Here is a 58072-nt window from a genome sequence, read left to right on the forward strand (position 1 = left end):
TATCATGAGGGCAATGGTTACATAACCACAAGGCCCACGTCCGCAGCAGGGGGAGGAGGGGAGGCCGCGCTAGAGCTCCTCAAACACGCCCACTTTCCCAAAAACAATAGTTATGAATGACGTCACGCGGGAGGCTGGCTTCTATTCTACACCTGATCTACGCCAGCGCAGCCTTATGTAACGCCAGTGATTACGCTACGTAAATCGCGTAGCTCCATTTCGTGTTTAACCGTCGAAGGAAACGAAGACAACGGCGGCCATTTTGTGCTAGGTCCATCCGAGGAGAAAACCAGCTGTTCTGCGGTCCACGTCTTCGTTCGCCGCATTATAGCTCTAAAGAAACGGATAGCATCCCGTATCTGGCTTAATATTCTGTAACCTATTTCTGACAGACTCGTTCTGACTCTGCCGTCACCCTGGCGTTCGGCACGATGAGGGGAAGCTTTATGGATCGTGATCGAGGCGGGTAAGAAGATCGAGAATTGTGTGATTTATCCTCTCATTTGCCGTGTGGTAGCTGTAAGTAAGAGGATAGAGAGGGTTATAGTTCACACAGTGCGTTATCCCTGGCTCCATATGCTCTGCGGTTCTGAGAGATCCGACTGTGGAGGCCGCGCACTTACATAACAAGGGCCGGACAGTACAGCGGAGGTCACACCAGGCGGCTTTCTGCCTTCAGATTTCTATGGCCACGCTAAAGAGAATGCATTGGTGTAAGGAAAGTCTTCAGTTCTGAGGTGATTGTGTGTAATATCTGCATGGATGGTGCACTGTACCAGGCGGATTTCTCATAATAAATCTTACTTATACGGTTTGTGGCCTACAAATAGTAACTACACCCGTCACCATCTCCCCAGATGGCGACCACAGCTTCTTCTCAGTCTGGTTGCCATTTATTTGCTGTTTGGAATAGCCCCAGACGCTCCATACAGACGCCTGTGATAGAACAGGAAATATAATTCATTTTACTTATAACATGGAGGGCAATGTCTGACGACCCTGAGGTGATTTATCGAAATTGCCACTTGCTTTGCCAATGTCAATGAACCCTCGATCAGGCCGTGTTCACACATTGTCCTTGAATTATATTGTGAGACACAATGAGGGGGAGTTGTGTTTTGCCTGACATGGGACAAGAAGCGCAGGTGTTAATTCTCCACAATGCACTTGCGTTTTAAAACACAATTCAAGCACAACAAATGACCGGCGCCTTGGGGAGAAGCGGCTTATTCATCTATAGGTGTTTGTAGACGACTGACTCCATGAGTCATATGTAACTATGATACCATGGGGGACATATCTATTGTGTATCCTCTAGCACAGGGGTCAGGAACCTTTTTGGCTCAGAGAGCCATGAACGGCACATATTTTAAAATGTAATTCTGTGAGAGCCATACAATATGCACATGCACCCCCGAGTGGATGGGTGGCCCCAGCACATGCACCCCCGAGTGGATGGGTGGCCCCAGCACATGCACCCCCGAGTGGATGGGTGGCCCCAGCACATGCACCCCCGAGTGGATGGGTGGCCCCAGCACATGCACCCCCGAGTGGATGGGTGGCCCCAGCACATGCACCCCCGAGTGGATGGGTGGCCCCAGCACATGCACCCCCGAGTGGATGGGTGGCCCCAGCACATGCACCCCCGAGTGGATGGGTGGCCCCAGCACATGCACCCCCGAGTGGATGGGTGGCCCCAGCACATGCACCCCCGAGTGGATGGGTGGCCCCAGCACATGCACCCCCGAGTGGATGGGTGGCCCCAGCACATGCACCCCCGAGTGGATGGGTGGCCCCAGCACATGCACCCCCGAGTGGATGGGTGGCCCCAGCACATGCACCCCCGAGTGGATGGGTGGCCCCAGCACATGCACCCCCGAGTGGATAAGTAGTCACAGCAAAAAAAAAAAAAGAATATTCACCTACCTGCGCTCTCTGCAGCCAGCTCCTCATCAATCCCACACTCTTCTGTTTGACCCAGGCTTAGACGATGGCGCCTGGGTCGCACAAAAGAGCCATATCTGTCTACTGAGCCATAGGTTCCCTACCCCTGTGCTAGCATATGCGGAGGCCCCTAATTATACCACAACATACTGGGTAAACTTATTGACTTGAGTATAAGCCTCCCCCCGTAATAAAATGGACCTGTGGCGCCCCTCTTCCCCTGCTACAGAAATGCCCCTCCCCCAGACTAAAGCACCCCCTTGTTGTGTGACAAAAAAGGGCTGATTCCCCCCCCCCCCCAAAAAAAAGTGTGAAAATTACACGTGACCACACTCTCAAAGTTTACCATAGGTGAGTTTTCTGCACCTTTCCCTCAGTTATTACTTTATTCCAGATGTGCAAATTGCTAATTTTTGCCCAACTGTATCCTTTCAGGCTTAGGATATTTTCTGTTAACAGAGACGTATGTGAGCTTGTTTAATTTCCAAGCAATGTACTAGAAGGCTGGAAAAAATGTGCAAAAAAACACATTTGCCTTGTTTTCTGTGCTCCGAATGCCACTTCCCCTTTATTCTTTGGGATAGTACAATCCCAGGGATACCAAATTTATATAGGTTTTTAGTAGATTTTAAAAATTAAAATCTTTTGTACAAAAAACAAACGTGCCATATTCTTAGGCCAATTACACTTTCACACTTAAGGTGTCATTTTGGGAGCTTTATGCCAACTAGATCTTTTAATTTTTTATTTTTTCAAATATTTATAGATGGAGAAAAGCAGTGGTTCAGACATTTTAGATGCTATTTTCCATTAGTGTTCACAGCCGGGTAGCAAGTGTTTTTAATAAATATATATATATAGCTATAGCGCATTTTGGGGTGTGGCGATGCCTAACATGTTTATGATTAGTTTATTTTTATGTGTTCAAGGGAGAGGGGGTGATTTAAACTTTTATTTTATTTAAAAAAAAAAAAAAATTTTCATAATTTTGCATATAGTAATTTTACTGCTGATCTCTAATGGCCTGCTACTAACCATGTTGGACCTCCAGCAACGCTGTTAGGTCCAACTGTCAGGTCCAACTGCTGCAGTTAAGCTGCCAGCACCGACCGCAGCAGTTACAGGTGGGTGTCACTTGTGCTATGTATGAAGAGGGCACGGCCTCTGAGCTTTCTCCATAAAAGGTTAAAAAGTTGCAAATTCACCAAAGACCTTAACTCCTCACACGCCTTGTGTATTATTAATGGAGAACCACTAACCTAGATCTGACCAGCAGAAAGGCCAAACCAATAATCAAAGCCAAACTTAATGGGGGTGTTCAGCCATAGCATATAGAGCCTAACTAGCTAATTGGTGTGGGTCTTGTGATGGGACACCCACAAATGACGAGGGGGCTGTTGTACCGGAGATGACCAGAGCAGCCAATCGCACATGTCCAGCTTCTCTGTTCACCTCTATAGCGCTGATGGAGATAGACGAGTGCAGCAACAGACACCCATTTAAACACAATAAAATGGGGTTAAAAGGAGGGGAGATTTGTGATTGGTTTACAGGGAATCAGAAGAGGCCAGTGCTCCTGCTCACTAAAAGAGCTGGAATTCCCATCACTAAACAGGCAGCACACAAATGTTATTGGTCTGTGCGGTGGTCAGATGACACGGGCCAAGCACAGTGTATTGCATGGGAGTCCTTGCATCATAGATGAATATGATGTAAGGACTCCCTGCTTGTCTCATATTCAGAACCCTGAATCCTTCATTGAGTTTGGGGGGAATTTATAAGGACTGTTTCCAACACCTATTGCGGCTCCGGCCTCTTAGACCTGGCTGAGACTACAACCGCACTTACTAACCTGTTTAGACCTGGTCTGACCTGGCCCTGCTGTAGTCTCTGCTGGTTTTCCGGTAGAGACAATAGTAAATCTGGTGTTCACACCAGTTTTCTGATGGAGAAGCATAATGCATCGCTCCCTATTCAGAGATCTGTGCAGAAGGGGGGAATAGAGAGGTGGTGACCAGGACCTACTGTGAATGCTCAGTCCTATTGCACTTTATCTTGTAACTGAAAGGATCATTGTCCAGTGTACAGAGCAGGCAGTGTTATACTTGTCCCCCTCCTCCCTACTGCCAATCTGTACACAGGAGCTGCAGGGAGTGATGTCCCATTGGCAGCATGCAGCACCTAAGCCTGGCCTCCATAGGCGGCAGCTTTCATGTATCATCATCGGACCCTCTTTGTGGTCATAAATAACACAAACTGTGTAGGGATTCTGTGTGCTACATATCAGCCTCACGCCCACCATATTTTAGACAACCAATCGGATAAATCATATCATTTCTCTATTATAGTGGGACTCAGTAGTTTTATTGTGCATTGTTTCATCTCCTGTAGGGCCGGTGGCTCTCGCTTTCCAAAATTTGGTAACCCAGGAGAACGTCTGCGCAAGAAGCGCTGGGATTTAAATGAGCTTCCGAAATTTGAGAAGAACTTTTACACAGAGCATCCAGAAGTAGCCCACATGTCTATGGTAAGTACAAATTGTTTCTGGAGTTTGTAACCTTTGCTTTAATTTTTTATATATATAATTTTTTTTTTTCCAAGAATCTGTGCACTTTCTCTTAGTGAAACGTTAGCCAGGTCATTATCTGTTAGCAGAATATAAAAAGTTTACAGAGCTGTCCGCTCACTCACATGGGCCGCTGTTAAAGGGAGGGTAGGATCCTCTGCGTAGTCCCGGTGCACGAGTCCTATATGGCTTGTCGTAAAACCAGTCCAAATATCCAAGAAAGGTAGAGTGTGACCGGCACTCGAAATCGCTTAGAAGTACTGTCTTTATTTCATATCCATTAAAATCATCATACTCTACCTTTCTTGGATATTATCTATTAGCAACAATAGAACAGCGCTGTACATTGCTGCAGCCAATCAATAATTGATGTATTCCAGTGGATAGTTATCTGTCCTTGGACATGCAGGAGCCATTATTAGCACACGTCTTGGATTGCCCTCTTGTGCACCTGTGTGACATCACATGACCGTGGACAGTTTTCTATCTACGGATAGTAAGCATAGAAGCTTTCTATAGCAGGACAGCAAGCAGAGATCTAGAAAACCGTGAGGTATTGATGTATAAAGTACAGGCAGTCCCCGGGTTACAGGATAGGTTCTGTAGGTTTCTTCTTGTATTTGTATACAAGTATGAACTTTATTTTTTATAATTGTAACTCCAGACAAATTTTTTTTTTGGGTCCCTGTAACAATTGAAATTTAAAAATGTTGGATTGTCATTAGAACCAAGATTAACAATAAAGCTTAATTGCAGACACCTGTGATAACTGTTAACTGTTTATTATTTGGCAAGCTCTGTGCACCGCTGCGTAAACTGTGTGCGCTATATAAATGTATTATTACTATTTATTGTAGCCTAGGGCTAAAGTACAGTAAGTTGCCAATTATTAGGGGTCGTCTGTAAGTCGGGTGTTCTTAAGTAGGGGACCGCCTGTATATGGGAAAATTGTATAACTTTTCCTTGCACAAACCATATAGATTAATTATAAATATCTTAAATATTAAACATGTTAACCCCTTAACGCTCTGCGCCGTAGCTCTACGGCGCAGAGGTATAAGGGATGTATGAAGAGGGCTCACGGGCTGAGTCCTCTTCATACAGAGGTGGGGGTTTTTGCATTTTGCACAAAACCCCCACCGCTAATAACCTCCATCTTTTTTCCGATCGCCACGCCCCCGAACGTCATCGGGGGGCGGCGATCGGTTACCATGGTAGCCTCGGGTCTTCTTTTGACACGAGGCTACATGGTTTATGCAGGTTCATTACAATGAGCCAGTGGCTCATTGTAATGTATAACCTGCAAAAATGCCATATATTGCAATACAGAAGTATTGCAGTATATGGTAGGAGCGATCTGACCATCTAGGGTTAATGTACCCTAGATGGTCTAAAAAATAGTGGAAAAAAAAAGAAAAAAAAAGTTTAAATAAAAAAAAATTAATAAAATATTAAAAGTTCAAATCACCCCCCTTTCCCTAGAACGGATATAAAACATAACAAACAGTAAAAATCACAAACATATTAGGTATCGCCGCGTCCCAAAATGCCCGATTTATCAAAATATATAAACGGTTACGGCCGGCGGTGACCTCCGAGACGGGAAATGGCGCCCAAATGTCCGAAATGCGACTTTTACACCTTTTTACATAACATAAAAAATGATCAAAATGTCGCACAGACCTCAAAATGGTAGCAATGAAAACGTCGCCTCATTTTGCAAAAAATGACCCCTCACACATCTCTGTGTGCCAAAGTATGAAAAAGTTATTCGCGTCAGAACATGGCAAAAATTTTTTTTTCTTTTTTGTACACATTCGTTTAATTTTTGAAAATGTATTAAAACACAATAAAACCTATATAAATTTGGTATCACCGCGATCGCACCGAAACAAAGAATAAAGTAGGCGTGTTATTTGGAGCGAAGAGTGAAAGTCGTAAAAACTGAGCCCACAAGAACGTGACGTTTTTTTTTTCAATTTTTCCACATTTGGAATTTTTTTTCAGCTTCACAGTACACGGCATGTTAAAATAAATAACATCACGGGAAAGTAAAATTTGTTACGCCCTCACACAGCCCTCACACAGCTCTGTACATGTAAAAATGAAAAAGTTATGGATTTTTGAAGTTGGAGAGCGAGAAATCAGCCGAAAAACCCTGCGTCCTTAAGGGGTTAAAAACACTGCTCATTAAGATCATATTTATAAAACTAGTTGGGCTTGTAACCTCCATGTAATTGTATTCTCTTCTGATCCAGCATGATGTGGAAGAACTCCGCAGGAAGAAAGAGATCACTATCCGAGGGGTAAACTGCCCTAAACCTGTCTATTCTTTTATGCAGGCGAATTTTCCTCGTAAGTTGCTTTATTTGGTTTCTTCTTTTCTTGATATTTTTAGTTAAGTATTGGTAATATTGATGGCATATTCCTAGTATACACTTCCTGTATGTAACTGTTCAGCCTGAATGCTGAAATCCCTGACAATCAAGGGGTCTGACAGACATCCATTGCCAACTTTACTCATATGGTTAGTTGAGTTTTTTTTCCAGTTGATTATTGCAGCACTTCAGCTGTGTGCCCTCTATATATCATATCTTTACAGACAAAATAGGAAATAACTACATTGAATTTTAATTTTGGTAAATCACACAAGTATTCTATGAGTATGCTATAAGTGTTACTGGTCATAACTCGTTAGTCCTCATTAGACTCTCTGCCCCCCTCTCCACGTGTTGTACATGTGTTTTATGTTCTCATTCTACAGAGTATGTAATGGATGTTCTTATGGATCAGCGATTTAAGGAACCTACTCCTATCCAATGTCAGGGATTTCCACTTGCATTGAGCGGTCGCGATATGGTGGGAATTGCCCAGACTGGATCTGGCAAAACTCTAGCGGTATTTATTTTATTTTCATATCACAACCAAAACCTGTTATGCCAGGTATTCACTTAACTAGTTCTCAGCCTTAACAAGTGTTATTTGTTTCTGCAGTATCTGCTGCCTGCAATGGTGCACATCAACCACCAGCCTTACCTGGAGCGAGGGGATGGACCAATTGTATGTAATGTTCCTATCAAATATTTCTACTCAACTTAATGCATCCTGTCAGAAAAACCAGATTTCCTTTTAAAAATATAATTTTTTTTTTTGTGTTGCAGTGTTTGGTCCTTGCTCCAACTAGAGAACTGGCTCAACAAGTGCAGCAAGTAGCTGACGACTATGGAAAGTCATCACGGCTGAAGAGTACGTGCATTTATGGTGGTGCTCCTAAGGGTCCACAGATACGCGATCTTGAAAGAGGTAAGACTACATGGGTTTAAGGAAACCTACATATGTCTGATTTTAAAATGAATAGTTATTGACTGTCATTATGATGTCTCTTTCAAAATGTTTGTCATATTAATGATATGATTTCCATCTAGGAGTGGAGATTTGCATTGCCACTCCCGGCAGGCTTATCGACTTTCTGGAGGCTGGGAAAACTAATTTGCGTCGTTGTACCTACCTGGTGTTGGATGAAGCTGACAGAATGCTTGACATGGGCTTTGAGCCACAGATCCGCAAGATTGTGGACCAAATCCGGGTACCTTTTTATTTATTGTTTTACTGATTTTACTCGCCCATCTCTTCTTTCCCATTTGTTAAATTCTCACACAGCAAAATGATACCTTGTATCCGTTAAGTCCACTTCTGTTTTTCATCACTCCATACTGAAGTGCACATTACTAATCTGCTCCATTATTTTAAATGTCTAAAATTGGCACAAAATTTGAAGCTATTATCATGAGATGGATATAATTTAATGTGTCTTAATACATGAAATTCTGTGTTTTTGTGTAGCCTGACAGACAAACGCTTATGTGGAGTGCCACATGGCCAAAAGAGGTGCGCCAACTAGCTGAGGACTTCCTAAGGGATTATGTGCAGATCAATGTAGGAAATTTGGAGCTCTCTGCCAATCATAATATCCTCCAGATTGTTGATGTTTGCCAGGAGAGCGAGAAGGACCACAAGTAAGTTAAATAATATTTGTTTAGACTTTCTTATTCTGATGCTTAACATTATATGATTTTTATATGTAACTTTTTTTTCCCTTTCTTTTAGACTTATCCAACTAATGGAAGAAATAATGGCAGAAAAAGAAAACAAAACAATTATTTTTGTAGAAACAAAGCGTCGCTGTGATGATCTTACTCGTAGAATGAGGCGCGATGGGTAGGTCACAAACTCTGCTTATCGTGTGTGTTTTTCCTCTTTATTTCATGTTACTAAATTTTGTTTATTTTCATATAGGTGGCCCGCAATGTGTATCCATGGTGACAAGAGTCAACAGGAGCGAGACTGGGTCTTGAATGGTAGGTTAATAACATAGAACAAATATGTAAACGGTGAAGCTAATATTAATCTGTGATGTGGTCTAGGACTAGGAGCTCTCCTTCACTCCCCAAACGCATCAAATGAATAGTGTCCAAAAGCAAAACTGACCACACAAGTTTTCTGGATAAAATCTTCTTTTTACTTCATAATTTCTCGTAAAACATTCACATTTTTTTTTATAAATTGACCATATATTCACTATGAGCTTGCATTCTCAGACCACGAGGTAACGTGAGTATGTTAACATATTTGTAAACGTATTTGTAAACTTGCATAAGCATAATCACAGTCCATCCTTTGAATGTCCTTTTAAACAACTCGCGTATCCTGGTGCTGACCATATATTCACTATGATAAAATTCAAAGAGCTTGCATTTTCAGACCACAAGGTAGCGTGAGTATGTTAACATACTCACAGCACAGTGCTCACAGCACTTTCGGGAGGCGTCTGCTTGAGTTAGGGTCTCCGTCCATGCACCAGGTTACGTGAGTTGTTTTAAAGGACATTCAAAGGATGGACTGTGATTATGCTTATGCAAGTTTACAAATATGTTAACATACTCGCGTTACCTCGTGGTCTGAGAATGCAAGCTCTTTGAACTTTATTATAGTGAATATATGGTCAATTTATCAAAAAATGTGAATGTTTTTACAAGAAATTATGAAGTAAAAGGAAGATTTTATCCAGAAAACCTGTGTGGTCAGTCTTGCTTTTGGACACTATTCATTTGATGCGTTTGAGGTTAATAACATAGCCCTGAAAACATATAGTGGACAAGGAAGGTATTAAAATTTTTCACTTTGTTTCATTGCAGCCAATTGGTAAGATCAATGACGTTACTTTTTTTTTCTACTCAATGTACACTTTGCACCCCATCTTGACAGAAAACACCTTAGAAATCGATAATTTTGCTAATTTATTAAACAAGAAAAACTGAAGTATCATTAGTATTCAGACCCTTTGCCCAGCATTGAGTAGAAGCAGCTTTGCAGCTAGTACAGCCATAAGTCTTCTTGGGAATGATGCAACATGTTTCTCACACCTGAATTTGGGGATCCTCTTCCTTCATCCTTGTAGATCCTCTCCAGTTCCCTCAGGTTGGATGGTGAAACGTTGGTGGACGCCATTTTCAAGTTTCTCCAGTAATTCTTAATTGGGTTTCGGTGCGGGCTCTGGCTGGTCCAGTCAGGAATGGTCACAGAGATGTTCTGAAGCTGCTGCTTTGTTATTTTAGCTGTGTGATTAGGGTCATTGTCTGGTTGGAAGATGAACCTAAGGTCCAGAGCACTCTGGAAATGGTTTTTATCCAGGATATCTCTGTACTTACTGCATTTATCTTTCTTTAAATTGCAACCTGTCCCTGCAACTGACAACCCCCCCCCCCCCCCCATAGCCTGATGCTGCCCCCACCATGTGTCACTGTTGGGATTGTATTTGGCAGGTGATGAGCAGTGTCTCAACACATACTGCAAAATATGAACACCAAAAAGTTCAAGCTTCATCTCATCAGACCAGAGAATCTTATCTCATAGTCCTACATGTGTTTTTTGTAAACTGTATGCAGGGTTTCATATGTCTTGCACTGATGAGAGGATCCACCGGCACACTCTGCCATAAAGCCACAACTGGTGGAGGCTGCAGTGATGGGAGAAAGTTTCACAAAATCCAATATCTAATACTTATGACCATGTGTTTGTTCTGTCAGGATGGGGTGTAGAGTGTACATTAATGAGTAAAAACATCTATTTATTTTTTTGAGCTTGCCAATTGTCTACAGTGAAACAGAGTGAAAGAATAGAGATTTAAGATATTCTCTGGATAAATTAAAAAGCGTTTAAGGCAGCATCAAGTTAAATAATCACAATATTGCTGTTGTGCACCTCACTGAGGACATAGTGGTTACTAGTAGGCAGGTTTATTATTTAGAGCCTGTTTAGGGCTGTTTCATAAATGTACTTTTGCATTAATTATTATTGTGAGCCAGTACCAGGAATGATTGAGCATACAGAACATGAGCAAGTCACTCCTCAGCTTTTATCTGTGAGCTCCATATGTGACTGTAAGCAATGCATAAAACAGTATAAATCAGTGGAGCTTCCCCTGTTAGGACACAGAGAGTTGTAGTTTGTGATGGAAGATCCTCTGAGTGTATTGATTGTCATTAGGTCTACAAATTCTCAGTATCAAGAAACTAATTTTTTGTTTACTTTACAGAATTTCGCACTGGAAAAGCACCAATCCTAATCGCTACAGATGTTGCATCACGAGGTTTAGGTTTGTAACTTTACAGGTTAAACCAGGCTGAACAAGCCTCTACAGATTAAAGCACATAGTCAAGGCTTCATTTAAAGACTGATCTCAGTCTTTATTTCCAGTATTAGTGGGATTTGCTCATGGGGCAGTCTTCTAAGTCGGTAATACTTGTATTACTTTGAACTGTTAGACAGTTAGCATGTTGCTAGCTTCCTATACTTTACATTGTGACTCAGTTCTTTGTGTAATCCCTATTTTTTAGGGCAGGCCTAAATAGCTTTTATTATGTAAAAAGGAAATCCGTCTGTTTCTTGTTACTTACAGACTTTATACTACTTAGTATTGCTCTATAGAATTTTATTTTCTGTCTTATGGAAGGATGAGCCGGATTTATTTTGTTTTATCATGTTCCATGTATTACTGAGGATTGGAGAGCTTGCTCCTGGTGGAAGTTCACCGTTGGCTACCTGACAAAACAATAACTACTTATCATTATCTTCCTGGTCTCCTTCTCCCCAATGGAAAGGTGGTTCACTAGTGTGGGACAATGTGTTTCTACAGGGATTTAGCACAAGTACTGTGTGGACAGCTCCTTCCGTATAGTACGAATTGTGTAGGCCTTCAATATTAGTTATGTGGTTTTTAGTAATATGATTGCACTTAAATGCATGGCTATTTGCTGTGCATGCAATTTCCCGCATTAGGCGACAGGTAAGTTATAATTTGTTAATGAAATAACTTTGCTCACTGTAGGGATTTTATATATATAAAGTATATATTTAACTTTTTAAAGTAGATTGTAATATTAAATCTTATCTTTTTTTTGTTTGTTTTTGACAGAAGCTGCAGATCACTCTCAGTACAGGGCCAGCTGCCTGTCGAAAATAGAGGGGGATGAACACTGGAAGCTGCCCCGCTAAAAGGGCACTGGCTTCTAACACTCTTCCCTCGCAAAGGTCTTGTACTGAAGAGGCAGTTTTTGGGTCTGCATCTCCGCCCCCTAACTTTCCCACTCTACAGCGGGGTGCAAAATGTGTGCTTTCCACCCTGACAGCTGAGATGGGTCTACACCCCTTTCCCTTTATGGCTGCTGGTGTGATGCCATATTCAATAGAAGGACCACCTTTCTAGAAGGGAGATCACCTGGTGCTTCCCACTATGCTATCTGCTGAGAAGCTGTGGGAAAGTTCCAAGCCAAGGAGGACTTGGGAAGTCTCTTGGCATTCGAAGCAGAAGAATAGACTCTTCTGCCCTTTTTCTACAGACTCCTGTGACTTCCTCCATTACCAATTGTATTAGCCCTTCTCTCTATCTTAAAATGAGCTAGAATGCTGCAAGGTATGTTTCATTGTCTGCATTTATCTTGGTGGCCTTGTGAAAAATAAGTGCCATTTAAAGTGACGTTTACCCTATTTTGCATCTCCCCATTCTGAAGAAGCCCAAATTATTTTCTTGTCGGTAACCACATTTTCACTTCTAAATTCCCCTTCCCCAGAACACTGGGCAGATTGTGCTGATTTTAGCATTTCTCCCCTAAAATGAATCCTCCAAAGCTTGGAATAACCTGCAGCACTTGTAAATATTCTTCCTGTAATAAGAAACAGACCTATATGAAGCCACCATGTTATTTCTCGCAATAGTGGGGTGGGCATGTGAAACTGTGGGGATCCCACTGACGTTTTATTAATTGTTTACAACGAAGTGGTGGAGGACGGGGTCTCTCTTCGAATATTAACAGGCTCGCTGGAGTTGGAGCTGGAGCTAGTGGTTCTCCCACAGAAGCATCTAGCCAAGCCAGTGCACGTGTTGGGACCTCTTGCTGCGCCTGGACCTTTCGATGCATGCTCCCTGCTCCGGTGGCCGTGGATGAAGGCGGTCGGACCGCTAAATGCCAAAAGGATGGGATTAGCGACAGCTGGTTCCCCACCTCACTGAGGGAGTGTGCATCGGTCCGGACAAAAGCTCACCCGAGGATGAATCCCATGGAGTAGCTCGACTTCATAATAAGGAACCAAATGATTGTGAAATTGTGTGCTTTTAGATGAAATTTTTTTTTCCCTTTTTTTTTTTTTTTTTTTTTTTTTTTTTAATGGTTTAGTTCAGGCATTGTCAGCAAATACATTATACAAAGGATATAGTAATAAATAGTAGTGTATTTTTTTCCCCTGCATTTTTGGGAGATAGTTCACACATTAAATGCTTAGATTCATGCAGTTTTTACATAAAAAAGGTACATTTTCACCAGAATAACCAGGGAAATGCCCCTAGCTATTGCAGTATACGTATCTGCACAATATGTAAATTCCAAAGTATAAGATTTACTTGGAAATGTATATTGGGTTGGATGGTAGGGGAGAGGGCTACTAGTTAAATTTTATAGAATCCCATTTAGATTACATCTAGAATAAGTTCTGGCTACATTTAGCCTCCCTGTCTGTTATTTTTGTTTCAATTGTGCTTGTGTCCAGTTTTAATTATTTTATTAGTTTTATTTTTATCTTGTAAGTTTCCTAACTTTCAGTTTTTGTTTTTCTTTGTCCCTCTCCTCAATGTATTCTCTTTCCCAACACATCCATTATCCTCATCACTGAACAGACGTGGAAGATGTCAAGTTCGTCATTAACTATGATTACCCAAATAGCTCCGAGGATTACGTGCATCGTATTGGACGCACAGCCCGCAGCACAAATAAAGGCACGGCGTACACTTTCTTCACTCCTGGAAACCTTAAACAAGCTCGCGAACTAGTCAAGGTGCTTCAAGAGGCGAACCAAACTATCAACCCTAAACTCATGCAGCTGGTAGATCATCGCGGTGGCGGTGGAGGAGGTGAGTGTTTCTAGTTCTGTTAATAACAGGAATAGTTGTAGCACTGCTGCTGCTGGCTTCTTCCTAGCACTGACCTGATATATCTATCAGCACAAGCAGCCCAACACAGAATCTCAGACTGAAGCCTCTCCTCAGTGTTACTGCTGTACAACTCAGCCTGACTGATGGATGGAGGCGACACAGCACACACTGAGAAGTAAATGGTTTTCATGCATTTAAGAAGATGCCATCATTTTCCTGGAGGAGGGGGAGAGGGGGAATTTAAAGTGGTTTTCCCACAAAGCAATCCACAAGATAGGGCATAACTTGCTAATCAGCGGGGGTCTTGGTGATGGGACCCGCACAGATCACGAGAATGGGGTCCGATGTAGCTAATAATGCATACACAGGCTGCCCTGTTCATCCCTATGGAATTGACGCATTTTGCCAAGGGCTGTACTCTGTCAATCTCCGTCATCTCCAAAGAGATGAATAAAGCAGACCGGCCATACACGACCAGCTGCTTCTGCCATCTCAGTGGTATGACGGGTTTATTGGACCCCTGTTTTTGTGATAGGGTCTATCGCAGTGAAGGGACCCACACCTAACTTGTGTCATGTGAAAACCCCTTTTAAAGAGAACTATAAGAAAACATCAGCAGACTTCTAGGAGGAGGATGGGGGAGACGCAGCACACTGAGAAGTAAATAGTTATCATGCTGTGCTGACCCTTCTCACTCTCCTGACATGTCAAAGCCTAGAGAGGAGGATGTGGTTTGCAGAGCAGACTCGTGGATGATATTATGTGCATCCCAGATTCTTTATTAACCTGAGCAGCTGCAGGGGAGGAGTTGGAAACATAATGGAGAGAACCGAGCGCGGCTTCCTGTTATTACACAGCAGAGGCTCTGGGGTGGGCACATTACATACCCCCACTGCTAGTCCTGGAGACCTTCCCGTTATCTCCTGTATGGTTTCATCATGACAACCAGAGTCCAGGGCTAAGACAGAGCACCAGCAGGCAAATTGCTGCAATAAGGTAACGATTGTATATTACAGCATATATAGTACAATAGAAAAAAATAAGTTACACTTTTAATGTCTTATTTGGGGAGAACAATAGGCTACAGAAGAGGTTGTGTTCTCTGGTCACTATCTGTTCTTGTAAGGGGGTCAACTTTCATTTATCCTGAATTCTTAGATATTAAAACCCCATGTAAAACTCTGGGGATTTTTCATTTCACAAACATATTGCAACATTTTTCAGTAGGAAACTCAACTTCCAGACTGAATTTATGGTTGTGGTAACTTATATGAATTCATGCTCTTCTCAGGATTTCTACAAGATTGATGCATTCCATTACTTGTGCCCGGGAGAGGGTCATTATTTCTAGCCTGATTCCTTCTCTTCTGCTCTCTGGGTCTATCACGGTACAAGTCTACACTACTAGTGATCAGAAGTGGCTTGCACTGCTTACTCCTCCTCTGGATTCTGTACATGTAATTCCCATGTGCTGCTCTCTGGTAGATGGTTCAGTGTCACTAGTAGGTGACATGTTGTTGTAGAGAGGAGAGAAAATAAGATGTTGCTAGTGGTTGGACACATCCAAAAAGGTGCAGCCATCTCTGCTGAGAGAAGGGGTCCTGTGTGTGTCACGTTGGCATAATGCAGGCAATGTGGATATATTCCTGGTCCTTCACAGATTCCAACATGTGCTCATAAATGTTTTTCCCTGGTGCTTTACCTTCGATGGCTGAAAATAAAACACTGCAGGAAACAAAAAAGCTGCATGATATCTACAAGGTTTCAAACAATTGAAGTATATTATATATTCCGTTTTCTACTTCGTTATGTGTGTTCCTTTATATCGATAAGTTTCTGCACCTGTCGTATATATTTGGGGATTTATGCCATGAGACATCTCATCCCCTACAGATTTGATTTCAGTTCAGATCCTTTGAGAAAACTAACATGTAAAATTTTCTATATCTTGTTTTCCATAGGTGGTCGATCTAGGTACCGCACTATTCCCACCAGTAATAACCCAAACATGATGTACCAGGAAGAATGTGACAGGAGAATGCGTGGCAAAGATGTTGGCAGACGTGATGGTCGGAATACTCGGGATGGAATTGCCAGCAATGGAACCGGAAGAGACCAGGCTCGTCCTGGATATGGTTATGCAGGGCAAACTTCTAACTTCCAGCCGACCCAGTATGGCTACGGGCAGGGCGCGTTTACAGCAGGGGCAGCTGGCAGCTATGGTGCAGCAACATACGGCCAAACACCACAGCCGCTGATGTCCCAGCAGTTCGCCCCGCCCGGTACGCCTTTGTTGAACTACATGAATCAAGCAGCTAGTTATCAGTACCCACCCCCTCCCCCTCCTCCACCTCCACCAGCACGAAAGTGAGCCATTAGCTGGTTCACAAGTTCCATTGTTTGTTTTCTGTTCTGTTTTTTAAGCGGGTTCATTTTGTAAAATACTTTTATTTTTAAAATCATTTTTCCTTAAGGTTTTTGTCAAATGATAGGAATTGAATTTGAGGAAAAACCTTGTGTTCACTATACCTCAACTTCAATTTCTGTACAATTAACATGTTTTCAGGACCATCATTTTCTAGGTTTTTGATAGGGAGATCATCTAGGATGAGGTAGCAACTTTCTCACGTGACGCCTTTTTCTCCCCCCTTTTACCTCCATGTATATTTCCATCTATCTGACATTGGTTGCTGTATTGATTGTTTTATAGAAGAATCTCCCCCTGCCCTGTGTTACTAAGCTTTTTCTTTCCAGGTAGGTAATGCATCCAGGATGCGAGCACGTGTTCCCCTCTCCCTTTACTATCTTTTTTTTTTTTTTAAATCCTGTTAGTGTCCATTTTCATCCCTACATTTTTCTGTTCAGACCATCTCATAACTATACTGCCATAGAAATCCTGCCTTCCCCAAAATCTCAGGTGACGAAGGGGGTGTGGGTGTTTGAAAGTCAAAATTTTGACGGTAGGTTCTCTCCCGCTAGAATGGCTTTAAAGCCGCATCAGTAAAAGTTGACCCAGCTCGAGATTTGAGTTTTCTATGTGTGTTTTTTTTTTTTTTTTCCCCCTCCACAAATTCTAAAGAGGCATTTTTAGCAGTCATATTGCCAGTGCAGTCTCCTAAATGTTGCTTTGAGAGAGATTTTCCCACCATTCTCCATAATTGGTACCATTTTTGTTTTTGTAAATAAAGATGTCTGACATAACCACTGGTTTTCTTTTATGAAAATGTGTGAGATGGCTGTTGTGCAATGCACGAGCTCTACCCCCTACCCCACTGTGTGATATTACAGGAGTCAGGGGGAGGGGGGTAGACGGTGCAGCAGATTCAGAAGCTACGGCACAGAGGGGGATTGGTTATGCCATTGATTATTCCATACTGTTAATAAAATTTGTTAAAATACATTTAAAATCTATATAACCTATAATGTGGAAAAAGTGAAAATCAGTACAATTCAAGAATTTGGTCCATCACAACCCAAACAATAACAAATAAATCATTACTAGTGAACACAGTAAAGTAAAAAAAAAAGTCAAATTATTATAGAAAAGAAAAGCGATCAAATCTAAAATGTCATCTTCAAGTTAAACCCGCACAGCTCCATGGACAAGAAAAATTTTATTTTTTTTCCATGTTATACAGTGAATGGGAAACTCCTCAAATTGTAACATGCTTGAAGAGAAAACAACCCGGGGCAGGAAAAGGAATGTTCACTCCCAGCACTAGCAAGTTAGGCCCCTCTCCTATGGATAAGACCTAACTTACTGATCAGTGATGAAACCCCTACAGATCATGAAAACAAGGGGTCTCATGAACCTCCGTCAGGCCCCTCGTCGCTCTGTCAGTGCGTGACCGTTTATGGTTTTTATTAATGGGACTTTAAAACAAAGCCAAGTTTGGTAAAGGTTAATAACTAATTTGGGTACCAGAACATTTAGAATTTTGATACTAGTGAGTTTTTCCAAAATTTCACCAAATGTCCTTTCTCATGAAAAAACTCAATCCCCTCGGTAAGTGAAAGGTCCTAAAGTTCTTCCTTGATAAAGAGATGGTGATCACTTTTGAAAAATAGAGCTTTGGTCATTGCGGCAATAACGTAAAATGACTCCATTTACCAAATCAGACAATTTATTTATAAATTACATAAACAAGTAGCAAGCCTCAGGCAGTAAAGAAACTGAAGGACACAATCGGGGGGATTACAGTAATACATTCATTTGTACTGGAGGAATAGAGTTAGGAGAAATGTGTGAACCAGGATTTATAACCTAGTTGCCGGTTTATTGATGAATGTCCCACCGGTCAGACACGTATCACCCATCATCTCCTTTGTTTTGTTTTTATACAATTTAGAATTTATTGTGTGCTGGCATATGAGAGCCACGCTCCTACATCAAGAGGCCTAGATCCAACCTGGCATGTTTGCAGGTACGAGGCCTGAACACTCGCTCTGCCAGCGCCCCCTCTATGCCCACATGTAATAACATGCTTCTACATCAGAAAAATGGCATAGAATCAGTGAGAAATTCCCCCCATTGTTTCAATTTGAAATTGAGAAGGATATTTTTTATTGATCAGGGTCAATAAGGCTAAATGTATGAATGAGTTAATGTCACAGAATAGAAAACATACACATTATATGAGCAAAGCTGATAGCTTCTTATACTAAAGTGGGTGAGTATGATATTTGGGCTCTTTCACATTTCCGTTGTTTTTCACGTCTTTGGTTCAGTGATTTCCATGGATGCCTCACAAAGCCATCGATTTCTATGGGTGTTTTTACATTGGCTTGTATTTTTACTGACCCATCTGAAAAAAAATTCTGAAAATGTGTCCTATTTTTTTTTCTTCTTCACTGATGTGGATCATGGAAGGCAATAGAAGTCTATGGGTCCACAAAAAAAAAACCTAATGCAACATCCTTTTTTTTTGACTGAGGCTGAAAAACCAGGAGTTATGTTTGTTTGTAATTTTTTTTTTTGCGGACACCGAGACAAAAAGGATGCATCACAGAGAAAAAGAATCTGAGAGAAAACCAATGCCAATATAAAAGGCCAAAATCTTTTAAAGATTGCCAGGAGCTACTTGACCCGCTGGTGGCAGGACTTGGGGTGTCTTGTGACGTCCGGTACTCTGGCGGCTTCCGCAGGATGGTGGGGTGTGCCAAGGACATCCTCACACCTTTCTCCAAATACAGAAATGACTGCATGACCCCCCTCTTTATGCCAGAAGTCCTGCTGACCCACAGCTCCCAGCAAACTTTAGCAGAGTAAGATCTCATATGACACCCCAATATTGTCACCCTCATACCTAGCCGGCTAAAGTTTAGTGTAAGTGGCCAACTCCTTTTAATACTTTACAGGCTCTGTTTAAAGACTTAACACAATGCAAAAGTTTGAAATAACACAAATAAGGCAAAGACTCCTATAAAATTGCGCTCTACGCTTTCTACTTAAAACCAAGATCTCTACATTTACATACACAGAAGCTTCTCTAGAATCAGTGGAGCCGCCGCTACATCCAGCGGCCAGTGCAATAGCAGATAAATTAATACAGAGGCAGGTATATAAATACAATGAATACTGCAATTCTTCTAAATAATGACAAAAAAAAGTTTACATTCTTCAAAATAATACAAGCATTACAATTATCACACAAGTGCAAGGACTAGGGTGGTGGATGCCTTATTAGCCCAATTATTAACACAATGAGAGCCGTTCCTATAGGAACAGCCGCTAGAGGTAACGGGTAGAGGAGATGCGCTCCTGAGTATATAATACTTAGTGGTGTCAGGCAATGTTAACTGTGTAAAATGATTATTACAACTGGAAATGGAAATTATTACTTTATATTTTTTATGCAATGTTTTATTGTAACAAACTATCGGAAGATGGTGTATCCTCCATGTAGCAAACCTTTTATACAAAGCCTCATCTGAAGGCAGCACGTTATAGAGCAGGAGGAGCTAAGCATTGGCTACTGTGGACACAAAGGCTGCTTTTCTTTCAGACAAACCATAAAGCTTTCCCATAGATCGTATCAACAAGGTAGCTTATTGGTATGTGCTGCTGCCTACTGACAGGTTCCCTTAAGCATTCCATGTTGCTGGATGTCATCAGTGGTGTGTATGTATAGATTGTCAGACACAACCACTTAATTGTCATAACATGCCAAACGGGCAATGTAAGCAGTAACTAATTGGTACCTTCTGTGTCTCATCTTTCAATCGTATCAGCATCCTGAGGACCTCAATACAGTAGAAAGTGGGGAAATGTATTGCATCATTGTAGCTTCCCCCTGAACAGGAAGTATTGTGGGGCCCACAGCATGAGCTCAAAAAAAAAATCTAGCTCTGTCCACACCTTCTCGCTCCTCCGATGGTCAAAGACAACCAAGGATGTGTCACTGTAAAATAGCGCCTAGTGCTGCACATCCTTGGCTTCCTCGGATTGCAGGACGATGGCATCAAGTCCTGCCTGGTGATTGCTGTGCTGGGGTGTGATGGCCTGGGTGCCCACAGACAGGGCACTGAGCGTCACCTCTGGACTAGAAGGTAACAGTATTGCTCTAGTAGGGTTTACATTGTTTAAATGTAACAAACCCTTTAATACCTTTTAATACCACAAATTTCTAATACCTTGTCTAATTTCTATTTGATGCAATGAAAAGCTGATAATGTAACACCACACATTATGTCTAAATAATATGTTGCTTATTTGTTTTGCTGTGAAGAGGCTCATTGTGTATAATAAGTGTCCCTTCCTGTATGGCAATGGTGTCCAGCATGAAGAATCATGTATGATTCAATGTAATGCATTCCCCTCTTAGCTACCACTACAGAGATCAGAGGAAGGAGCTGGGAGAATGAATCCATCAATGACTATAAGACATCCTGTACCGACATTCATTCAACAAACTGCTAAACAGTGTACAATATACTTCAGTAAATACTGCCCCTTACAGGACAGGCAGGTAGGTGGCACCCACAGTGCATCATTCAAGGCAGTCAAGTGCAAAAAGAACAAAGTATTTACAGTTTATGATACATTTTCTCTCCAGCTTGTCCTTTCTTAAAGGGCAATTAACACCAGAATGAAGGAGTGTATGCAAATGAGCTCCAATTTCCATAGGTGTCAATAGAGCCCAGAGCCCCTCAGGCTCCATTTGCATAATGTCCTTCATGCTGGTGGTAGAGGTCCTTTAAGGTCACACAAGAGAACAATCACAATATCTTAGGTTTCTGTACTGTACAAAGTTGCAGTAATGGAAGCTGCCACTAGGTTTGTGGCTACTAAACAGCCAGAATAATGATATTCAGCTGGAGGTTTAGGAATCTAGAGAAGTCGAGGGGGTGTAAAGTTACTGGGGAGCTGGGCACATGCATCATCTTCCTTCACTACGTAATGGTGCCAGATTTTACTATGACATTTTTATAGGGCTAATCCACAGAGAGATGACCTGGGTCAAGTGATTTTATTTCATCCTATCAATGTAATTCTTCTTATAATTCAGAATTTGGATGGAAATCAATTTTTAACTATTCAGTTTTATGGATGAGAGAAAAGGTCAAGTCTATTCAGAAACATTACATTTACAGAATGGACCTAAATGTACGTTGTATTACTTGTTAATAGGTATATTGGAGTTTCTCTTGTGTCTGCTGGATAACTAATACACGTCATATCAAGTACAGATAAAAGTCAGCACATTTAACCCATTGGGTAAACCGTCTGGCAGGACATTGTTATGGCTGCTGCTGCGCAGCTTATTTAGGGTGCCGTAAAGCATTCATATCTAATACTGGATCCGCACAAGCTGCCAAGGGAGAACCGCTGCTCAGTGATCTTTTTCAGAACCATAATGCGTCATTATGTATAATAATCTGCTATGGTTCAGCATCACCGTGCACCCGGAATCGGTAGATACAGGTATATTCAGGATGACCCCAGTTGCTCTGGATTCTTAGTTCAATGAAATCAAATGTGGAAATGTTTTTTCCCTTTAAAACAAAAAGATAAAAGTTAAAAGAAGCCCCTATGAGAAGGAAGCTTAAGTTTTTTGGCCAAGTGAAAGCCAACAGATTCAAGTCTATACAGAACTATTACCCATTACCTCTTCTAAAGTTGGCAAAATAAGTTCCACTGTTCCTCAACTTATATACACAGCCATTTACCAGACTGGGTTGGATCAGAAAGAAATTAATAATTAAATTGACAGGATTTATTACCAAGTATTCTTGATAGGTAGGAATGTATATGGATCTTCTCCACGGCAACTCTACTGCTCCAATCACACGTACAGGTACAAGACTTTCCTAATCGCTCATTAATTCCCACTCTTAGGTTTTATAAAAGAGACTAGAAAAGCCATTTATCCCTGCCGAGGCCCTTTTTCGTTTTTGCGTTTTCATCACCCCCCCCTCTGATGATGTCACAGCGAGCGACGAAGGCTCGATTTGATGGTGATGGACAGGTTAACACCCGCGATAACACCCGTGTTACCAGTAATATGCAGCAAAGACTAACAGGCAATGGAGAGGGCTGAGCCCGTGAGCCTTCTCCATTCAACTGCAGCCGACGTGTGACGTACTAGTACGTCACACGTCGGTAAGGGGTTAAATGAAGTCTAAATATGTTGCTTATGGAAGTTGCAATATGTTTTTACCTGTAGAGGAAATGTCTGTATTGGGTTTCCATTTTGATTGTAAGTGAAGTTCCCAAGAAGCACTCCTTCTTTCTGCGTCTCTTCCACTAAACCCTGTAGAAATTATTGTATTATTAAATGTAGCATATTCCAACCCAAACATGTATACTTGTCCAAAATAAACCTTAAAAGCAAACTTTTTTTTTATTTTAGAAGTGAATAATAGTAAACTTTGCAATATACTTTATGAAGGACAGAATTTAGCTCCTTTCTTCTCCTGTAGTGAGCAGTGTATATGAAAGCCTTCTCAAGTCCTCACACTGACCTCAATTCAGGTCAGCTGAATCTTAGTATCACATGACTCTTAAGACACTGACATCAGAGGGAATTTAACACATGGGCAGATTAAGACTCACATGGACTGTATGAATATTATAGCCCCTACAAGTCTGGAATCACTTTCTACATATGGTTCTAGAATCCGTTGATTGAAATCAGGCAAAAAGAACACATCCTCTATTCCCCAAAAAGCTGTTTCAGGACCCTTTGGTCCTGAAATGGCTCCTATGTACATGTGTATTGAGAGCAGTAACAGATGTACAAGGATTTCACAGGTGAAGGTCCTTCTCAGTATAAAATTTGGAGTGTGGTCTGGGTGTTCATGGGCCCCCTAGAAGGCTTGTAAAAAAAATACATCTACTGCCCCACATGACGTCAAATCTCCTTAAGACATTTAAAACGGGGCCAGCGTCAGCACTAGGTATTAGCTGTGCAAGTGCTGTGCAAATCCATTGGGGTGAGCGGGGCTATTTCTAATGAATCCATAGGGAGTACGGGAGGCTTTATATAAAATAACCATAAGGGGGATGTTTGGTATGATAAACTAGACAATATTTTAGTGAACAAGAGACTGTTTTAATTTCTTAATTTTTAATGCTGCCACATGAGTTCATTTATAGGGGCGCTATGAGGCTCTGTTGCCCAGGGGCCTACTGAAACCTGGAGCCGACCCAGATTTAAAACGTTACAAAAACAAAGTGATACATAAAACTAATGCACTAAGTGATTAATCAGGACTGAGATCTTTACAAGAACTCCGTATATGAAAGTCAAGGATATAGGAAGGACACATTGCTAAAAACTGTTAGAAAGGGAAGAGAAAAATAGGACAAAGGGACGTATTTCTTTTATTTCTTAATTCAATATATTACAAAGTTTATATTTATAATCTGCACTATTGATTTCTGCAGTTTGACATACAAGTTTAGCTACACTTTAATAACAACCAAAAGGGATAGTTAAAAGAGAAAGTAATCTCTTAAAATAATGTATCCCTGCCATACTATGCTACAAATGCTACATAGAAAGGAGATCTTGCAGCAATTGGCCACACACACAGCGCTATGGAAGCTGACCTGCAGGGGATGAACAATACCAAATGATTAGGATTTCTTTGATATAGAATTCAGTAAAGGAATTTTCAATAAAGAAATATGGTACATAACAAAGCCCCATTCATATTAAATTAATTTTATCTTGATAATAGCATGTGAAGTGGGGCATTGGTTGTATCACCTAATTTGGTACGAGTCAGTGTGTGGGACATAGAAAGGAGAATATTTCTCCCTTAGGAAAGCAGAAAGTTACTCACATAAACAGAGAATTCCTTAGGTGCACTTGCAATGGTGGACTTGGGCGACAAGGAGCGAGGAATATGATCCAGTGTGACAGATGTTGGTCTGATCCGGCTGGAGAGACGGATAACTGCATAGCCCTGAGAACCTCTGAACGCCCAGCAATTACCTGGATTTGAGTCCGGCTAAAAAATTTTACAGAATAATTGGTGTAGAACTGTACATCAACATTTACAAATTAAATGAGAAAAGAATACATTCCTGAAATTGTAAATTTTACCTGGAGAATTACACGGGGGGATTGGGATTGGTACCATAGAGGGACTCCAAACAGGCTGATCAAAGCCGTCCTTGTTTCATACGTCTCAGAACATCTTGTGTTTAAGACACTGGCACCTATATAGATATATAGATGTCATTAGAGACTTGGGAGAGTTACCTTACATCATAATAATGTATATAAAGTAAGTTTACAAGCACCAACCTGATGACTCCAGAGCATAATCCACAAGCCCAATCCGGTCCTCACTGTACCTCTGCAGGGCACGGTTAACTATTTCATACACCTCCTGAAAAGAAATAGAAGGTACTCAGCCAAAGAACACATTATTATGAGTAGTTTGTGTAGGTGTCAGTTTCACTTGGTTTCCTAAAAGCAGTGCTTTTTGTGCTTAAAGGGTTTTCCACTTCACTATAAACTCTGTCACTTGTGAGCTCGGTCATGTGTCCTGCGCACAAGGTCCATATGGTTCTGTATTGCAGAGTAAAAAAAAAATCTTTGGCCTATTCCTCATGATTTGTTCCCAAAACAGATGAACCGCCTACAAATAAACAGTTCCAAGTGTGTTGGCTTCCCCTTCTCTGAGAACGAGAAGGTTTTTTGTGCAAAAATTTGTTGCAATTTTAAGAAGGAGCAGTTATTAGATTAGATTAATATTAGAAAAACCATTGAGGAAATAATCCTATTCCAAGTCCTATTGTAGACAGAAAAATTAAAACGACAAGGCCAGGGGTTCTAAATTTGCAAAATCTTAATCTAATCTTAAATCGGGTGCTTGTCTGAAACACTGACAATATTTTTGCACAACTGAACTCATAAATGAGGGTCAATGAATTTCTGCATACGAAATTTGTATCTATGACCTACGCCTTGTGAAGTATGGAAGATGTAACATATATCCATTCATAATCATTATTTTATATATTACTATACTATTTATATATTTTACTACACAAATCAGACCAATGGTTATAAACAGCTAAAAGCTGAGGTAGTAAAGAAGTTCAGAGAAAGACTTACCTCCTGAGATACTCCAGATAATCCGCTTGCCTGCAGTTCCCTGTCTATGTTCACATGCGCCTGAGATGCCCAAAGCTGTTTGTCTGCAGTGACTCCCGCTAGGATCTTCCTCTCCAACTCCACCAAATACTTCTCCAGCTCGTCACGGCGCAGGAAAATCTCAGAAAGAGATGCCGACCCTCCGTCCTTTCTTTCCATGTTACTTTGGAACCAAACTGGGAAAAGTGACTGAACCTAGCAAGAGAAAACATATAGTTATGTATCTACAGATTATAAATGAAAGACTTACCATTACCAGTAGTAAAGGAACCAGTCACCTGAGGCCCGTTATTTGTAAATCATAGATCCAGACACAATGGTCGTGTTAATCATCTTATATTTGTTATCTGCCTCTTTCCTTCTAAAAATCAACTTTTATAATTATGCTAATGAGCCAGAAGGGTTCTGGGGCATTACTAGAGCCACTCCATGCTCTGGCTTCACATGCTGCTACATTGTGCTGGGGCACATCTCCCTCTTCAGCACTCCCCTGCTGAAAAACTCACAGCAGCAGAGGAAGTTTCAGTGGGAGGGGAAAGTGCTCCTACACAGTGTAACAGCCTGTTACTCTGCAGCACACAGAGGCTCTGGTAACACCCCCTTGAGTCCTTCTGGCTCATTCGCATACTTTTACAAGTTGATTTCAGAATGAAGGAGGCCATGGATAACAAATATAAGAAGATTACCACAGTCACGGTGCCCAAATCTATGGCTACATGTCCCTAGTTTGTCACGTTTCTGTTTTATGGTAGATTTCCTTAATGTTCGTGGAGCTGTGTTATTTAAGACAGCACCTACATGTACTCAAGTACATTGAGTGCAGAGAAAACCACATTTTATTTGTAATTATCATGTCAAGCAACTCAGGGAACAATATTAAATGGATGAATCGCTGGGGCCCTTTATATCAGCACCAAATATGTGGGATACTATCCATTAGGTGTCCAATAACTACCATAATATTTGCAATTGATTATGTAATGGTAGTCATTGTTTAATATGTTTTTATTTTATACTGAATTTTATACAGTCATTACCTTGGTTTGGTTGCTGTCCTTACTCTTTAAACAAACTGTAGCAGCCCTGCGGCATGAGGTAACTTGTATATATCCTAACCATAAAGATTCTCACTTCCTTTATATGGGGCTCATCTAGGGATAAATTGAGTTTATCAACTCTGCAAAGACCGAAATACCAGGCAGGAGCGGCTCTCCCAGATCTACATCTGTATTATTTAGCCAGTTAAAATATATTAGGAACTGGTTGTTTACCTTCCTCCGAATACTATCAGACCTGGAGTCATGGGAGCAATATGGGTTCCTTACACTATCAGACCTGTATGATAATTCTGTCCTTCGCTCCTTTCAGCAACACCAAACTAAGCATGACATCCCACGCTCCAAGTTTTACCTGTATCTTCAGCTAAGACATGCTCTCTCCTCACAATTTCCAGACCTCTCTATGGTATTAACCAGCTACCCCTGATAGGTGTTCTCAGATCCCAGGGACCCCCGGGCCTTATCTCTAAGCTCTACTCACACTTGATTACAGCGAAGGTAGAACGCCAGAATGACCCAGCCTTGCGTAGGTGGACGACATTAATTCCCTCTCTGACAGAAGAAATGTATGAGACAGGTCTAGAGTCCAATGGTGGGGGTCACCTTTTGCCAACAAAATGATACTGCCTTTTATTAATTCCCCAATGCTACCTTACAATTCACCAGCATGATTGCAGCAAATGGGACGCATTCCTACTTCAGAGTAAATCTGCTGCAGAGCCCCATACGCAGACTTCTGGCACATGATGTGGATGTGCCCAGTTTCCCAATCACAATGGGATTCAGTGACATCCCTTTTGTCTAGCACTTTAGAGACGCCAGTCTCTCTGGCCCTGAGATATGCTTGCTAGGGATATTGGATAAAGAGGCATGGCTACATCACACAAGGATATTTTTGAGCGAATCCCTTATTTTGGTAAGGAAAGCGTTTGAACAATGGTGGATGTCCCTGCTTCTGCCAACCTTTTTTTATGTGGAGAAAACTTGTAAAGACTGTCATCCCACTAAACTGTTTAGTATATAAGATAGAGGATGCCCAGATAAATTTTTCAAAAGGTGTGGGGAAAGTGGTGCAACAAACTCTTAACGCAAAACACAGTTGCTTCTTTTACCACTCAGATAAATGCCATGAGACACTAGTGACCTGCTATTAATAAATAAAGGGATGGCTATGGGACTAAATGTTAAACCACTTGTTTGTTGTATTTCTTGCGGTGAATGCATTTATCCCATATCATTGAAATGTACTTCTGTATTGTTGTACCTGACACTGGTTGTTGTTTGTAATTTTAAACAGCTAACAGAGTCGGCTTGTGTTCTGACTCTGCCCGATGTGTTGTATTGTCCGATACTCAATTTCAATAAAACAAGTTTAAAAAAAAGACACTCACTTCATCCTTCACTCCTCGTATCTGCTCAGGTACAGATTTCATTTGTAGGGAAATTTCAGACTGAGCTTTTCTCACCGCCTCCAATTCTTGCTGGAGACTCAAAAGTTTTGTTTCCAGCTTCCCAACATCATGTGTAAAGATTTCTTTCATATTCTGAGGAGAACTACAAAGACAGAAGATACCAGAGTGATTACCATATAACTCATAAAAAACATAAGAACATATATTGTCTCAACCAGAAGCAGAATGTTTTGTAAATTTCACATCTTGGCAAATGGCAAAATACAAGCCCCATATATTTAGTTTGAGCGCAAACGTATGATAAATTCCCCCCATGGCCTTTGGGGACCTGCCCCATAAATTTAGCAAATATCCTGAACAATGATGCATTTATCTGGTACAAATTAAGCCAATTAATAGGAGGTACTTAATTAGTAAAGAAAGTCTTATAGTACGTCAGAAACTTTGGTAGAAGTTTTGACACTTTAGATAAATCTGCCCCATGAATTTTAAAATAATCTAACAAATACCTTAGGCCCCTGTACATGAATGTCTGTGGAAATGGATCCATGTGCAGGTCAGATCCCATAGACTGAGCATAGTGCAGTGGACGGGAGTCCTTGCATCATAGTGATAATAATAATAATTATTTATATAGCGCACACAGATTACGCAGCGCTGCACAGAGCTTGCCAAATCAGTGATAAATGATGCAAGGAGTCTCTGACGATCCACAAAGCAAGCACGTCCTCATGCAGGGGCCTTACTAAGAAACAGATTATGACTTATAGAAATCTTATGGCCTATAAGAAAAGGACATTGCCATTTCAAAGTTGACCTTCCTCAAAGGAAACTTTATGGTAACATTCCCAAGAGGAATGTAAGCATATAAGCTTTTTTCCAGAAGGAAGTAATGGTTTCTAGGTAATCAGTATAACCTGAGACATATGTAGAGAGCAGGTCTTTGAAGTTTTTGCTCTTAGTTCAGCAAGAGGCTTTTGATCCCGCAGTTTTATTTGGTGTGGAAAGTTATCACTACCACAGCACTCACAAATGCAACCACCCTACACATTAATGCCATCATGTCATTCAGATCCTCTGTGTCTATATCTGTAACAATACTACTGTTCCAAGCAGTTTTATGTTATACAGTGTCAGTCGCTGATATATATAAAAACCTGCATGACATATATTACCAATTTGACTATATTTACATTGCACCTCAAACTTACCTTTTGACTTCTGTTCTAAGCTGTAAAATCTGTCCTTCTATTTCCTAAGGATAGGAGAAAAATTAGAAGTTTATTTCTGGAATTACATAGATTTTAATACAGAAATGTAGTATCTCATCATGTGCATTCATGGTTGCTGAAGGTACTTCTTTTCTTTGTATGGCCGGTGCCACACGCACCGCTTTGTCTGCGTTAGAAAACGCAAACAAAGCCGCGCCTACATGCGATCGGGAACAAGCCGACGGTGTTTTGCATTAAATTAACGCAAAACACCAGCGACTTGTTCCCGATAGCAGGCGATAGAAACGTTCCCAATAGAAACGCCGATATGATCGGGCCGTAACAACAGCTCAGAGGGAGGGGGGTCTCCATGTCACCATTCAGCATCACATGGCAGCAGGGGGTCCATTGAAGGACCATAGGTTTAATTATTATACCTTATTTTCATTTTCTTACAGTTCATTACACAGAACCACAAAAGGAGTGAAACGTATTATGAAATACATCAAGTGATGAGCCCCCTTTTGGGACAAAACAAACAAAAAGAAAACCCTGTAAGAGCGCACACATTTTGGTACTGCCACACCCATACCAACCCAGGCTAGGTAACTACAATAGTACTTATACGGTACAATCCGTTGTGCAATTCCATGAGGAAAGTTGAGCCTAACGGCTCAGGGCGGCATCCTACGTAGGAAGTGCGGGTCACAGTCAGCTGCTACAAAGTAATTCTCACCCCATAGTGTTTTTGTATAGGCATTACATTCAGTATTTTCATATAAAATCATTATAAATCCTTATGTAAACCAACGGCAGGGCTCCTGGGGGGTGGAGTAGCCTCGCCATGGAGTGGGAGCCACAGCCAAGTAGCCTGTGTTTATCTGCCTAGCAGTGTGTCTTCATCACACTTCGATATGCGCATGCGCTAGATTCATCCTCTTCTATTGCACATATATATATGGCTTCGGGACAACGTGGCACAGCTGAAGGAGGGGGCACAATGAAGATGTGTTGGCAGAGAACAAACACATGGAGAAGCCTATCTTCTTAAATGTATGTTTTTCAATATATTTCTAATTATGCCACACTGTGAATGGGTAGATACGATACGGAGTCTGAATATGTGCTTAGAAATGGGTGAAACAGGTTGTTTTTCCCTCCCCCTCCCTTGTATTATGTGACTCCTACCCAGGTTCACAGGTGTGCATTAACACTGCTTAAATAGATCAGATTTGTGTTTGTTAGATGGGACCATGACTAAGTTGATTAGACTTAGACGCGTTCGTCTGTGCTAGGTTGTTCGTGTGTTGCTGTATATGTTGCCCTGCAGTTTTAACAATGTTGGAATAAAGGAAGTGGATTTTTAAACGCATCCCCCGTAATTGTGCTGGATTTCCTCTTGGATGTTTGTTTTGCTAGTGCGTGGAAGGCTTGCACGCTGAAAATTTCCTTGCACCAGGAGGATTGTGGATCAACCACGAGGGTGAGCTGGCAATATTGTTATTTTTCTGAGTGACCCCTCCATTGAAAATGAGGCAGCACAGACGTAAATACGGCCAAATAAAGAGCATTCTCTATCTTTTTGCGGCTAGGAAATGGTACAGTGAGCACACATTGTGCTCACCGGACCATTCTGTGCGGCTATTGTGTCTATGGAAACGCTTGCGGCCATACATACCTCCACCTCACGGTTGTGTGAATGTAGCCCTATACTGAGGCCAGTAATTGGCTGCAGACATCAAATCCCTGGCACAAAAAAGGGTCTCAGTGCCAAGATAGGGTACCTGGATACTGAAAGAGGGAACCAGAGCATGCAGAATATATTTTCCTTTTTCATTTTCCCCTGCCCTGGCTGGCCAGTGGGTCCAACCTCTAATGTCAGCAAATAAATACAAAACATATAACAATACAATTCCAATTATGAAGCAGCCAACATTACATCCAATGTCAGAGATGCCATGAAACCATTATACAACAATATGCTAATAAAATAAATTCCTCTTAATCTACTGTTGGACTATTTTTGTTTCCTGGCATTTAGCCATATTTCTGCACAGCAGATTAAAAGGGATTTTACAACAAAAGCCCATTATTCTATTACTGTGTATTCCTCACCTTGGACATGCGATTTATTTTCTCATTGGCTTCCTGAAGACTATGCTGCTGCTCCTTTTTTATGGTTGCCAGTTCAATCTACATTATAAAGCAGAACAAATTCATTCAAATTACTTGCATTACTAACTTGCTATTACTATGCATTAATTGATCAATACTTACCTCTGTTTTGGCTGCACCTTCTTGCAAAATATGTTCCTTTAATGCTGCTTCTTTGGAAGAAGACAAATCACTGAAGACCTGAACCACTTCATCACGGCTGAGACCGCTGACTGCTTTTAAACTAGTTCCCCCTTGCTTCAGCGATTTCTGCTCATTTTCAAGACCTTGAAACCTCTTTTCTAGAGATTCCATGCGAGATACTAATTCATTCTTAAGAATAAAAAAATAAAAAAAAATGTAAACAATGCTCGCACAAATATCCTATACATGAAAGTAAACGCAAACTAAAAACAAGCAAATGAAACTTGGTGCTGGAATCCCATTGGACTTTGCTTCACAATGGACAAACGCTTCCAAATCTGTCACTGATCCACAATGCTGCACACACTTTCAGCCAGAAAAAAATCTAAAAACATTGCTCCTGTTGGGTTATGATGAAAAAAAAAAAAAACTGACGGTGACAACAAAAAGTTAAATAACCCTTCATAACTTTATTTTTCATCATCAAGTCAGACTCCTTAGGGCAGTTCTATGACTGTCTTTGGAGCTCAGCTGCCCTTCACATTTACTTAAAGGGCTTTACCCCTCTAATGAATTTGACTGCAGTCTTTTCCTGCACTGATTTAGTGTTTTGTTTTTTTTTGTCAAAAAGTATCAAAAGGTGGAAAAAGTTACATGTGCTTCACATGCACCATGAAGGGGCTGGAGGAAATACGGCCGTGCACAGCCACAAGCCAAGAAATTGATAAATCTGTCAGTCAGCACTTTTATGTTTCATCGGCGAGAATAGCCCTGTGCAATTTTTTTCAGCACAAATGGCAAAAAGTCTCAAAAAACAGAGATGCAGCTTTTTTTTGTGCCAATGACCTTCCCCCCAGCAAAATCAAAGATAAATGCTTTAACTCCCATATTGTTTGTTTTTTATTTTAATTTGGATTTTTAAATTACATTTTTTTTTTTACACCGATAATAAGCACTGCCCACCGTTCTGTTCTCTCACAAACCTGGAATGACAGAAGCAGGTTTTGTGGCCCTGGATCCACTTTCCTCAGAGAATCGTCTTTCGTTGGGTTTTCTGCTGCAGAAATAGTAGCCTTTGGGACAACAAACAAGTCTTGGAGTCCAAATGGATAGAAATACCACAGTCCTGTTAGAAAGATTTAATAGGAGATAGTGAATATGTAATTTAAGAAATCAAATCATGCAAATCTATCTTAATACAAATCAAGAATCTGTCATGTGATATATATATGCTATACTACAAGTAATGTACATTTACAATCCATCTCACAACTTGTTTTTCTTATTTTTACATATTGCTAGGGAAATTTTTTTATACTCTGCTTTTAAAATAATGGGGCAGTTTAACATAACTGGTCTCTGGAGATCACCGAAAGGGCATTATTCGACGATAATGCACTCTGCCGCAATTCAAGATCGTGCGCCGATATCCTGCATGTGTCTCTTCCTGCTCAGGTCAGACAGAGTTCACCTTCTTTTTAGCGGTGCATGTAAGTGCTTGCGACACAATTTGAATGTCCAATCACGCACTTTGTCCGAATCACTCGGATCATCCGATGGCACACCCCCTAAATTGTGTGGAGAGGAAGCCAGCATAGCCTCGCCACAAAAGGATCACATGCCACACAATCCCAGCGCAGACACTTATTAAATACGTGTCCAAGCCGTGTAATCCCCGAAAAAGGTGAACAGTCCGACGAAAGTGAGCAGCACAACCCTTAGTAAATGAACCCCAATCTGCCCTTGGTACTTACCTGTTGCGATCAGTGCCAGGAATAGCAGAAGGAACAGAATCTGCAACACCTTCTTCAGAACACTGTAATGCCTGCAAAACATTTACTTCTGGGATCAATCACTTTATAGAATAAGCAAAATAGGGGCACAGCCAAAACCCATGGAGTTTCAAGAATCTCATTTACATTTTTTCTGGATAAACAAATTGAACAAGAAAGATATATCGGAATATTTTTAAAGTACAGTCAGTCCCTGGGTTATGTACAAGATTATGTCTATTTTGTAAGTGTAACCCCAAATTTTATTTTTGTTCCTATGACCATTGGATTTTCAATTTGTATTGGGAATAAGAGTTAACAATAAAGCTTGATTACAGACACCATACAGTTGATCATTGCAACTGGGGACTAAAATTCAGTACATTAGCAGCATCCAGAAAGCTTCAACCGGAGGTCACAGTGGACAGAAAGGTAACTAGGAAGTCGGGTGTTATCAAGTCAGGGACTCCCTGTGCCGTACAAAATGCTGGTAGAGGACAACTATTTTATTGGGAGAATATTTGCTTCATTATAAATGTAAATTGAAAATAATGAGTTTTTTCCAAAGAAATCCTGAATCAACCTAAAATTGTAGATGTATTTGGTGGGCTAACCTGGTTAAAATAAAGACATCCAGCAGGGAAGCGGCAGTTGTAAGACGATACCACGTTGTACCAATCCACCAGTATAATAGTCCAAACACACGACCTATAAAATTGAAGAGAAACCATTGAAAAGAAAGTGCAATAAAACATCTCAATATAAGATATAGGGAATCCTTTATATACATTAACCCTGCTGCTTATCCACAAACAATAAAACAAGGGCTCTGGAGTCAGTGACCACTTTGGTGGAGTTGAAGTCATAATAAGGGACCCACTCAGACAATATATAATAAATTGGTACAGTTTGATCAATGCAGTATGTTTATAGTAATATTTTTTCATAAGAATTTGGGAAAATTATGAAATGTCCTTTCAATGTTTATTCTATTCCAGAACTAAGGATTTAGGCCCAGGGTGAAAAACTTTGATTTGGTCAAGGGGCCATATTGTCATACTGCTTCAGCAATAAATACTATCCCATCAACCAAATGCTGCATTCACAGCAAACAATAATAGTGGAGACCCCAAAGCAGGCAACTACAAACACCAGAGAACCCCAGAGAAGACAGTAATAATTCTGGGGACCCCCGGAGCAGACAACTACCAAAACCGGAGTGTCCCAGAGCAGACAAGGAAATACTCTCCTTTCTTTCTGGCACTTTACCAAGGGTCCCATGCTGGGTGTATGCACTGGCATCAGGACCCAGAGTAAAGCAGTGCCAGAAGCAGAGAGGACGTGGGAGCAGCACAGTACAGAAGACAAGTGCTTACTACTCCTGCTCTGGGTCCTGTGCTCGTTGTATGAGTGTCAGGACCCAGAGCAGAGCTGCACCAGGAGCAGTAGAGGACTGGAGAGCTGTACTGTACCCCGAATAAGTACTTACGAAGCCTTGGCTTGGTGCTCTCCTGCTCCTGGGGCCTCTCTGCTCTGGACCCTGAAGGGTTCACAATCAACCAGTGACAGGACTCAGGACACAGAACAAAGTGACAGGAGAGCACCCTGGTGCGGCTTCCTGCGGGTAGTTAACACTTCTTCCACTTATGGACTCTGACACTAAGCATGGTGCAGGCCGCATGTAGCCCATCAGCAGCAGGTTGTGCACCCTTCAGCTGCTTTTAGTTGAGATAAATTTGCGCTGCACTTTATGTACATTCTCAGTAGTGAAACTCTTCTGCTATGGATTGGAAGGAAAAGGCACTGGGCACTCTTTTTAGAACTGTTAAAGGGACCAGGAAAACGGGGATGTTTCTAAAAGTTAAGCTGGCACCACCGGAGTGAATACCCAAGCTCCAGTCGTCCATCTTTCATATAAGTAGTTATTTACAGAAAAAAAAAAAAAAGAATCAAGGGATCAAAACAGCAAGCTCTAAATTAATTGCCTGATTTAATGCATCAAAAAACACATCAATTAAAAAGAACTAAAAATAATAAAAAACATAGATAGTCTGTACCTTATAATGGATGCCAAATTAGTGTACTTGTCTTATCACCACTATACCCCCCCCCCCTTGTTTGTCCCTTCCCCTGTAGGTATTTTTTTTAAACCAATAAAAATTACCAATACACAGGGTTGTGAAAAGTATATAATCATTATATACCAATAAATATACAGTGAAAATAAAGTTTAAAGTCCCTATACAAGTCTACCTACAGGGGGAGGGACATAGGAGGCTGCCATACTGGTGATAAGGCAAGTGTTGTGCCTATAACAGTAAAGCATCCGTCATAGTGTACAGACTATATTTCTTTATTTTTAATTGTTTTTTAAGTGTTTTTTTGGTGTATTAAAGCAATTGATTTCGAGCTTACTGTCTTACTGTCTGGAAAACAGGGATGTGGAGACGGAGTGAAGAGTTGGTGACCATTTTGGTGGAATCAGAGTCGGAGTTAGAGAAATTGAGTAGGAAGCTTGGCTTACCAACTACACAGCCCTGAATAAAACTAAATAAGAAGAATTTCCACTAGTCTCAGTTGAGTAATTTATTAGATAACAATTGAAGATGGTCTACTACCTCTCTTTAAAGAGAACCCGTCATGCAAAATAACCCCCCTAAACTAAATATATTTTCATAAACTGCCATTAGAGAGCATTGCCTCTATCCCTTCATTGTCCCTCTACATGGCTGTAAACCTAAGCAATGAGGTCCTAAAGCTGTATGCAAATGACCTGTGAAATGTCCAATGAAGCATTAGCATATTCAAGCTGTCCACTCTATTCATGAGTGGGAGGCACAGCCACACCCCCAGTGCATGACTGACAGCCTGTGTAATGATGTGAGGCTGTATAATGGTGTGAGGCTGTATAATGATGTGCTTCCTGGTGCTGGAGCCCCCTGCAGCCTGTGTGTGCATGTGTGTGTGTTTAGGAGAGATACAACAGCTCCAGGCTGCAGCTATGTTACAGCAGAACATGTCAGATTCATGTGTAGCTGATGTCTGTGTCTCTGTGTATTAGGAGGATGCAGCATGTCAGCAGGTACAGCACTCACACTAGCAATGCTTTACTATACATTACACACAGACATGAGCAGGGGGAGGAGAGGGGAGGGGAGGGGTAACAGGGGTGACATCACTGCCTCTGACCATGTGACCAGCCTCATTTACATGATAAAGAATAGATGATTTTACAATGAATAATGTATGAAATAACTAGATAAATGCTGGGATGGGATCCTTGTGAGCTGCTCCAACAGGTAGTAGTGACAGGACTAGTGGCAGAGACCTGATGACAGGTGTACTTTAAGCATATGAAACCTCATCAAAGAGCACATTACACTGGGAAACAACATATCCCTTTCACCATTCTGTTTTATTTCATATTAAATTTTAACAGCATACAAAACAACAGCTGCTACTTTGATACAATAAAAGACATGGGGGTTAAGGATGCAGTAATAACATGCAGCATAAAATACAAACATGACAGCAGATAAGTCTAGCTGGTGATCTGGGAGTTGCAGGCGCAGCAATGTGTCACTGTTATTACCAAAATATCTCTACCTGGATAGGAAAGCAACTGATGAATCAATTTTCTCCACTGGGACATGTGAGCGTTTCCTCTCTGGGAATAAGAATTACCTATAAGGAGAAAGAAATTTTGTTTTTCATTCTAGACTGAGACCAAAGCATCTGCCAATTAAGGGAGCTACGAAGAGAAAGAGCAAGCTACGCTGCAACAAACTTCATCTTTATTTACACTCATGACAAGAAATAAAACAATAAAAAGAGAAAAGACAAGCAAAATCTAAACTTCAAAAGAACATCCAGGTGGAAAGTATCACAATAATTTACCCTCCACCAGATCACTGGTATGATCCATGATCCACATGTTGTTTAGATAAAAGTGCACAGCACAACATTGCGAGTCCCTATCAATAACAAGGGAAGGGGAAATGACACATTGGACTGAGCAGGTTCAAAGTTTGATTCTGCACTTCTCCTTCTCCTTGGTCTTTAATTGCTGTTTATTCTCAACATATAACATTGGGAAGGGAGCGGCCTCGAGGCAGTGAGAGATGTATAGCATCATAACAGTGCCAGTGCTGTTTTTATGAAGAAGAGAAAGGGACTCCTTGCATCATGCATCATAAAACTCACCGGCACTCTCACACCGTGAAATCCAGTGCAAATCCAGCACATAGTCCAGGCTTCATGGTCCAATCACAGCCTTATGTTTTAGCTTTTGTCTTGTGTCAGAGTGGATTAACAAAATAAACTCTTTAACCTATTAAGCAACCAGCCAGTTTTGGGCCATAACTTTCATAGCGGTATCAGGGTTACATTTTCTCAAGGCTACTATATTGTGGTATATAGAACTTATTGCAAAACTTTATTAATTAATTCTGAATTTTTAATATTAATTTACCGTTTTAACATTGTATCATAAATACCATGAAAGACATTATTTTCCTGGCGGGTACTATTTTGGGGACAACAAATTTGTATATTATTTGTCTTTATCATGAGAAAGTGATAAAAACAGTTTCAGAGAAATGAAACATATAAAAGGTTTTCATGTCAAGTTGTATCTCTTTTTTTGATTAAAGGACATCTACCATCAATATCAAGCATTGATAAACCGGGGACACTTACTCATAGATCCAGGCACCGTGACTGTGGTAATCTTCTTATATTTGTCATCCATGGCCTCCTTCCTTCTAAAATCAACTTACAATTAGGCTAATGAGCCTGAAAGGCTACTGGGGCGGTACCAAGAGCCCCATTATCGTGCAGATTCACAGGCTGTTACAGGGTGCAAGAGGCACTTCCCCCTCCCACTGTGTACTGAAAATAGCTGTGCTGCAGTGAGATTACATCAGATAGAGGGAGGGATAAAGTGCTGAAGGCAAGGTGGAGGCAGTGTAACCGCCTGTGAATCCGCAGCATGGAGGGGCTCTGGGAAGCGCCCCAGTAGCCCTTCAATTTTTATGGAGGGAGGCCATGCATAAAAAATATAAGAAGATTACCACAGTCACAAATGTCCCTAGTTTATTCATACTGGATTGTGATGGTAGTTTTCTTTTAGGCTTCATGCACACGGCCAGGAGGAGGAGGAGGAGGAAGAAGAAGGGGGAGCGCTCCTCACCGTTACCATAGAGGAGGATTACAATTAAATAGTAATGATTTAGAGATGGACACAACAGCATTGGTACAGCTCAGAGTCCCATTAATATGTTATGGAGTATACAAGTAAAGAAACATATCAGGAGATCTACCAGATCCTCTTTAAATAGCTCTGCATAAAAGGAATCACAAGGAGAAAAAAAAAGGTTCTTACTGGTGTAGTCTTCCTCTGAGGAATATCCAGAAGATGAGGTAGATTTGTCATACGCGGCTGGCTGTACTTCAGAGAAGCCATTCTTGGTGTTGTTATTATAGGAGACATCTACTCCCAACCTTTTACGTACCAAATCGCTTTCTCCTGCAAGACAGATTCATCATTGGAGTTGTGAATTGCATCTTCATAAATTATGTTTGATTCACTCAATTAAAAAATATATTTTACTATCTTCTGTATTCAGTAAAGACATTTTACAATGGGGAGAAGGTGAATGAATATAAGCCCCGCATGAAACAGGGACCATCACCTAAGGGTCCACATGGAGGGCATCTTCGGCAGAGTGGAAATACAATACTAGTCCTTTTTTGAAAGGTATTTTAGCTTACAGAGGGTAAAGCGCATAGAGATGTCCTGAATAGGAAAGTATCTGCCGCATATGATGTACATGGCCATAGACTTATACTGGCAGAGGCAGACATCAGTTTTTTCCTGCACAGTATATGTGTTCAGATGCAAAGACTGGATGGAAAGTCAAGCAGCCTTCACTATATCATCCTGCTGGATAAAGTAGTATGCGCTCAGTGGAGGCCATTACAAGCTACGAGAAACAGATACAACTGTATTGCATCCATCCTTGGCCTCCGCTGAGCTTACTCCCTGCGACGTAGCTGTTCATATAAGGACAGTAACATAACTCAGGTGACACACAGTACTCCTTCGGCTTTCAAGATGGACCGGCCGTACAGGAAGATTTATGCCACGCTATGAGCATATAGTAGGATATGCTGATGCCCTCCATATCCAGAATCCTACTGAAATATCCTTACAACAAAGGGAATAAACAAAGTGTGAATATTGCCTTAGTTTTTTTAAGGAGAAACTATTTTTTATTGTATCTGAGGAACAGAAAAACTGAGAAAGCCAGATTAACTTCAGTCCTCATCACTTACCTCATTCCCTTATATGTAGAAAAACACTGCTCTTTATCTATTTATCAGGTTTAAAAATAGAAAAACTACATTTTGTGCAGCTCCAATAATAACCTCAAAGGGTCTCAAAATGTCTGACAGGTAAAAGTAATTACTCAAAAAAATACATCTAGAGATATTTGCAAAAGGACACCCTAAGAAAATATGTATAATCTTTCATAGAAACTCCATATTCCCTCCTTCTTACCCCATGTGCTCCCTCCATAACCTGTTTCTTCCAGGGCTGCAGACACATCACTTTTGTCTCGAGTAACGTAGCTGGATGTTTCGCTGTAGTATGTATGTTCAGTTGTTTGTTGGGAGGAGGGAACTCGTCTAATGGTGGTAACTTTCCTTCTACTAGTCCTATAAAAAGAAAAGGACCAAGATGAGAATATATAAAATAAGAATGTATATTACTATCTGCCATGTCCGGTTTTCTCACTTATTATGAATCTGACATAAAGAGGTGATACTATTGTATTACTGACCGTGATTTAGAATTGGTGGCAATAGTGGCCTTCTGGCAAGGAGACATCGGGGTCTTTAAAATTCCAAATAGTAAAATACAGCAGTACACAAGGAAACAACATCGTTGTCAAATGTTGTTTCCCTGTGCACTGCTGTGATGTATGGATTTTTACATATAAATGTAGTTCATTTCTGTTTTTTTTTTCCTTATACACAACATTCCGCAGAATCATTAAAAAATGGTGAAATATAAAACGAATGTTCTTAGCAAGAAATTTTCTTCTGGAATTTCTTTAAAGCTTCATCCCTTGAGAGAGAAAGTCTACATAACCCCATTTCTGCAAGATAGTATGAGTCAGCCTTGCCAGTATACTTAGGTTTGCCAACTGCACTAAAACAGCGTAATACCCAACTATACTTAAAAAAAAAAAAAGTACCTAGTCCCATGAATGAAAAACATAACATTAATTACACTCATGCAAAAATGTTTTGGAGTTAAGACAAACAACACTGACTTTTGCCCTACGCTCCGCAAAAAAATCCATTGTATAAATATGAGAATACATGGATCACACAGTTTGTGTAAGAGACCAATCCAGATGCAGCATCTTCTGTTAGTCCGACTGGTTGAACTCCGCATTAACCCTTCCCATTCCTATCCCTTGTCCCTCAAGTTTCTTTAATGCTATGTATGTTCATAACCCTCACCAGGAACCTTTTTTTTTTTACAATTTTCCTGGTTGTAGGAATTGAAAAGAAAATGTAAAATAGGAATAATTAAAAAAAAAGTACTATTTGTGACAAAAACTATTTAATACATCCCACCTATCCCCCCCCCTCCAAAAAAACCCCTGTTTTTACTAAAGAGCTGCAAAATGTTTCCGTACTTTGGAACATTTTAAAGGAGTTGTCGATTTATTCTGTGCACAATTCAGCAAGAAGATATACGGTAGGTAGCAAGAAACATAGAGCTTCCTGTATCACTGCTGTTTCCTCTCCGCATACCACAGGATGTGACAATATGAGCTTCTCACTTACTGACTCACCACCTAACGACAGCTATGGAGATACCAGAGCCATTACTAAGTTATGTTACTCATAAACATTAAAATAAAAAGCTGGGAAGAAAATCACACAATGAACATTACTCAATAAAAATAGACTATAGAAAAGGTCTAGTGATAATTAATATTTGTATTATTTTTGTTTGGCTTCTCAGGTTTGTAAGATAAATGACAATTAGGTTAAATTACGGTAAATTAGAAAAAGCTCCCTAGCTGCTCAAATGTAATAATAATTTTTTTTATATAGCACACACAGATTACGCAGCACTGCACAGAGCTTACCAAATCAGTTCCTGTCCCCAATGGGGATCACAATCAAATCAGTTAAAGGGAACCTGTCAGCAGAAATTGACCTAATAAACCAGTATGTTGTCAAGCAGCTGAGCAGCTTGTAGGTCATGTTTATTTCATGGCCCAGGTTGGTGGCATCAACCAGAAAATTTACTTTGAAGTGAGATGTTAATTGTTTGTATAAAATTAAAGAGGTAGAGAGTTTAACACAAAAGTCAAGCTTTCCCTGCTTCTGAACACCTCATCTGGTGTCTGCGTCTGACCATCCGGCTGATCTCTGTGTCTCTCACATGTGTATAGGAAGAGAGAGCATGTCAGGTACGTGACAGATAAAGCACAAGGACTAGCAATGCTTTACTATACATTACACACATACATGAGCAGGGGGAGGAGAGGGGAGGGGTAACACGGGTGACATCACCTTCTCTCTCCATGCGTCCAGCCTCATTTACATAATAAATAAAATATGATTTTATAATGATTATTGTATGTATTAACCAGATAAAGGTTGGGATGGAATCCTTGTGAGCTGCTCCAACAGGTAGAGGTGACAGGTAGTGATAGAGATCTGATGACAGGTGTCCTTTTAGGACACCCAACTTACAGACGAACACCCCTGCCCTCTGAGACCTCTGAAGATTCCCAGGCTGGAATGATCCCCTGTAAGGTGTCTGCATTGAATTTTTATTGATAATCCTTGTTCCCATGAGAACATAAAATCTTGAAAATCGAATTGTCACCAGGACAAAAATATTATTTTGTCTGGAGTTAAAATTACAAAATACACTCACCGGCCATTTTATTAGGTACACCTGTCCAACTGCTCATTAACACTTAATTTCTAATCAGCCAATCACATGGCGGCAACTCAGTGCATTTAGGCATGTAGACATGGTCAAGACAATCTCCTGCAGTTCAAACCGAGCATCAGTATGGGGAAGAAAGGTGATTTGAGTGCCTTTGAACGTGGCATGGTTGTTGGTGCCAGAAGGGCTGGTCTGAGTATTTCAGAAACTGCTGATCTACTGGGATTTTCACGCACAACCATCTCTAGGGATTACAGAGAATGGTCCGAAAAAGAAAAAACATCCAGTGAGCGGCAGTTCTGTGGGCGGAAATGCCTTGTTAATGCCAGAGGTCAGAGGAGAATGGGCAGACTGGTTCGAGCTGATAGAAAGGCAACAGTGACTCAAATCGCCACCCGTTACAACCAAGGTAGGCAGAAGAGCATCTCTGAACGCACAGTACGTCGAACTTTGAGGCAGATGGGCTACAGCAGCAGAAGACCACACCGGGTGCCACTCCTTTCAGCTAAGAACAGGAAACTGAGGATACAATTTGCACAAGCTCATCGAAATTGGACAGTAGAAGATTGGAAAAACGTTGCCTGGTCTGATGAGTCTCGATTTCTGCTGCGACATTCAGATGGTAGGGTCAGAATTTGGCGTCAACAACATGAAAGCATGGATCCATCCTGCCTTGTATCAACGGTTCAGGCTGGTGGTGGTGGTGTCATGGTGTGGGGAATATTTTCTTGGCACTCTTTGGGCCCCTTGGTACCAATTGAGCATCGTTGCAACGCCACAGCCTACCTGAGTATTGTTGCTGACCATGTCCATCCCTTTATGACCACAATGTACCCAACATCTGATGGCTACTTTCAGCAGGATAATGCGCCATGTCATAAAGCTGGAATCATCTCAGACTGGTTTCTTGAACATGACAATAAGTTCACTGTACTCAAATGGCCTCCACAGTCACCAGATCTCAATCCAATAGAGCATCTTTGGGATGTGGTGGAACGGGAGATTCGCATCATGGATGTGCAGCCGACAAATCTGCGGCAACTGTGTGATGCCATCATGTCAATATGGACCAAAATCTCTGAGGAATGCTTCCAGCACCTTGTTGAATCTATGCCACGAAGAATTGAGGCAGTTCTGAAGGCAAAAGGGGGTCCAACCCGTTACTAGCATGGTGTACCTAATAAAGTGGCCGGTGAGTGTATACCCGTTACAACTTACATACAAATTCAACTCCAAAACAAACCTAAATAACCTCAAATGCTATATAATAATTCACAGTATATACCTGACAGGGCTATCTCTGAACAGGTGTTGACTCTCCAAGCTGCTTGTGCTGATCCTGTCATCCTCCAGATCAATGGCACTGAGGCGTTTGCTGCGTCTTGACATGTTCACCTGCCAGGATGGAAGCAAAGTCTTTGAAACTTGCACAAAGAGCACATTACGAGGTGGCGACACATATAACATCCTGTGTGTAGTGGGGTGTGACACGTTCGTGGGAAGATTATCAAGTTTGGAGATGCCTTTTGTAGTATTAAACGGGGATTTCTGGGAGTTTATTATTAATGATAACAATCAGCAAAATGGGTGCCTGACTCCTAGTCATCCAATTAAGGAACCAAAATGCTTCTAAATGTATATTCCACTACACAAAAAAAAAAAAATTTCTGAACCATTATACGAGCTCTTATATCTCCTGTGTCTCCCCCTAATCCTCATAGACTCAAGTTCTTGCGAGCAGGGCCCTCACTCCTATTGTTCCATATGACCGCCTGTACTCCCTCATGTTTTATTTTATTTGTAATGTGAAATGCAATACAATGGTGCTATATAAATAAAGATTATTATTATTAATATAGTTATATGTAGGGGTCTTGGATGGAAGATGCTGTCATGTAAATGGATGATAGTAAGAGTACAGTTCATGGGTCACTACACAATATATAAATCCGTCCCTTCTCCAGGTACCAGGTCAGATCAGCTGATCAATACAGTAAGTACAGGCAGTCCCCGGGTTACATACAAGATAGGGTCTGTAGGTTTGTTCTTAAGTTATGTTTGTATGTAAGTCGGAGCTGTATATTATATCATTGTAATCCCAGCCAGAAGTTTTTTGGTCTCTGTGACAATTGGATTTTAAAAATGTTGGGTTGTCATAAGAATCAATATTAACACTAAATCTTCATTACAGACACATGTGATAACTGTTACAGCTGTTTATTGTAGCCTAGGACTAAAGTACAGTAAATTACCAATATCCAGAGGTCCGTTTGTAACTATGGGTCGTATGTAAGTCGAGTGTTCTTAAGTAGGGGACCGCCTGTATTGTGATGCTCAATACTGTATCCCAGGAACCACCAGTTTTACACTGACAGCACTTGGATGGTATTGTCATTTTTTTCCCATGGACCCAGAAAGGGTCTGTGAAAACAGTTCTTACTAGAGGGGCTCCGGTAACACAGCCCAGAGCCATACGCATAATTTTAAAAGTTGATTTTAGTAGGAGGGAGGAAATGAATAGCAAACACAAGAAGATTCTCACAATTACAGTGCCTGGATCTATGAGTATGGTAAGTGTACTGGGGTATATCATGGTTGATTTTGATGGTAGATTTTCTTTATGTCCCTTACACAGAGATCTACCTTAGTTATTTTATTAGACTGCAGTGTAGCTCTGTAACATATATTTATGATATTATTGAGTTTGCAGTTCTGGGCAGAAATCTAGATAACAGGAATTTTTGACCTGCTCATAATGGCTGCACAATTTAACTTCTTGTCTAAGCTATATAAAAATACTATGACATTTGGTAAAACACTATGGCCCACATTTATGAAAAACAGGGCAAACTGGGCTAGGTGCTGTTTGCCTGTGTAGTGTGCAGAGGGCGCCAGATTCATTATTTCTGGCGCACTTTCTTCATGACTCTGGTGCCCCCTGCTCTGCTCCGGCAGAGTGCACAAACTTTTTTTTTGGTGCGCCTTTGGCGCCCAGGGTCTGTCACCCAGGGGTCTACAGAAACCTGCAGCCGCCCCAGCCTTTATCTAGAGTGTGTGATACACTTCTGTTGGACTCGACATGATAAATGTGTCGCGTGGTCCAACTGTGCACTGGAACGCCCCTTTATGTGCAGAATTTTTTGTCACGTTGGGTAAAGCGCAGCCTCGGCACAAATGTGTCACGGACACTTTATAAATACATGCATAAGCAGTTTGCACTAAAAAGAATGTGCAAAGACAGACAGAAAACTGGTGCAGGGGCTTTAATAAATGTGAGCCTGTATGTGAATAATATAAAAACAAATGCAAAACATACACACAACCATTCACAGCCATAAAAACCAGTATGAAAATACCTAACGTTATAGTGCTAGCTATTCACCAGAGCCAGGTTAGTAAACCCCATCTTCAAAGCATCTGTGCAGGACCTCAAGCATGTGCATGTTTGCTGTGAGGCCAGTGTCCTTCCCCAGCTTCAATAAAGAAACATGAAGGGGCCGGGAGAACAAGAGCTTAGTGCGCAGACAGTCATCAGACTGGCTATGGTTTGTTTTTTTTTAAATTGTAGCCATAAGCAAAGTTAGAATAGGGCAATTTGGGGCTCTAAGCCACCGTATAGTGTCCCAAAACCAACGACAGGTTGCCATTTATCTACATTAATATTAATAAACAATAAACTGAAAATATTATTTAAAAACTTTAAAACATTTTTTTTAGCATTACCAATATTTTATTACATCAGCAATCTCTGCATTGGTAATAAAACTTCCTGAAGTTTGTAGAAGGTTTTGAGACATTTTGTGTCATTTGGGTGGGTCATAATACCTAAGATCCTGAAAACAAAGAAACGCAATAAATCCATCACTTTACAAGTTACCACCATTGTGTATAAAAGACAATGGTGGAGCTTTCTGGCATACAAGCCCTGAACAACCTGGACAACTTACTTTTTTAAAATGTCTGATTTGTGCTTGTTTATATCAGATTTATTGTGTAAATCCAGACAACTTAGGCAAACTTATTAAGTGGGACTTTTCAAAATGTTGCCAATTAAGGCGTAAATCCACTCCAGTCACTTAGTAATGAAGGAAAAATTAAAAAGTCGCACAACCATTCGAGAACATTAACATCTCATGCAAGATCCTGCCTAATAATAAATGTGCCCTAGTGTTTTTTAGCATGAAAGAGTTAGAAAAATGTTTTGTTTACTATACAGGCAGTCCCCTACTTAAGGACACCCGACTTACAGACAACCCATAGTGACAGACAGACCCCTCTGACCTCTGGTGAAGCTCTCTGGATGCTTTACTATAGTCCCAGGCTGCAATGAAGTCTGTAATGAAGCTTTATTCACAAACCTTGGTCCCATTACAGCAAAAAAATGTTTAAACTCCAATTGTCACTGGGGCCAAAATTGTTTTTGTCTGAATCTACAATAATAAAATATACAGTTCCGACTTACATACAAATTCAACTTAAGAACAAACCTCCGGACCCTATCTTGTACGTAACCCGGGGACTGCCTGTATATTATTAGTAAAAAAGATTTTATACTAAATAAACTACATTTACTTTGTACAGAAATCTGTCAAAACAAAATGCCATGTGGTAAGTTTTTCGATCAATAAAGTCACTTCACATAAAGGCGACAACCCACGCGGCAGCACTTCCTGTTGTAACTTTCAAAATTTGGTCACCACCATAAAATAAAAAAGCTCAATATCTTTGTGGGAAAATAAATGATTGTTGCCAATCTTTGGCTGTACAGGCGGTCCCCTACTTAAGAACACTCAACTTACATACGACCCCTAGTTACAAACGGACATCTGGATATTGGTAATTTATTGTACTTTAGTCCTAGGCTACAATGATCAGCTGTAACAGTTATCACAGGTGTCTGTAATGAAGCTTTACTTGAAATTCTGATTCTTATGACAACCCAACATTTTTAAAACCCAATTGTCACCAAAAAAGTTCTGGCTGGGGTTACAATGATAAAATATACACTTCCGACTTACATACAAATTCAATTTAAGAACAAACCTACAGACCTTATCTTGTATGCAACTCGGGGACTTCCTGTACCTACAGATTTTCTCAATAAATAGCCATTTTTATGTTTTGGATCCTTTTAGAGCTAAATGGAAGACAAGCGCACCCAAATAAAAGTACGTATGGCTGCTAGGCTGTCACACATTTTACCCCTTGTGTGTACCCAAGATGCAATGGCTGGAACAGCAACACAAGTATAAAGAGTGTGTCTATAATAGGGAATAAGAACTTTAGAGATGGGTGGTCCCCATCAATGGACCTACCTCTATCATCCAGGAGATAGATAACAGCTTTTACTATGGTGAACTTGACCACTTCAGAAAAACGATTGCTCCTTCTAGCAAGGGTAGCCTGTTTGATGAGCTGACTTTGTATTATTGGGGGACCTTGAACCCTCTCCAGATAACGCACATTGGGAGACCCCATTCAAAGTAACAAAAAACTATGCGTACCAACAATACCATGTTATTACCCATCCCCCACAACCCTTCCAGGTAAGTCCGGCTGTAGAAATAGTCACCTTGTCCAGTTGTAGAGCTCCAGACGAATATCCAGACTTTTCTTCCAGGTGTCCAACTTCAGCAAATGTATCTCCTGTGTTTTTTGTCACTTTGTTGCGACTTTGAACAAGCAAGTATGAAAGGATGAGGGAATCTGCAGGGATACAACGGATTTGGCACATGTGAGGACTCTTTGACAGCCAACTTTACCTCTGTGACAAGAATTCACTGAAAGTTAAAAGGACAATATACAATAAATGACACAGCAGATATGGGGGCAGATGGTGGAGTGTCCAGCACCAGGATAATGTGGGACCAGTCAGAAAAATAGTAGAGATATAAAGGGGTTTATTATAATCTGACAAGATCCTGTCAACACAGAACAAAGAAGAGTCGGGAGGGGAGGGGGTGGAGCGGGGTAAGAAGACCTGTCTGCACGGAGGGGCTCCCGCCCGGGCTCCTTCACTCATGCGATGTCCCGTGTGTGTGCGCGGGTGACAGTGACACAAACACACAGTGTGCTGTCATCCAAGGATGCAGCTGTCTGCAATAACCATCAGCAGCCATGACATTGGTCTGCCCGGCTGCCACTCAATACGGCAGCGCCCTCCGTGTTGGAGGGTTTGAACGGGCAGGGAGGAGGCAGACTGGGGGCGCTGTCTCTGCAGGAAAGGGCAGTACTTGGCTTATTGCCTCCTCAAACTGCTTCTCTACCACAAGACGTCGTGTATAAGCGAAGACGGAGGATAAACAGTCACCTATTGTGTACACATTCCCCTCATGCAGATGGCGCGTTTCCTGTCAGGCGGCAGCTGGCGCGGCTCTGTCTCCTCACACGCTTCTTTGTGTGCGGCGTCTTTGTGGTTTATCTCCCGCCCTGCTGCTTCTTGGCTCTCTGTCTGTCACGTTGTGTTAGGTGATCTCATCTTCACAGCAGCTTCTGCTCTTATAATCTTTTTAACAGACTTGAGCCTTTTTTTTTTCAAGTTTAGAGGGTTTATCTATAATTCCCACATAATTGCCACATAATAATGGAGCATAGTTGCCTCATAATGTTGCCCTAATAAATCATCTTTACCGATCCATCTGATTCCAACCTTAAAGGACACCTGTCATCAGGTCTGTGCCACTTGCCCTGTCACCTCTACCTGTTGGAGCAGATCACAATGATCCCATCCCAGCCTTTATCTAGTTATTTCATACATTAATCATTGTAAAATCATCTATTCTTTATTATGTATATGAGGCTGGTCACATGGTCAGAGGCAGTGATGTCACCCCTGTTCCCCCTCCCCTCTCCTCCCCCTGCTCATGTCTGTGTGTAATGTATAGTAAAGCATGGCTAGTGTGAGTGCTGTACCTGCTGACATGCTGCATCCTCCTAATACACATGAATCTGACATGTTCTGCTATAACATGGCTGCCTGGAGCTGCTGTATCTCTCCTATACACACACACACATGCACACACAGGCTGCAGGGGGCACCAGCACCAGGAAGCACATCATTATACAGCCTCACACCATTATACAGGCTGTCAGTCAAGCACTGGGGGTGTGGCTGTGCCTCCCACTCATGAATAGAGTGGACAGCTTGAATATGCTAATGCTTCATTGGACATTTCACAGGTCATTTGCATACAGCTTTAGGACCTCATTGCTTAGGTTTACAGGCATGTAGAGGGACAATGAAGGGATAGAGGCAATGCTCTCTAATGGCAGTTTATGAAAATATATTTAGTTTAGGGGGGTTATTTTGCATGACGGGTTCTCTTTAAAGAGGTTTTCTTTCTGTGCTGAAAAATCCTCGACAGACAAAAGAAAAAATTGTCTGAATGGGTTAGAAGTGACAGTGGTGACAGGAGGCGCAGGTTTGGAAGAAGTTGTGTCTTCATGAGGCCTAATCTGGGCATTTAAACCAAAAGTTAACTCCTAAAAAGTGACCAATTTTTGCCCTCTGTAATACTCGCCACAATTGAATGTGAAGTGAAAGATGCAAAGTAAACATTTTAATTTTTGTTCATTTATGCCATATTTAGCGCCCCTTTATCGCGTCAAAAGGAACACAAAATCTATTAAAAGCAGTCTACCGCATCCACCAAGCTGTATAACACACAGGCAGCATGTTGTATTATTATTATTTTTGTCCACTATCTAATTTCCTAGATCAATCCATATGCTAATGTGGCAATTAGTGTCCAAGCACTGCTATTCCAGCCTAAATCCTCTTCTTCCAATGTCACCCCATGCTTTCCACAAGGATAATCTGTGTATCTGACAGAGAAGATAGTAGTCCAGAAAGGAATAGCGGTGCTCTGGGTGCTGCAGTCTTGGTTGGACCTCATTAGCCTCATTAGCATACATACTCAAAAGAATGAAAAAAAAGAAAGAACATTAAAACTAATTCATAAAGATAAAAATAGAGGTAAAATGAGATGCCCATAATTCATAAAATGGAAATTTCTCAGTAATGGCCAGAAATAGTGAAGGTGATATTGAAATCATAGTTCATTGCTATATAATATGCTGCCAGGAGATTATATTGCTTGAGAAATAGTGGACTTCTTTTAAAGGACATCTACCACCAGGATGATAAATTGTACAAAAAGCACACTAACATACTGGTGTGTGCCCCTTCTGACAGGCTCCACTCTTCTTAAAGCTTCTTATGCCCGTGTTTTTAAGAAAAAACAAAAACTTTAGAAATTATGCAAAGGAGACGCTCCAGGCTCCATTAACATAATTTTATAAACCTATTTTTGGGAAAATCCAGGGCATAATAAGGCAAACGAAGAGCAGACCCTGCCAGAGGGGGCACACACTGGTATGTCAGTGTGCTTGGTTTATAATCCTTCATCCTTTAACCCCTTGACGCTCTACACTGTAGCTGTACGTCGCAGAGGTGCGGGGGGTGTATGAAGAGGGCTCTTGGGCAACAAACCCCCACCGTTAATAACCGCGGTCGGTGCTGGCTATTAACTCTTCCAATGTTGGGGGCATTTAAGGGTCTGTGGCGCGATCGGTTGCCATGACAGCCTTTTCGTCAGACCCGAGGTTGCATGGTTTCTGAAGATACTGTGCAAAAGTGCCATATACTGCAATACAGGAGTATAGGGTAGGAACGATCAGACCATCTAGGGTTAATGTACCCTAGAGGGTCTAAAAAAATAATAAAAAAAAGTTTCAAAAATAATTAAAAAAAAGTAAAACCTAAAAGTTCAAATCACCCCCCCTTCTCTAGAACTGATATAAAACGTAATAAACAGTAGAAATCAGACACACTAGGTATCACCACGTCCCAAAATGCCCGATCTATCAAAATATAAAAACGGTTATTGCCGGCGGTGAACCACATAACGGAAAATAGCACCCAAATGTCCGAAACGCGACTTTTACACCATTTTACATCATATAAAAAATGGAATACAAAGTGACCAAAATGTTGCACAGTCCTGGTAGCAATGAAAACGTCGGCTCATTTAGACAGAAATGACACCTCACACAGCTCAGTGCACCAAAGTATGAAAACGTTTGGCAAAAAAAATTTTTATTTTTCATATACAAACGTTGAACTTTTGAAAATGTGTTAAAACGCAATAAAACCTGTAAAAATTTGGTAGCAACGTGATCATACCGAACCAAAGAATGAAGTAGAGGTGTTATTTGAAGTGCACGGTGAAAGTCATAAAACTGAGCCCACAAGAACGTGACGCGAACGTGTACTTTTTCCAATTTCTCTACATTTGGAATTTTTTTCCAGCTTCCCAGTACACGGCATGGCATAACAAATAATGTGCCGAAGAAGTAAAATTTGTTACGCACGAAATAAGCCCTCACACAGCTCTGTACACAAAAAAATTAAAACGTTATGGATATTTGAAGGTCAAGAGCAAGAAATGAGCGAAAAAACCCTGCGTCCTTAAGGGGTTAAGTAGATTAACCTTAGGTACAATAATGTCATAAATGTGGATACGCCATTTTGAGCTTTTTTACTTATGGATTGTAGGTTTACTCAGAACTTTGACGCATTAGGTACATGTATTAGGCCTCTGTGACACTTGCGTTGCAGATCACGTCAAAAAACAATGCGTAAAAAATGGACATTTTTGTCTGAGTTTTCAGTCAGTTTTTTCTAGTAGTCATTGGTGGTTTTACATGCATGTCTTGCTACGGATGCTGAGATTTTCAAATGCATAAAAAAAATTGCGCTAGTGTGCATGGAAAAAAATGCAAGTCTAGTGCAACGCAAATTCTACATGTAAAAAATACGTGTAGAACTCACGCGTGAAAAACGCTAATGTGAAAGGGGCCTAAATGGGGCACATTTACTTACCAGGCCGAGAAATTCATCCAAAGTGCATTGTCCGACAATCATGCACTCTGGCGCGATTCAATAATATTGTGTGCCCGCCCAGGGCGCCTCCTCGCTCGTGTCTTGCGACACAAATTGAAAGTTAAATCCCGCGCTTATTCTGGATCAGACGGATCGTCCGACAGCACTCCCCTCGATTTGTGTTGCATGAAAGCCAGTGCCTCTGCGCCACAATCCGTTTGCGTGTGACACATTTCCCAGTTAAATACCTGTCACAGCCGTGCAATCCCCTAAAAAATTGGAAAATCCGACGAAAGTGTGATCCGCAGACCCTTATATACAAGGCCCAATGTGTCAGTATTCAGACCAGGGCAGAGTAGAACTAGACAGTTCTCTGCTGCGCCACAGGAGAATTAGAATTTTCTGGAACATGGCTATTTTCTATATGGCCACGCCCCCTATTTACAGAGGACTTGACCCTTTTTCCAGAAAAGTTGGAAAACTTGCTAAAAATGGTCAAACATTTTTAATAAATGTGGCACACGGAATTTCAGCTACAAATTATTACATATTTTTGCCGTAGACAAATTAACCCCTTACTGATGTGTGACAAAATAGTACATCACTGCTGCTGCTGTATGGAGAGGGCACACGGGTTGAGTCCTCTCCATACACAGTGGGTGTTTTCTGCATATTAGGGTTCTCCGACGCTGATTCGGGTCAGACCAGGATTCACTAAGGTAGTGCGCCCGATGTCCACCAGGTGTCGCTGGTGCGCTGAAGTCCGCTGGAGTTCACCGGAGTTCACTATCCTATCCTGGGTGCCGGTAAGCGTCTGTCAAGTGACACTTTTTTAAAAAAATTCCGTGGTTTTTCAGAATCTGGCGGGTTTTCGGCAGCCACGCCCCCCATTTCCGTCACATGCATGCCGGCGCCGATGCACCACAATCCGATCGTGTGCGCCAAAAACCCGGGGCAATTCAGGGAAAAACAGCGTAAATCAGTAAGATTCGGGAAACCCCACGAAAAAAAGCGAATCGGGCCCTTAGTAAATGACCCCCATTGTGTTAACCCCTCAATCGCCACTGGCAAAGCTTCTAGTGACACTAAAAAGAAAGTGGCTTAGATCGTCTCTCACCGTGACATCATTGAGGAACGGCGATCTGTAGCTATGATAGCCTCGGGTCATACGAAGACCCGAGGCTGTCTAGTTTTAACACGATGTGGTAAATCTCCATATATAGACAGTCCCCTACTTAAGAACAACCGACTTACAGACAACCCCTAGTTACAAACGGACCTCTGGATGTTGGTAATTTGCTGTACTTTAGCCAAAAAAAACATAGACAAAAAATTTTTTTGACTGGGGTTACAATCATGAAGTATACAGTTCCGACTTACATACAAACTCAATTAAAGAATAAACCTACAGAACCTATCTTGTACATAACCCGGAGACCGCCTGTACTGCCATTCTGTAGTATGGCAGTATACACTCACCGGCCACTTTATTAGGTACACCATGCTAGTAACGGGTTGGACCCCCTTTTGCCTTCAGAACTGCCTCAATTCTTCGTGGCATAGATACAACAAGGTGCTGGAAGCATTCCTCAGAGATTTTGGTCCATATTGACATGATGGCATCACACAGTTCCCGCAGATTTTTCGGCTGCACATCCATGATGCGAATCTCCCGTTCCACCACATCCCAAAGATGCTCTATTGGATTGAGATCTGGTGACTGTGGAGGCCATTTGAGTACAGTGAACTCATTGTCATGTTCAAGAAACCAGTCTGAGATGATTCCAGCTTTATGACATGGCGCATTATCCTGCTGAAAGTAGCCATCAGATGTTGGGTACATTGTGGTCATAAAGGGATGGACATGGTCAGCAACAATACTCAGGTAGGCTGTAGCGTTGCAACGATGCTCAATTGGTACCAAGGGGCCCAAAGAGTGCCAAGAAAATATTCCCCACACCATGACACCACCACCACCAGCCTGAACCGTTGATACAAGGCAGGATGGATCCATGCTTTCATGTTGTTGACGCCCGGAAGAAGCCTTGCCGGCGAAACCCTGGGTCGGGCGGATAGAAAGCTAGCGTCCCGTTATGTGAATTTGTGATATGCGCATTTTTAATGGATTTTTGTGAGTATGATGAATTGGAATAATTTTCTTCTAGTTACAATACAATTAAAAGAGGAGAATGAGAATGCGATGGTGCTAGTCTGAATGGTGACATACTTTCAGCAGGAGAAATTGAAGATTGGTGCTGTTCATCGAAGTTTTAAGATAAAATAAGAGGGAGAAGAAGAATCCTTGGAGCTCCGGTCATAGTGAAAATACTTTTCAGCAACAATACTCAGGTAGGCTGTAGCTTTGCAACAATGCTCAATTGGTACCAAGGGGCCCAAAGAGTGCCAAGAAAATATTCCCCACACCATGACACCACCACCACCAGCCTGAACCGTTGATACAAGGCAGGATGGATCCATGCTTTCATGTTGTTGACGCCAAATTCTGACCCTACCATCCGAATGTCGCAGCAGAAATCGAGACTCATCAGACCAGGCAACGTTTTTCCAATCTTCTACTGTCCAATTTCGATGAGCTTGTGCAAATTGTAGCCTCAGTTTCCTGTTCTTAGCTGAAAGGAGTGGCACCCGGTGTGGTCTTCTGCTGCTGTAGCCCATCTGCCTCAAAGTTCGACGTACTGTGCGTTCAGAGATGCTCTTCTGCCTACCTTGGTTGTAACGGGTGGTGATTTGAGTCACTGTTGCCTTTCTATCAGCTCGAACCAGTCTGCCCATTCTCCTCTGACCTCTGGCATCAACAAGGCATTTCCGCCCACAGAACTGCCGCTCACTGGATGTTTTTTCTTTTTCGGACCATTCTCTGTAAACCCTAGAGATGGTTGTGCGTGAAAATCCCAGTAGATCAGCAGTTTCTGAAATACTCAGACCAGCCCTTCTGGCACCAACAACCATGCCACGTTCAAAAGCACTCAAATCACCTTTCTTCCCCATACTGATGCTCGGTTTGAACTCCAGGAGATTGTCTTGACCATGTCTACATGCCTAAATGCAATGAGTTGCCGCCATGTGATTGGCTGATTAGAAAGTAAGTGTTAACGAGCAGTTGGACAGGTGTACCTAATAAAGTGGCCGTTGAGTGTATGTAGTATGACAGTATACTGTAGTGTAGCCATACATGGTAGGATCAATCAGACAACCTAGAGTTAAAGAACTGAAAAATATATAAAAAAAAAATGTAATTGGAATTTTTCATTTTTTTTTTATCATCCCCTTTCCCTAGAACTCATAAACTGTAAATATAAACAAACAGTAAAATCATAAACATAGGTATATAGGTTAGGTATTGCCGCATTCCAAAACGTCCGATCTATCAAAATATAATAACAGTTATTCCCGGCATTTAACCAGTAACGGAAAATAGCACCCAAAGTTGAAAAAGACACGTTTTAAACATTTTTTAAAAATCTAAAAAATTAAATAAAAAGTGACCAAAAGGCCATAGAGTCCTTAAAAATGGTAGCAAACAAAGTTGCAAACAATGACACCACACACAGCTCCAAAAAACCGAAGTATGAAAAAGTTATTAGTACCGGAAGATGGCAAAATGAAGATTTTTTTTTTGTACAGTAGGTTTTAATTTTTTAATAAATGTATACAATGTATAAAATGTATACATTGTAAAACCTACCGTATATAAATTTGGCATTCCTATAATAGCACCAACCCACAGAATACAGTAGACATGTCATATGGGACGCACATGTCCTCTGGCCCCATAGCAGATTTCTTAATTGGGCCCCATAGTAGATTTCTGAATTGGGCCCCCAACCCCCTTTAAAAAATTTACATATTATACACTTATACAAAGGTACATTAGTATATATATATAATATATATATATATATATATATATATATATATATATATAATTTTTTTTTTGTAAAATGATTTTTATTGGTTTTTCAAAACTTTAACAGCAAGGTCACATCAAAATCACCATAAAAGGAATCTTTAGATCTTTAGTGTACAATTCATATTACATGGTCATCACAGCAGTTTGAATTAAACCCAACTTGACACTTTTATACAAATTCTCCTCTATTATGTAATCCCCTTGTGGTGTTTGCACAGTTCTGTTAGCTTTTTGCTATTTCACCTTGTCAAACAAAATTAACAAAACATAACATTATTTAATGGCATAGTCACAGGATGTAGTGTGCGTATCACATGGGTTGTATCTCTACACAATGTATGTAAATTTTTATGGGTACTATGGAGGAAGAGCCCGACGAGAGGTTCAGGAAGGCGCTTGGTGCAAACAGCAGACGTAGAGATCCAATGGATAAAGGAATCTCTTTTATTATTGTTAAAAATATTTATCTCATAAAATGAGCATATGCATAACGTATTAAAAATACAATGCGACGCGTTTCAGCTCTGGACTAGAGCTTTCATCAGGCATCTGATGAAAGCTCTAGTCCAGAGCTGAAACGCGTCGCACTGTATTTTTAATACGTTATGCATATGCTCATTTTATGAGATAAATATTTTTAACAATAATAAAAGGGATTCCTTTATCCATTGGATCTCTACGTCTGCTGTTTGCACCAAGCGCCTTCCTGAACCTCTCGTCGGGCTCTTCCTCCATTCCACATCGTTCCAGGATCCTGGTCCTTGGCAAACGTGGTCTCCCAGGAGTGGCAGCTGCTGGTAGCTATTTCATTACATGCCTATACAATCTTCATCAAGGTGAGAGTCTTCACTTACTCTTCTACATTAATTGACCATTACGATATCACACGATAGCTGCGCCTCTCTTCCTTTGTCTCTACCTCCTGTCATTCTTTCTGGGACCTGGAGCCTTGCCCCCAGAGTCCCTCGATCCCAGGCTTCCACTGCATTTATGGGTACTATGAGAGCCCTGACAATCCCCAATCCTTTTCTCATCCTAAACGTTTTAAGAAGTAGTTTGCCAATATCCCTCCCACAGCCGCAAGATCTCCACTGGTTGGTGTCTTGGAAAGCTGTATGTTAATGCTTTTTCAAACTTGTAAGTCTTATGAATTGCTAATCCTACCTCTCATAAAGACGAATTAGAATTAATATACTTATATATACAGTAAAATACATACAGCATACACACCATATACACACATTCAGCATAACCATACATACAGTATACCCACACACACCACCTATACATACATATAGCATATACACACAAACATAAAGCACCATATACATCCATGCAGCATATACACATCACATATACACACACATACAGCGAATACACACGTACATACAATACCATACACAAAGAGCCAATTCTAGGGTATTTGCTGCCTGAAGCGAAAATGTAAAAAGCATTTATAACCTGATTGCTGACTACATTACATAAAGAGGACCTGTCACCCATAAAAAAAAAGCACTAGGAGCTGGGTTTCGATAACACTAGCAGTGTAACACTGCTGCATCTGGGGTAGCGCTAGTGCTTTTTATGGCTGTCAGGTCCTTTTTAAAATTAGTCACTGGCCCTCTGTGACACCACGCATGCTAACAGCCACTAGCCAGTCAGTAACTCAGACAATAGTGGCATCTAGTACCTCACAGGTGACGATCTGATACAGATTTACCGCCCTAAAATTTTATTTAAATTGAGCCCCCACTCACTTAAATGACATACAGTACCCCATATAAACCCCTCTCCCTTTTATATACAGCCCCCTCCTATACTTATATTATATACAGCCCCCTCCTATACTTATATTATATACAGCCCCTCCTATATTGATATAATTCTTTACCCTCAAGTTATATTGTATACAGCC

At 41.1% G+C, this 58072-nt stretch overlaps 2 protein-coding genes across 5 annotated transcripts; one reads left to right on the forward strand and one right to left on the reverse strand.

Annotated features, from left to right (window-relative positions):
* The first annotated feature begins 223 nt into the window (after positions 1-223).
* DDX17 (DEAD-box helicase 17) lies at positions 224-17195 on the forward strand. Of its 3 annotated transcripts, none has more exons than XM_072128586.1 (13): positions 224-466; positions 4336-4471; positions 6769-6865; positions 7275-7408; positions 7505-7570; positions 7672-7813; positions 7936-8096; positions 8354-8526; positions 8618-8728; positions 8807-8868; positions 11106-11165; positions 11985-12100; positions 13740-13876. In XM_072128586.1, the coding sequence occupies exons 1-12, from the start codon at positions 432-434 to the stop codon at positions 12062-12064; spliced, it is 1257 nt and encodes a 418-aa protein (XP_071984687.1). In that variant the 5' UTR covers positions 224-431; the 3' UTR covers positions 12065-12100; positions 13740-13876. The 3 variants fall into 3 exon arrangements, with proteins under 3 accessions (XP_071984687.1, XP_071984685.1, XP_071984686.1); XM_072128584.1 differs by lacking the exon at positions 11985-12100 and adding an exon at positions 15956-17195 and having other exon boundaries at positions 225-466; positions 13740-13973; XM_072128585.1 differs by having other exon boundaries at positions 225-466; positions 11985-13883.
* Positions 17196-21516: 4321 nt separating this feature from the next.
* On the reverse strand, positions 21517-49074 carry SUN2 (Sad1 and UNC84 domain containing 2). 2 transcript variants are annotated; one of them, XM_072128583.1, is made up of 19 exons: positions 48654-49074; positions 47916-48049; positions 43629-43738; positions 39920-40077; positions 38741-38884; positions 36964-37041; positions 33972-34065; positions 33340-33410; positions 32569-32711; positions 31565-31774; positions 31403-31480; positions 29288-29331; positions 28056-28218; positions 25568-25801; positions 24752-24836; positions 24548-24663; positions 24285-24452; positions 22655-22747; positions 21517-21989 (listed from the first exon to the last, which is right to left on the reverse strand). In XM_072128583.1, the coding sequence occupies exons 3-19, from the start codon at positions 43730-43732 to the stop codon at positions 21876-21878; spliced, it is 2097 nt and encodes a 698-aa protein (XP_071984684.1). In that variant the 5' UTR covers positions 43733-43738; positions 47916-48049; positions 48654-49074; the 3' UTR covers positions 21517-21875. The 2 variants fall into 2 exon arrangements, with proteins under 2 accessions (XP_071984684.1, XP_071984683.1); XM_072128582.1 differs by lacking the exon at positions 48654-49074 and adding an exon at positions 48324-48539.
* Between the last annotated feature and the right edge of the window lie 8998 nt (positions 49075-58072).

This window comes from Engystomops pustulosus, chromosome 10 (assembly GCF_040894005.1).
Source record: "Engystomops pustulosus chromosome 10, aEngPut4.maternal, whole genome shotgun sequence".
Classification (NCBI taxonomy): Eukaryota; Metazoa; Chordata; class Amphibia; order Anura; family Leptodactylidae; genus Engystomops; species Engystomops pustulosus.

What these genes read in the sequence shown, in the direction of transcription:
- SUN2 (XM_072128583.1), bottom strand. Translation starts at nt 43,732, where the DNA reads ATGTCAAGACGCAGCAAACGCCTCAGTGCCATTGATCTGGAGGATGAC. An exon ending in GATGTCTTTATTTTAACCAG is followed by an intron (nt 33,411 to 33,971) that starts GTTAGCCCACCA and finishes AATGTTTTGCAG; the next exon opens with GCATTACAGTGTTCTGAAGA. An exon ending in TACAGACATTTCCTCTACAG is followed by an intron (nt 21,990 to 22,654) that starts GTAAAAACATAT and finishes TTTGTTTTAAAG; the next exon opens with GGAAAAAACATTTCCACATT.
- DDX17 (XM_072128584.1), top strand. Translation starts at nt 432, where the DNA reads ATGAGGGGAAGCTTTATGGATCGTGATCGAGGCGG. An exon ending in GATACGCGATCTTGAAAGAG is followed by an intron (nt 7,814 to 7,935) that starts GTAAGACTACAT and finishes ATTTCCATCTAG; the next exon opens with GAGTGGAGATTTGCATTGCC. An exon ending in GCGAGACTGGGTCTTGAATG is followed by an intron (nt 8,869 to 11,105) that starts GTAGGTTAATAA and finishes TTTACTTTACAG; the next exon opens with AATTTCGCACTGGAAAAGCA.